The 72,089-nt window shown below is 39.6% G+C and overlaps 2 protein-coding genes and 1 non-coding gene across 6 annotated transcripts; all 3 read right to left on the reverse strand.

Annotated features, from left to right (window-relative positions):
* Positions 1-4,058: 4,058 nt before the first annotated feature.
* Positions 4,059-38,876, reverse strand: LOC131246451 (uncharacterized). Of its 4 annotated transcripts, none has more exons than XM_058246606.1 (5): positions 38,603-38,876; positions 16,046-16,161; positions 15,857-15,954; positions 5,385-5,572; positions 4,059-4,768 (listed from the first exon to the last, which is right to left on the reverse strand). In XM_058246606.1, exons 1-5 carry the CDS (start codon positions 38,811-38,813, stop codon positions 4,716-4,718), a joined length of 666 nt encoding a protein of 221 aa, XP_058102589.1. In that variant the 5' UTR covers positions 38,814-38,876; the 3' UTR covers positions 4,059-4,715. The 4 variants fall into 4 exon arrangements, with proteins under 4 accessions (XP_058102589.1, XP_058102590.1, XP_058102592.1 ...); XM_058246607.1 differs by having other exon boundaries at positions 16,046-16,187; XM_058246609.1 differs by having other exon boundaries at positions 5,457-5,572; positions 38,603-38,875.
* A 2,681-nt stretch (positions 38,877-41,557) lies between these two features.
* LOC131246452 (cytochrome b5-like) lies at positions 41,558-49,798 on the reverse strand. The gene is made up of 3 exons (XM_058246610.1): positions 49,518-49,798; positions 42,432-42,498; positions 41,558-42,033 (listed from the first exon to the last, which is right to left on the reverse strand). Exons 1-3 carry the CDS (start codon positions 49,602-49,604, stop codon positions 41,783-41,785), a joined length of 405 nt encoding a protein of 134 aa, XP_058102593.1. The 5' UTR covers positions 49,605-49,798; the 3' UTR covers positions 41,558-41,782.
* Positions 49,799-63,155: 13,357 nt separating this feature from the next.
* LOC131247615 (small nucleolar RNA R71) lies at positions 63,156-63,262 on the reverse strand. The gene has a single exon (XR_009171891.1). It is a non-coding gene; the product is annotated as a small nucleolar RNA R71 (small nucleolar RNA).
* Positions 63,263-72,089: the final 8,827 nt, after the last annotated feature.

Genomic DNA, 72,089 nt, shown 5'->3' on the forward strand with positions numbered 1-72,089 from the left:
GGGCCCACTGAGACTTAATGTGTCTTCTATCAGCACCATTCATTTGTTTCACAAGATCATTTTAGAATATGAGCCACAAAATGCAGCAAATCCAAATCACAAGTGGACCACATTACAGGAAACAGTGGTGATTGAACATCCACCATTACCCTGATCCATAGTTGAAGTGGTAGACTGAGTGAAAGATACTTCGTTTCAACACTGAGGTCTTGGTATCAATCCCTAGTGGAGGTGACTAACAGTGAAGTGTGAACTGAGAGTGGGTTGTACTAACAAGCTAACCGGTTTCTTGTAGTGTGGTCTACCTGAGATTTGGATCTGCTGCATTTTTGGGTTCATGACCTAAAATGATCTTGCGAAACGGATGGATGGCATGGTATAAGACACATACACCACGGTGGCCGGTCCTGAGGGATCCACATAAGCGAAGCGGACTGAGTACTGAGTAAAATCTGTGGGGCCCACCGTGAATTTCGTGTGGTGTGGTCCACTTGAGATTTGGATATGATTCAATTTTGGGCTCAACCCCTAAAATGAGCTGGAAAAATGGATGGTCAGCATGGATAAGCCACATACATTCAAGGTGGGCCCAACAGAGTGTACTCTGTACGATAAAAAGGGTACTGAGTAATCCGATTTCCCACGGAAGCGACGGTTTGGATGATTTGGGGCACAAAAAATGGGTAACCTCGTCAACCAATCATCCAGCTGGAGGAAAAACATGCATATAGTTATGACCATATATGGACCGGTACATGTGTTGTTGTGGAACAATTCGGCATGATCTGAGCCATACCATCAGGTGGGCCACACTGTATATGGATCATCTAGCCAGTAACTGATAAGTTTACCAATCTTCCAGCTAGTAAATGGAGTAAAATAGTATTTAAGGTGTATTTGGATATACATAAATGCATGAAAATGAAATAGAATAGCAGTAAATTGTAAATGAAATCAATTGAGAAAGGAATTGGAAGTAAACGGGGTGAAATGACTTTTGAGCTCCCTTTCACGAGTGAACAAAGGTGATGTTATGCACATGTCCATCGGACACATGGTATGCTAATGATACTTTGAAACAATTCAATCACCAATTACATTACTAAAATCACACCAATAGAATGATCCAAACTATCCAAAAGTTGACTATCAAAATGAACGGTTTAGAAGCATTAACAAATTGCTTGTTTGTTATACTTACAATTTGTGTTTTCTCTTTTTTGGCTAAAGCATATATTTCAAATGGGCTTATCATAATCATTCTATTAAATATCACATATATACCACTAATTTGATATATTAAAGCTAATTTAAGATATAAAGTAGTCTCTTGCGAACCGTACCACATGAGATCTTTATGCACACCAAGCTAATGGAGTGGGAGTGAGTGGTTATTTCTCCGACCATTAGGTTCTTGATAGAAATTTAACCGTAGGATTAAAAGAATAAACAGATTCTTAATTTAGGTGGGCCATATCAAGAGAAACAGCAGTAGAAGGATATGTCTACCGTTAATTTTTTATGGGGCCAACTGTGATATTTATGTGAAATCCACTCAAACCATTACCTGAATCCTAGAAATACATTCACGAGGACAAAAAATCATGCCCATCCTAGATTTATGTGGGGCCATACAAGTGAAACAATCTGAATGGTGGGCGTATCATACACTATTTTCACTCTTATGGCCCACCAAAATTGTTTATGCGGGTGAGCTTTTAGCACTATTGTTAAATTCGTGCCATGCATCTCATGATCAAAGTGGATTTCATGTACACAATAGGTGGGCTCACCCCAGCTCTCCCTGCCTTGCCTGCCAGACCACGTCCTCGTGTAGACTTGACTCTTCCAGCAGCTACCTCTTGCTGGTGAGTACTGAAAGTGTTATATGAGCCCCATTATAACATGTGTTTTATCTATATTGTTCATTTGTTTTGCTAGATTATTTTATGTCATTAGATCAAGAACGAGGCAGATCCAATGCTTAGTTGAACCACACTATACGAAATAGTGGTGAATGAACGCCACCATTAAAAATTTCTTCAGGGCCATAGAAGCTTTGAATCAATCTGATATTTGTGTTTTCCCTTCATCTAGGTATACATGACCTAATGAACCAGTTGGATGACAAATAAATATTACAGTGGGCCTTAGAAAGGTTTTAACGGGGGCATTCAGTAACCATTGTTTTTTTGTGGAGTGGTGCACCTCAAATTTTTAGCTACCTCATTTTTTAAAACATGTCATAAAATGAGTTGGCAAAATAGATAGACGGAGTGGATATAGAATATATACATCAAGGTGGGCCCATGGTAAGGGTGACATCCTCTTGGGCCAGTCCTGGATTACACCTAATCTGCTCCCCGACATGTAACCCGCCGGTCTTGCTGCAGCATGCCAACAAGGTGGGGCCATCTTAATGTGTGTGTGAAATCCACTTTGATAATAAGATGCGTGACAATAATTTATCAATAGGGTTAAAAAATCATCCACATTCATAATTTAATTGAACCATATAAGCGGAAACAATGAAGGGAACACCCACTGTCTAAATTGTTTGGCTTGGTATGGCCCACATAAATCACATAAAGGTCTAAAATTTGATCCATATGCATATTTTCACGAGGCATCTAATGGTTGGAGTAGATTTCATATAAAAGTCACTGTAGGCCCTGTAAAAATTCAACTGTAGGCATATCCTTCTCCCAGTGTTTCTCTTAGTATGGTCCACTTGTACCATTAAATTACTATATATATATATATATATATATATATATATATAAATTAATGGTCAGAGTGGATTTCACCAACACATCACCGTAGAGCCCACTCCAAGCCTACTCACTCCCACTACATTAGCTTGGTGCGCAAAAATGTCTCCTGTGGTACGTGCACAGGAGACCATTCAAACATAATATTTAGATTTTAAATACATACCATTTACTCCCATTCAAACAAAACTTGGTAAATCATTTACTCCCAATTCATTTGCCTCCAATTCCATTTCCCATTTACCTCCATTTACAAGCTCGCTTTTCAACCTGTTTAATAAATGGGTTGAGTTTGAGTTGGACCCATCTTCATTACTGCCCTATGCTAACCTGACCTGAACCCTACGGGACCTACTACTACCCCCGGAGAAGACCTCCTAACCCAAAATGATTCCTTTCCATGCTAAGAATCAGGCCTTAAGAGAACACTAAAATTTTTATGATGAGCATCCTCAATTCACAACCCTCTTTGGGAGAGATTGCCCTTTTCTTCTCTCAAACACCCACTTTCAGTTTGTGCAATGCTTCGGATCACTGCTCGTGTGCCTGGACTTCAATGGATATTCCCTACTGAAAATCAAAGGACCTTTGATTTGTGGCCAGGAAATCGATAGTTCATAACGAAAATGCTGCAGTGGTACACATTCAACAAAACAAAGGACAACTATGATAGCTAGGATCTTCCAAAATATTGAAAGTTTGGAACATTCTACCGTGGGAATCACTTGTATAACCCATAGGAACAACACAACTCGGTCAGAAATAGAGCTGATCACCATCAAAGTTGCTAACAAGCTTGAGTGTGAGTGAGCTCGACCACTCGATTGACTTGAAATGAGTCTGCATGACTCAAATCAAGTCACTCACCGAGTTGATTCTTTTTAATAAAAAATGAAGTGGTATGGTATATAGTATTCAAATCCAAAACCTCAAACAGTCAAGGAAACACTGTCTACCAGCAGGACAAGTACAGATTTTGTTATTTACCTTGGTTATTTTTATATTGGTACCATTTCTAAGCATCTAACTATTAGTGAAATATTATTCCTAGTTTAATTATTCAATATCGAGTTGAGTCCTTGACTGAAACTGACCCAAATGGATATCGATTTTTTGAGTTTTTAGACTACGGCACAAACCAAAAGCCCAAGCAGACTTCCTCCCAATCTACACTTGTTCCTTGGATTGGAGTTGCAGACTGTCGCCTCTCACTGTGCTGCTTTCCATGCAGATCAAGGACCATTTCGACATTTGGTTCTGAAAATGAATCATCTTCTAGTCCCCAGCTCCATGTAAGTTTACATAAATAGAATAATAACTAAAGATCTAAGATTTGTACAAAATCCCTCAAAGCCTTCATGTTACAGCCTACACTGAGGGTAAAGGTAACATAAACCTTTCAAGTATTCAAATCTGATAACACAAACATTACAGTTTTGATTTTTGTATAAGAAAATGATAAAAGAGAACAATTCAGGCTGTTTGGATGCACCCCAGAATGAGAATTAATGGATTAACGTCTGCCAGGTGGGCATTTTTACAGAGCCATCTGCAGCATCCTGCAAAAAGTAGATGGTACCAAAAACGCTCTCATCTACAAAATCCCCCCAAAAACAAGAATGTAGTGAAAGCCGTTTCAGACCCGTTATCATTGCACTCTCATTCAGGGCAATGGATGGACAACAGAATCCACATTTTTATGAACACCCAAATTCTCTTGAGTCAACTCACTGAGTCTGCCGCCTTGGAGACCCAGCCATGTCTCTGTGCTTGAAGTTCCTGCAATTCGTTGTGAATATAGAAGCTGAACTTGGCCAAAATGGTGGCAAGGCTTGTTGCACGATTCAAACCAACATGATAAAAAAGCATCTCTGACTTTTGACAAGACTGGAATTTCCAACTTAGATTCTTCCACCATTCATTTAATTGGCATTGCTTAACACCTTATGTTCTCAAATTGTCTTTGTCAGATCCACCAGCCTTTGCCACCTCATCACCTGGGAAGGGGAAAAAAATTTTAAATACTATAATCAACCTAAGCGGTGCAGGTAAAATATCAAAAAAGATGTGCATGTGAAGACAAACGAGGATGAAAGATGGCAAGGATGTCCACCCCAGCTGCTCCACCCCCTCCTGTCTTACCACCTGATGATCCATACCATTCATCTAATGGGTCCCACCAAGGATAGGCTTACATAGAAAAGATCTCACCACTAAGTTGCACGAACCTACCCAGGTGGGTTGTGGCTTCTAATAGTTATTCCGACTTATGATTTTGCTTTGGCTAAAGCTGCTTATACTCGATGGAACTCGAAACAGATGCTTGCCCATGTAAGCATCTGAATCCATTGCCACTTCCCCTCACACTTCAGCAACTATATCCCACTAGCTACACAAAGTTGAGTAGAAAAATGATCCAGAAAACCAGTTTTATCTCACCTTTCTGTGGACAGTGAGGACCTCTTATCAATGAGAATTTTGCCAAGTGTCCAGAAAATGGTGGGACCTTCCAGACGAACTGTCAGGATCATTACATGGTAGGAAAAAGGGGCGAGCCTCTGTAGCATTTGTGAGAAACAGGGGGGAAAAGGCTGGGGAGAAACAACACGAGACCTGTTTCCACATCTTTACCTCCAAATTGGAGAGAATCCGAGTCATGTTCCGAGGAAGCAGGTAACGACGTACTTGTTACGCTATTTGCTTCCATCATCTCCACTTCACAAGCATTCTTCTCCATCGATTTCTCATCCTCCATTGCTTTCATCTTGAGTTTTGCTTCACGTATGGCATGCATCTCATATCTGGTGATCATCCGACAGGGAAAAGGATAAGCAATCAATCATTTATCATAGATACTGCAGGAATTGGTATTTACAAGAACTTTTTAGTATCAATCTACTAGTAAATCTATAGGAAAATATACTTCTTTCTTCCATTCCAGCAAGCATAGCCCATAAGAGTCGAACATAATGACTATAATTGATAATGATCATATAAGGAATATATATGATTCATGGCACGCATCTTCACAAAATTTTTACAGGATTTCAATTCTGACAAGTGGCTATGATTCGCTAATCTAGAACATTGGTACGTTGTGTCCCACCATGGATGCACTCTGATCACTGATACGATAATCTTAGCCTCCTAATTTGTAGCCTGCAGTTAGCTAAGAAGAGACATTCAACAATGGCCCATATTCAACTGAAAAAGGTTCCAATATTGATCACTGGGATCTTCCAATCTGGGAGATTTGGGGGGCATTCTCCATCCAGGGTGAAAGACAACAGACAAATGGTCAGGATTATCAAACCTCAGGCCCAATTTGTCATAACTGAAAACCCATGTATATCATGCAATTCCGTGCACTTACCCGATGCACGTGGTTTACAAGTGATTGCGTGCATCCACGAGGAATAGTCTCATCTTCAAAAGGGGAGGGGACACCCTTTTGTTATATAAAAAAAAATGTATATCATGCAAAGATGTAGGCCTCATATCATGTAACACTCATATTATATATAGGGAACTGATAATATCTACCCCCAATCTAATTGATAAAAATATTGTTTCCTTCTACTTCTGGTAATACAATAGCACAGCTTTGTAGTTGTTAATAACTGTAGATGTGGACTGTACTGGATGAATGTAATATAATAAGAGCCTGTATTGAGTTTAGTCCGTTTCTCTTTATTTAGCCAATTAGGTACACTTTATATTCAAATGTCATTCTCTGAGGGGTAGTTTTGGGATTTTTACTTCTTTTACTTGATATAAAAGAGGAAGAGAGTAGGGGCGTGTCGCCCTAATTCACTCTCTCTCCTTTCTCTTCCTCCATCTCTTTTTCTCTCTTTCTTATTTCCTTTTTCACTTCTACATGTTCTACATGGTATCAAAATGGATTTCATTCTGATTTACATTACTTTCTTCTCTTCTATCTCATAAATTCTTCTTTTTTCTTTTCCTCTTTCCTCTTTACATCTCCGCTGCGCTGAAAATTCTCTGAGAAACCTAGGGTTTCTTCTTTTCTTTTTTTGGGTGTGTCAGGCCTTTGTAATTGTTTGCATGTGAGAAGGTGAATGCTGTGTTCGTGATCAACACTCTTCTCATGTTCGGTTGGAATGTGTGGGCTGATTGTTTTGTCAAAGTGTAGTGTGTACCGTGTACATTGTGTGGAGTGCGCAGTTAGAGAGTTCTTATATCTGGAAGAATCGGCCCTCATTGTGTAAGTACTTTGCTATTCTCTTTAAGTTTTTCTTCGAATGGAGATGAAGGGTGATCAAAGATATGATTCCTAAATCCATATGATTTTCTAGGGATTCAAATGACCTCTATAAAACTAGATAGAGCAAATTATCTCCAGTGGTCTAAATCGATCCAAGTGTTTTTTATTTTATTTGTTTATTTTTATTTTAATGGCCAAAGGCAAAGTAAAATATCTTACCGTGGAGAAACCAAATGAAAGTGATAGCGCGTGCGATTAGTAAATCTGGAAAATGATCAAATCATGATATGGTTGTGGAACCATATAGGAAATCTGTTAGTGGGAATGTGATGTTTCTGGATACGGCAAATGAGGTATAGGATGATTTATGAGAGATGTATTCATTTGAATTTTTATTTTTATTTTTTTAAAAAATCACTCTACATATCGGTTGTTTGAAGAGATTTTTGCATTCCAACAAGGTGATAAGTCCCTTAGTGAATATCATTTTAAATGCAAAGGAATGTGGGTGGAGTTGATTGTGTATCAGCTACTTACTAGTGATTTGGAGAAATAACATCAACAACATGAAGAGTTCCATGTGGCTAAATTCACATCTGGCTACGTAGATCTTGAGTGGCAAGGATGTTCCATCTCTAAATGAAGTTTATGCTTTCCTTCAACGTGTACCTCTTGGCTATGTGGGTGAAGTAATGATAATTCTGCTCTAGCATTATTTGTTGGACAAGGTAGAGGTAGTGGTTATAGTGGCCGAGGTAAGGTGGTTGTAGTGATGCAGGGGGGTCGTGGTAGAGGTTATGAACCCAAGTAGTATACTCACCGTTGGCCTACAAACAATGTTATCATGTGTGATCGCATATGCCATTTTTTTCAGTAGAATCACATATGCCATCGCGATCCAGGAGAGTATGCCATGGCATACCTTTTTGTGCGATAAGTATGCGATGATATACATCATATGCAATCGCATATAGGTTCCCAAAGGTTAAAAGAAGAAGAAGAAGAAGAAGACCCCCCAACTTATCATTTATCTATAAAATTTCTACGTTCAAAGTTTTTAATAATCAATTCTTTCTTAATGTAACTTCTTGTTTTGTTAAAATTTATGTAAAATTGTAAATATAATATAAGTAATTAAATATGTAACTTAATTTATAGATGATCTAATAGTCTCAAACACTCAAACTACAATGAAATAGCTAAAAGCACCCAATCGAATCACTTGTAGTAATTAGGCATATTTTTTCCTTTTTTTTTTTTAAAAAAAAAAAAAAAAAGAAGAAGAAGATTTTTTCCTCTAAAAAAATGCCATAATAATATACAATCGCATATGTGAGTATGCGATCGCATATGCGAATAGCATATGCTAGTCGCATATGATTGCATATGTGATTTAACAACATTGCTTACGAATCACACTGTGGAGAAATGTTGAGACATCCATGGGAAGCCAACTCGGGCAAATCAAGCATCTTACTTTGAAGAGAGCAGTGTGTCTCATTATGCTAATTATATTCCTAGAACTCAGTAACCAAGTACATCTGGTAACATAGTCAACATTACTCAAGATGAGTACTCCAAGTTATTGAAGAATTAGCCTAGATTAGCTGCTACTCTCACTTCCCAACCACATTCGTTAGGGTCCCAAGTCCTTTGCTCCATGGGTCATTGACTTTGAGACCTCTGACCATATGACAGTGAGTCTGGTGCCTTGTCATCTATTGATACATTGTTGTCGAGTACATTGATCACTTTGGCAGACAATACTAAGTCGAAAATGTGTAGGTATTATTCATCAAAGTTCCTTTGTTTCATTATATCTGTTCTCTACGTACCTAACTTTCCTTTTAGCCTTATGTATACAAGTAAACTCACAAATTTAAATCATTTGTGACTTTCTATCCTTTACACCTTTTTCTAGGATCTAAAGACGAAGAAGAGGATTGGTGAAGGACATGAATATGGTGGGCTTCACTATCTTGACTATGAAATAATTGGAGAAGTAGTGCAGAACAACATCTCTCCTTACCAGTGGCATTGTCATCGCAGTCACCTATCTTTGAAGATTCTCAAAACTGTTATTCCTCCATTATCCTCTATGTTAATTTTAGAACGCAAAGTGTCTGAGTTAAGTAAGCATCATCGAGTTTGAGTCACTTTCCACCACATGTGAAAAAGCATAGTTTGTCCGAGTCTCTAATGTGTTAGGCCCTGTTCTATTACTTTTGTTAATGATTTTTCAAGAATGACTTTGCTTTTATTTAATAAAAGATAGATCTAAATTGTTCTCCTTTTTTTAAGATCTTTCATATGGAACTTCATAATTAATTTAACTTCAAAGTGTGTTTTTCGTTTTGATGGTGCTAACTGCTAAGGAGTATATATCCAATTCTTTTAGCTTGTATTTGTCTAAAAATAGTATTTTGCATCAAACATCGTATGCCCACACTCCACAACAAAACGGTGTTGCGAAACGAAAAATTGCTTGGGGTGACACGTGCCTTGTTGATTCATATGAATGTCCCAAAAAGTTTTTAGAATGATGCAGTTTTAACAGCATGCTATCTGATGAGTAGATGCCTTCTACTTATAGGTCTCAGTATCAACTTGTTGATGTGTTCACGAAAGCTCTTGCATAGTCAATCTGTACGTATTTATTCCAAGCTAGGCATGACAAATTAAATGTTATAGTAATTAAATGTATTTTTCTTGAGTATTCTAGAATGCAACGCGGTTACTGATGTTAGTCCTTGTCTTCAAAGATAATTTATTTATGCAGATGTTATTGAGTTTATTCCATTCATCTCAAATGACAGTAGATTGCTTGACTTACAGGCTTCACCATCAGTGCATGTGCCTATTTCAATCGTCCCCTCCCACTAATCTGTCCATTCCTACCACGCCTACACTTAAAATTTGCCTTTGATGAAAATGGGAAGATAGTGCTGCCAACCATGATGTGCCATCTACCATATCTTCTTTTAAGCCTGTTGATCTAGTCACTCCACCTATATTCTTGATTCGTTTGATATCCCATTGCTCTGAGGAAAGGTAAACGTGCATCCAATTTCCAAATATATCTCTTTCCCATGTTGATCTCCCACTTCCTGTAGATTTGCCTTGCCCTATCCTTGTCCTCTCATTTCATTTCCAAGTCATACCAAGAAGCATTTTTACATAAGAGATGGAAGCAGGCAATGGAAATGAAAAGAGGAAATGGCTGCTCTTATCGAAATAACACTTCGGAGCTAACTAGTCTACCTATCGGTAGACATGCTGTTGGTTGCAGATTGGTGCACATCATTAAGTTTCATCCTGATGGTATGGTTGAACATTAAAGGCTCGCTTACTTGCTGAGGTATATACTCAAGAACCTTGGTGTTGATTATACCGAGACCTTTTGTCCTATTGCCAAGTTGAACGCCATTCATATAATTCTCTCCATGGCCCCTCTTTCAGCTCGATCTTAAAATGCATTTCTTCATGGTGATCTCACAGAGGCGATCTATATGGGACAACCATCCAAGTCCATTGCTCAGAGGGAGTTGGATAAAGTTTGTAAATTGAGAAGGCGATTATTGGTTGAAGCAGTCATCGGGTGCATTGTTTGATAAATTCAATAAGGTTGTGTTGAACTATCGGTTTGTTCGAAGCCATGCTAATCATTCCATCTTCATATGGAAAGGCACCTCATCTCTTATTGCGTTGGTAATATATGTTGATGACATTGTCGTTACAAGAAGTGACAATAAAGGGACTAAGGAGCTTAAGAAGTATCTTCAGAAGCATTTTCTCACAAAAGATCGAAGTCATTTTCGATATTTCCTAGGAATAGAGGTTGCAAAATCAAGGAAGGGTTAATATATCACAAGTTCACAATGAAAAATACCTAGATTTACTAACATATACAAGTCTTCTTGGTACTAAGCCATTGATGCACCAATGGATCCTAATCATAAACCGGAGGGTGACCAAGGAGACTTAGTTGAAGACCCAGGAAGGTATGGAAGATTGGTTGGAAAACTTATTTATTTGAATATTAACATACCAAACATATCATAATGCTGTTAGCGTGGTTAGTCAATTCATAAATTCTCCAAGAATTCTACATTTTATGCAGCTGTCCAAATTTACGGTATCTTAAGGGAACTCTAGGTCAAGGAATTTTATATAAGCGACATAATCATCTCTAGGTTATTAGGTATTCTAATGTTGATTGGCCAAGTAATGTATTAGATAGGTAGTCTACAATTGGATATTGTAAATTATTGGGAGGAAATTTGGTCGCGTGGAATAATAAGGCATAAAATGTTGGAAGAATAAGGCATAAAATGTTGTAGCAAGATCCAGTGCAAAAGTAGAATATAGGCCATGGCACATACCATGTGCGAGCTTGTATGGGTACATAAGTTGTTACAAGAGATGAGTTTTGATATAACTTTCCAATGCAACTCATATTGCAAACAACCTAGTTTTTCATGAGAGAAGAAAACATATTGAAGTTGACTATCACTTTATCCATGAGAATATCTTAATGCATTTTATATTTACGCACGGAGTGTGGTACTCCGTTGGAAGTTTGTTTAGCGTGGCTTGATGTCAGAGTCCTCAATGATCTTCATGAAGCTTCAAATTTTTGCTATAAGTTGTAAAGGGGGGTGGCTTTCTTTGCATTTGGCTCTTCTTGCAATCTATTGGTCAGTGTGGAGGTAGCAGAACAATAAGGCTTTTAGGAACAAGTGCAAAAGCCTATCTCAGGTGGTTTAGATCAATGTTTTAATTATCAATGATATCGACCGATAAATCCCACGATATATCTTGTCTCCCACTTGTGCGATACAAAACACACTAGTGGGATATATCTCACATGTTCGATCTGGTGAGCATTTTTTATTTTCGATTCCTTTTTTATGCAAATCATGTTAAATCAGTGTCAAATTGTTACAGTCATGATTTTTCATGTTTTGCATGAAAAATCATGGATTGGAAGCTTCAATTTCGAGATTTGGAGGGGATGGGCCAAGTTGCGGAAAATTGAAAAAAATAAAATTTTCTTAATTTCTCGTAAATCGGTTGCAATCTTTGTGGCCAAACATAAAATCAAACACATATGCAACCTGATCTGGTCATTCTTCTTTTGCTTTTGAATGTATTGCTTGTGTGTGTATTGATGTCTTCTTTTAACAATTACTGAAGTTTCATTGAAAAATTCAACCAATTTCCCAATGTTTCCCCATGTTTCCAACAACAACGATACATTACATGATATAACCGATATATCTCATGCGATAACTGATACATATCCGTATCCCAAGGGTGTGATATGTAACCCACCTAGATGAATGTAGTAAGGGGTTGTATAGTGGTACAGACCACGAAGTCTTTAGGCTTAGTCCCTATTTCTCTTTATTTAGCTAATTAAGTGCAATTAATATTCAAATGCCATTGTAAATGAGAGGTAGTATTGGGATTTTTACTTATTTTACTTAATATAAAAGAGGAAGGGAATAGGAGCGCATAGCCCTAATTCATTGTCTCCATTCTCTTTCCCCATCTATTTTTCTTTCTCCTTTCTATTTCCTTTCACTACTACATAGTTCTACAGTAGATATTCGGAATGACCATGGATCTTTTTCTACGATTGTCTAACGTTAGCACTTTCCGCCTACCCACCAACCACGTGAAGGCTGCCACTTTAGATGGCACCCCATAAGACCAAAAATGCTAAGTATAACCTTCTTGGGTCGGGACTTCAGGAGGCCAAAGTAGACCATAAAAGGATTTGACTATGAAGACACCCGAAGAATGCACAAACCCAAAAATCTACCTCATTCGAAAGGTGAACCAGCTTTAACTGACCCAAAATGGCAACAAGCTCTTTTGCCTCGACATCCATAAAGTTCCTTCTACATCTAGGGGCCCAGCACACTTGGGATCCCACCTAAGAATAGCAATCCGGCACACATAGACCAACAACTGGCGCTACCCATGCTAAGTTCGGAAAGTCGAGATGAAGAGGGGATTCCCCACACCATAAATCCTCCCAAAATCTAATAATAGAGCCATCTCCCAAGACGAAGGATATTCCTTTATGAAAATCCTCTCTATACCTAGAGAACATCTTGGTTTCCCACCCTCCTTCCTGAAGCCCATACTTGGTCACTATGATCCCCCGCCAAAAACCATCTCAATCCATCCCAAACTGCGCCAAAGCCACTTACCCAAGAGAGCAAGATTCATAGTGTGAAGGCCCTGGAGACCGATACCGCCTTGAGAAATGGGTTTACACACCTCCTCCTGATCAAGGAGATGAAACTTGAAACCATCTTCCTTGCTTATCCAAAGAAAGTCCCTCCTCAGTTTGTCTAGTCTAACGCAAACTGCTTAAGGACATTTGAATAACGACATGAAGTAAAGTAGCATCTTGGAGAAATCACCTTCCAAAGATCTATATCCACAGTCGGATCCACATCACAAAAAAATGATAGTATCGTCGGCAAACTGGAGTTGCGATACCCAATCGCCCAAGGTGGCCGCCCTAAAAATAGAAATCAAACCTGCCTCTTGACTTTTGGTTAGCATGCGACTGAAAGCTTCCGCAACAACGAGGAAAAGATATGGGGAAACGTGAATCACCCTGCCGAAGACCCCTAAATAGCTTAAAAAAGCCTTTAGGGGATCCATTCACAAGAACCAAGAAAGAGGGTGATCTAATGTAAATATGAATCCACCTCCTCCACTTGGGATCATAGCCCACTCTACCCAACATGCAGTCCAGAAAATCCCATTCTACATGATCATAAGCCTTCTCCATATCGAGCTTGCAAACAACACTCGGTGTTTGACACGATGATCTGGAAAGCTCACAAATCAGGATGTTTCTCAATTCGATATTTTTTATAGCCTATAGGATGATTTATAAATCTAGTTCCAAGGTGAGATTGGTGCATGTTCATCGGTTATGGTACTAAGCCCCCCAGGTGGCGGCCTTTGGGTGGTTGGTAGGTAGAAAGAGGGTGCTTCCCATTGACAACCCTCAAAAAGAGAGTAATGATTCTCCCCAACATCTATGTCATGTGCATGATGAATGCTGAGACGGTTGATCATCTCTTCATTCACTATCGTTTCATGTAGAGGGTATGAGGGTGTTTCTTTTTTACCATGGTTTTTGCGTAAGTGGTTTTCTCAATAAAATCTTTAGTTAACCTTTAAAAAATTACAATACACATGCGTGCGAGGACGGTGTGTGTGTGTGTGTGTAACCATATGCACTAACCATAACGGCCCTATAACAGTTGCTACGGTGCAACTTTTTAGGGGGGCCCATTACACACCCGTAACGCGTAAAGGGTCAAGCCATTGCTGTTATGTAACGGTTGTTACAACCATTACATAACTGATCTCGCAATCTTGTTTCATCAGTATGACAAATATTGCCAAGATTTTGAAATATCGCGGCATTATCAAGATAAATTGTAAAAACTTTAAGGAAATTGTGATATAAATATCAATTTAAATCTTAAGTTTATATATTGATTTAAAATAAACATTTTTAAATATTTGTATTTTCACCAAGATTTTCCCAATAATATCTGGAGAAAAACCTTGAATTGTTAAAATCTCCCAAGAAATTTTCTTCCCGAGCGAGATTTTCCACTATGTTCATGCGTGTTCTTAGAACATCCAACAACATTAAGAAAACTCCTGCCTCTTTGAAGAGAAGGCCCAGTGAGGAAGATATCAACCAGCGTTTTAAAAGCACGTGGCGTATAGCATAGCGTTTGGCCATCTATAGCATGTAGCGTAAGCTACATAACATATAGTGTAAGCTACACGATACTTAATATTTTAATTAAAATAATAGAAAATATGATAAAATTTACAAAATGCATAACTCCTATGAGTTTTTTACTACAAATATGAATCGTCAACCACATATTTCCACACAAAATCTCTATCTCTTTGCCTTCAGGCATCTCTAAGTGTGACCTCTTTTTATTTATTAATTGAAACATCACAAATTCACAATATGGGCCATAGTTTGGATGGTTTGGATTGATCTAAATGCTCTATGCACGATATGGACCACAATTTAGATGGTTCAGATTGATCTAATGTAGTGCCACGTGTGATGGGGATGAGTCCTCACCATGTTAAAATAGGTGTTGAACTAGCATAGAAGAAAAACTAAAAAAGAGCTAGGAGAGAGAGAGAGAGAGAGAGGCTACATGCTCCGTAGCTTACGCTACATGCCCCATAGCTTACACTACCAGGGAGCTACGCTACCTGCATATGCTATGTAGCGTTTTAGCTACGCTACGAGTGCTACCAAAAACACTAATATCAACGAAGTGACTAGAAATTCAATCTCTAACTATAACATCTCAATAGCAGCAACCTTAGGAAATGGACTGCAAGGTTTAAAAAATTTATCCCTTATGAGGAAAGGAATCCTTCACCTCACTCGCATAAAACTAGGCTATTTCAACAATGAACAACCTTTATTGTACAAGAGTGAATTGATTAGAAACATAAATTTCATATTCCTATTTACTATGTTTCTCAAATAAAAGCAACAAACACAATGGGAAAGCTTATTATTCCTTAAAAGGAAAAAAGAAACTAAATTAAGCATATGGAAGTGTACTACAATTTCAAAAATCTCAAAAGATTTCGTGTTCATGTATAACCAAAGAAAATGGGTATAAAAATAAATTCATTCATGTGGTAACGAGTAACAGTTATGGCTCAAATTTGGCAATGTTTTGTGATGATCTCATTAGCTTGCTACAGTTTATTCACTTCAAAATTGCAAGCAAAAACAAAAAGAATTTCTACACATGACAAGGAAAACACTTACGGAGCCACATAGCTCTTGACAAGCGCAAAGTATATTCTCCAAAATTGTCCATCCTTCAAATGGCGTGGACATAAAACATATCTTAGTTGTGATATTTCCTGTAATAAAGTAATCAGATATTACAGTAAAAAAGCAAGTCCATTTTTGGTAATTTAACCAAGATGAAAAAGAGAGTTACAACATGCTAACCTTTACAGTGGAGAGCACAAGTGTGGCATGTTGCTCCTGCCACTTTGTGAGATCCTGCTGAACATTGTTTTTGGTGGATGTCTTTGTCAGAGAATCATCAGCCATTCTCTGACCATCTGCAACCAGCACGACCCAACCAACCCTAATTATATAAATACAAAATAAAAAGGAAGGCTAATTAAACATGCTATAAACAAGAGGACCAGTTCATTAATGTGATAAGCTCTGCGCTAAAGTAAACATCCAAGAATTTGGTACATGCTTGCACTCCAATGAACAGATCTAGACTGTCCAGCCAATCAAGCCCCTTCATGGGTCACAATGCAAAATTAACAATGATCTAAATTATCCAAAAGAAACAAAGGTAAATCCTCTGTTATCTGCTTTAAAAAAGGTAACAATGATCTAATGATCCAATAAATTCGATCAAAGTACCAGAAAATCAATGATCAGGACGGTTTATAACAAAAGAAACTTCTTTGTGAGCAAAAAACGAGAATTTCATTAAACGAAAGATCTGAAGAACGAAAATGCATGGACATCACAGAACGACGAACACAAGAGACTAGAAGAGACAGCCCAGAGCCACCTTAAAAAAAAGAAACTATTAATCAATCTAACCCGTCAATTTAGTGGGCTCCATTGGGGATTGCTCGTGGTTCTAAAAGAATCACCTCAATCAGACAATCTTAACCATCCCATTCATCATTCATTGCTTGGGAAAATGAAGCCTTAATGAAAATGGCTCAAGTTCAGATAGGAATCCTATCAGCATAATTTTTTGTGTGGTGGCCCTTTGAAGAGAAATCAATATACATTCCTATTAGGTAATGCATAATTGTGTATGTTACACATATTGCTTAAGGGGAGTGAGTCGAGTGACTTGATACTCTAGTTGCATATGACACTTGATATGATGGCACTTAGAAATTGTACACGAGGCATAAATTAACTCATATTGAACAAACTAAATTGTCGGACAACCTATCAATAAGCCACAATTCCAAAATCAGATTTTTCGAACAATCCTAACCTCTGAGTACTGGACACTTGTTTGCTGAAATAGGACCATTAGATATTCTCACTTTTATTATACATGTACAATTAAGGCATTACCCAAAAACTTTACATATAAGGTCGGGTTCAGTTGGACCAGGTTGCCTGAGGCCTAGACCTGGACCCAAGCCCAAACTGACCACAACCCAACCCGACCAAAATTTCAGGCTGGGCCTAGTTGGGTTCAGGTTGAGATAGACCCAAGTTGCACCTCTAGAATGCACGCTCCATCCTATGCTTGTCACCTTGGACCTTCAAACAGCTTGGAGCACAATGAAAGTTTCATTAGCAACTTTATAATGCAATCTCTGTCACAAATGTGCACATCTACTGTGTACCATAGATCACCCTGCATACACTGTACTCAACCCAAGGAAACCAGTGGACTCACTATTTCGACACAACTGTGAAAGACCTCAAGTATGTTTCGATGCAGTGATTAACAGGTTCAGTCTCTCAATCAGTATAAGGATGAAATGCCATGATCATCTTAAGTTGTGCTCTGTATTTCCACAACTTTCCAAAATGCATTAGTAAAAACTGAGTCACAGTAACTAAAAATGGGTGAAGGCATACCGTGTGACTTTTTTCTGTAATGATAATGTCGTGTATCTTAAGGATGTTGTCAGCAAAAGCATGGGCAAGGTATTCAAATAATTGAGTACAGATGAGGCGTGCATGCTTGGATAACTGTTCACGACGTTGAATATTCCACTTTCTCCTTGTGAAATGAGCAGTCACTAGATGAAGTCTGTAGAAATCTCCATCCACCGCCTTTCGAGCATTTAGGCATCTACCTTAACAATCATGGAGGACTCGCATTCTCACATTTATTGTGTTCACGCATTCCTCCATGTAGCGACAAATGTCTTTCTTCATTTCCCACCAATAGGGGGTCCAAGAGACCCTTTTTAGGTCTTCCTTTATCCCGATTGTGCTGCAGACAACAAATCATGCAACTTATACAAATTTTATCTCCGACAAAACTTTTGGGGCAAGGAAAACAACCCCCTCCTCCTCCTCCTCCTCCTCCTTTTGTACCATTTTATCAGGCCAGAGGCCAAACAGAAAAAACATGAGAAAAATCACAACAAAGGATAACAGAAAAAAGAAGAAAGCAAGAATATATGGATGTAAGGAGTGGATGAAATATATAAATCACGGCGGCCCACAGAGTTTACTTAGTACACAATTCTTTCCTCACAAGAGACTTGGGGACGGATTGACTATTGACTATATTGAGAGGCTGAGAAGTGACGTCACCAAGTTCTGTGAGCCCCACTATGATGTATGTTTTGTATCCACGCTGTCCATCTATCTGGAGAGATCATTTTAAGCTAATATGTAAAGAATGAGTCACATCCAAATCTCCAGTGGACCCCATCACATAAAACAGTGGGGAGAGTGACGCCACCGTTAAAAACTTCGAAAGGCCACTAAAGTTTTCGATAGTTGATATTTGTCTTTTCGCTTCTTTAATGTCTTTGTAAACTTTTGAACAGGTTGGATTTTGAAAAAACATCATGGTGAGCCTTAGGAAGGTTTCAACGGTGGGCATCAATCTTCCTGCTGTTTTCTGTGGTGGGGTCCATTAAAGCTTTGGATGTGCCTCATTCTCTGGCCCATGGCTTAAAATAATATCTCCAAATGGATGAACATTGTGGATACACCGCATACATCACAGTGAGGTTCACAGGACTTGGTGACGTCACTTCATTAGGGTCGCTGCTCAACATGCCGCTGTCTAATCCGCGTCTCCTTTGTGCAATCCGCCTCCCTATCCTCTTGCAAACTTAGATAGGGTGGGCCCTCTAGTTATGCGTACGTGAAATGTTCTCCGACCACTAGGTAACTGTTGGAAATTTAGCCGTAAAGCTAAGATAACAAGTAGATTTATGATTAAGGTGGGCCACACTAAAGAAAACAATGGGAGAAGGGATGCATATGATTGTATTTGTACATGGTCCATCATACTTTTTATGTGAAATCCACTCCAACCATTAGCTTTATTGAGAAAATTCTTATACCCATACTTGATTTATGTGGGCCAAACCAAATGACACAGTTTGGATGGTGAGCATCCCCCTGCCTATTCCTTTTATGTGGCCCACCGTAATTATTGAAGTAGCTGAATTTTTAGCCATATAGCTAAACATTTTTTTAGCTAGCCTTATGGACAGAGTGGATTTTATATACACGTCATGGCGGGGTCACCCCCAACCCAGCTTGGTTGGCGTGCGGTGATGCTAACCAAGGCAGAGAGTCCGTTGGAATCAAGATAGGGAGAGCTTTGCGCAAGCAAATCAAGATGGGAATAGCTTGGATGGGCCCCATAGATGTGTATTTGAAATCCACTCCAATCACAAGGTGTGTGATGCGAATTTAGATATAGAGCTAAAACATTAGCCACATTCATAATTCTATTAGGCCACATAAAAAGAAATAGTGCAAAGAATATCCCTCATTCAAATTTTTTCACTTAGTGTAGCCCACATAAATCACTCATGGGCCTAATTTTTCATCCCCATGTATGAATTTTCATGAAAAAGATAATAGTTGGATTGGATTTCACATAAACATCACTGTGAGCCATGTAAAAATCTAACGGTAGGCGTCCTCTCTCTAATTGTTTCCTTTGGTGTGGCCCACCTAAATCATTAATCCGGATGAGTTTTTAGCCCTGTGAATAAATTTCCATCAATAACATAATAGTTAGAGTGGATTTCACTAACCTATTATATTATATCCACCTTATGTAAGTTCCCAATACCACTGGGAATTGGACCGTACCAAGGTCTCCTGTAGGTTGGTTTGCAGGACCGTAGGAGACCATTACACTCTCTCTCTCTCTCTCTCTCTCTCTCTCTCTCTCTCTCTCTCTATATATATATATATATATATATATATGTATGGAATTTGGTAAAGAATGATACAAAAGGCAAGGAGTCTCCAATCACAAGGGATTCAAAATTGAATCATTTCTAGTAAGATCATCCAAAACAGCATTCACCATCCTTGCAAAGATGAGAGAGATAGAGAGACAATGACATGATCCCCTTTTCTCTCTCTTATCTCCTCTACCCAACACGAGAAAGGCCAAGGATAAGCTTCAGATGAATCTGCCCATCTGATGACATTGGTCGAGTCACCTTCAACAATCAGAGAGGGGACTTGAAGGTCAATATCCATGTAGGAGGGAGTATCGGCCTAGCCCAAAAATGAAACGATACAAGGGTGTCAGAGCAATGAATGGCATGCCCATTTCCCTAACAATTTTGCCAGTTTCACCGAATTCCAACAAGAAAGCCATGAGATCTTCTTTTCCTAAAGGATAAGCGCAAAAGGCATCCCTTGAAGCTAGAATTTTAAAAGGAAAGTAAGGCAAGAGGAAATTATATGGTGTCGACAAGTGAGAGAAGTATTGTCGAAAGAGGGCAATAAAAAACTAAGTTTTTCACAACATTGCAAATGCTGGGAGGCAAAACAGAATACATGGGCTGGAGGTGGAAGGGAGGAGTGTGGATAATAGGGCAGGATATTTGCACCATAGTGGTGGAATTTTACACTAAAATGTGTAAGGGAGAAGGTTGGCCCTTCCCAAATTGGACAATCTTCAGTTTCATTGTGTAAGTGAGGCAGAAGCAGATTGGCAAGAAAGAACTATCAGAGGAAAAGATTGAGGAAGTTGTGTGGTAAATTGGCAGTGATAAGGTTCCTGGCCGAATGGGTTCTGTATAATGTTTTTCCTCTTTTCTTTTCTTTTCTTTTTCGTTGTTCTTTTTTCTTTTTTTGTTGTTGTTGTTGCGGGAAGTGAAAGGTGATTGCATGGAATATGTATTGGAGTTCAATGCCAAAGGAAAGCTTTCCAAAGAGAGGTGTTGCCTTCATCGTCTTTATTCTCAATACAGGCTTGGAGTGCTTAAAAGAATTTAAACCTATCAACTTGATTGGCAATCCCTAGAAAATCTTGGTTCAAGTATTGGCACAAGACTTAGGCAAGCATTGCAACAAAAAGGCTATAAGCCTAAAAACAGAAAATTAAAGTCCTTAAGGAAAGCTGCCCATTCAATTAGTAATCGTTTCGCCCTTGAGCCCACAACTTGAGCCGAAGATTGAGAGTTGTTGAAGCATCTGTCGTTCCTCTCCTTCCAGAACACCCACTAGATAGCCAGGATAGCCATTTTCCACACCTTCGATTTGAGTTTACCCAACTTGAAGCCGTGCCAATAAGCCAGCATAGAGGAGGCAGAGGCTGGGACGCAGCCACTAACGTTGAATCTGGACGAAAAATCCTGCCGAATGTGAGAAATAAAGAGACAATGAACGAAGAGATGGTCCACTGATTCATCGCTACCCATACAGCAAAGGCGGATATTAACTAGTTGCATCCCTTTTTTCTTAAGATTGTCAATCGTGAGAATCCGATTCTTAGACGCCAACCAGCCAAAACATATAAATTTTGGAGGGATGGGATATTTCCAGATAAAAAGGGAGGCGGGGGTTGCATTTGGGGCGGGGGCTGAGAAGAGCATAGAGAGACTCAACCGAGAAACGAGAAGATTTGTCTCTAGTCCAAATAATCCTGTCCAGCTCAGATTGGATCGGGATCACCCTGGATAACTGATCGAGAAGGGCAATGTACTCTGTAACCTCCCTACCGAGAAGGTTTCTGCAGCAACTAATATTCCACGCTGTGCCTGAAACAGATTGAGAAAAAAGCTGGCAATAGCACTCTCATTAACAGCGAGGCAATAGATCGAAGGGAAACTGCCCTTTAACCTCCTTTCTCCCGTCCAGTGGTCGTCCCAGAATCGAATCGCTGATCCGTTCCTCAAATGAAAGGCAGTATTCTGAACGACGGGATGTTTGGACCGCAGGATGCCTTTCCAAATGCGAGAGGCTCTATAGTTTGAGGAATCCTTGGTCCACCAACCTCCTGGGGATGACCCGTACTTCCCTTTGATTACTATGGTCCATAAAGCTTCCGGCTCCGATCCCAATCTCCAGGTCCATTTGCCCAAAAGGGCCCTATTCATTACCTTCAGATTTTTTATGCTCGCGCCTCCTTCCTGGAAATGTCTACATACATCTTGCCAGTCCAAGAGATGGAATTTGTTCTGATTTTCCTTGCCGCACCACAAAAAGTCTCTTCTCAGCTTATCAATCCGATGCATAATAGATGGCGGGCAGATAAGCAGGGACATGAAGTATGCTGGGATGTTGGACAAGGCCGCTTTAATGAGAGTGAGCCTACCCCCCCATGGATAAGTACCTACATTTCCATCTGGCCAACATCTTTTGAAATCTCTCGACAACCTTGTCCCACATTGCTGTCGGAGGGGAGCCAATAGCAAGCGGAAGACCTACAAACAGCGTCAAGAAGGCAGGTGAGTAGCCCAGAAGCTCAGCGTAAGCATTTAATTGTAAATCCGATAAATTGACCCCAAAGACCTTGGATATGGCCATGTTAATTCTCAGCCCTGAAACTGCCTCGAAGCATCTTAGAGTAGTGTGGAGATTGTTGATGGCTTTAGGATCTGCTTCGATCATGATAAGAGTATCATCAGCAAATTGGATATGGGATATCAGCGTAACTACCCCTGGCATTGAAATACCTCGAAAAAAACCAGCGCTTTGACCCTTCAACAACATCTGAGAGAGAGCCTCAGCAATCATGAGAAAAAGAAGGGGAGAGAGGGGATAACCTTGGCGTAAACCCCTCAAACTAGGGAAGAACCCTTTCGGAACACGGTTAAGGAGGATCGAAAAATGCGGCAATTCGACGCGGGCCTTGATCCACATTCTCCATTTATCGCCAAAGCCCATACGGAGAAGCATATAATGAAGAAAGCCCCAGTCAACGTGGTCGTAGGCCTTCTCAATATCGAGCTTACAAAACACAATTTTCTTCCCAGACATGTGGGAAGAGTGAAGAATTTCATTAGCTATTAGCGCACCATCAACGATCTGTCTTCCCTTAATAAAAGCATTTTAATACTTGGATATCAGCTTTTCCATAACTGAAGCTAGCCTTATGGATAGGATTTTTGCCAGAAATTTGTACGGATTGCCAATCAAGCTGATGGGCCTGAATTCGGCAAAAGAGCTTGCTCCGACCACTTTGGGGATAAGGGCAATGAATGAAGCTCCAATACCCTTGGATAATTTTCCTCTAGAGTGGAATTCATTTAGGAAATTCATGACATCTGGCCTAACACTGTCCCAGAAATGATGGAAGAAGGACATGGGAAACCCATTAGGCCTAGGGGATTTGTCTCCTTCCATCGCATCAAGGGTCGCTTTTGCCTCTTCTTCCAAGAACGGAACCTCCAGAGAATCGGCTTCCAATCTCAGGAGCGAGAGAAAAGGGATCCCGTCCAAACGGGGTCTGGTCCATCCCTCCGAGGAGAGCACAGAAAAGAAGTGGTCCACAGCGATGTCAGAAATCTCGTCTCTGTCCTCAACCTGTCTGTCGTCAACAATGATGCTAAGGATGGCTTTAGCCCGAGCTCTCATGTTAGCTATGTTGTGGAAGTATTTGGTGTTCTTATCTCCCTTAGAGATCCACCTAGCCCTCGATTTTATCTTCCAAGACAATTCATCTTCAAGAGATCTGGAGGAAATGGATTGAATGATCAGAATACGTTTGGATAAGACGTCCATAGGGAGAACATCGCCTTCAGCACTGGAGTCGATTTGATGCAACTCAGCAAATAAAGCTTCAGTTTCGATTTCTCTCCTCCGAAGGACTTCTGTCTTCCAGTCTTTCATTTTCTCATTTAGGAGTCTTAGTTTGCAAATCAGCCTGTGACTAGCGAAACCATCCACTTGGAAAGAGGCCCACCACTCCACAATCTTCTGCTTGAATCCCTCAATGTTGAGCCAAGCTGGACTGAATTTGAACGACTTAGGGCCCCAATCAGTGTTGATTACCAAGAGGAGAATAGGGCAGTGGTCCGAAGTCGTCCTGGGAATGGCAAACTGACACACTGAAGGGAACTCCTCAACCCAATCCATGGATAGGAGGAATCTGTCTAATCTGGACTGAATCTAAGATCTGCGACTGTTAGATCAAGTAAATCTGGCTCCAGCCAGAGGAAGGTCCACGAGTTCCTTAGCCTGAATCCAATCGAAGAAAGATTGTATGACAAGGGTTCTCCTTTTATGAGAGTGTTCCTCTGCAAAACGAATCACGTTGAAGTCACTCATGTAACAGCATGGGCTTGAAAAGGACTGTCTAATGGCAATCAGCTCGTCCCAGAAGTTGAGCCTTAAAGAATCTTCATTAGGACCGTAAACAGAAATAATAATACAACGGAAATTGGAGAACTTATCTTGGAGAATAACCGCTTTTGAATAGGCACCCGACAAGGAAGTCTGCAAGTCCCATTTAGAGGACTTCCAAGCGATAAGGATGCCTCCCGTAGAGCCAACTGCATCCAAAGAGACGAACTTAGCATCCTGAGCTCCCCAAAGTGTAGCCAGAAGACGATCAGAGAACGAAGGGACTTTGGTTTCTTGAAGATAAATGACGTCCGGATTCTTTCTCCGAATAGAACCTTTGATAAGGCTCCGCTTCTGCTTGGAGCTGACTCCCCTAACATTCCAAGATAGAATGATCATTAGGGAACTGATCTGCCCCGAGTACCCTTCCGTCCACGTCTAGCAAAAGACGTGGATGCTAAAGGCGGAGAAGATTGAAGCCTAAGAAGCTCTCTATTGCTTGCGGAACGGGGGACTTGTTTGGCAGAGGTCCTAGCTGGAGGTAAGGGCCTACCCCTGTTCTCGATGTATTGGAATAGGCCGGTATAGTCTTCTGGTCGGTTACCGAACAAGAGGCCCAACAATCGGCCCACGTGACCCACTGCATCTCTAGTCCATTTTTTGTCGTGAATTTCTTCATAAATTTCCTCTCTACTTTTGCCTTCTGTGTTCACCATCGAAATGCCTCCCTGTTGCTGATATGGAATCTCTGAACACATCTGAAGGGGTTCTACAACAATCACATCACTGGAGATCTCCTCCTGGAATAGAGTAATAGGGCCCAAATCCACCCAGTCTCTGCAGTTGGACACCGAGTTGGCAGGAGTTGAAGGGAGGGGAGAGGCAGACATGGATACGGATAGCAGGTTATCTGAAATATCTCATCTGGAGATATCGTCGCCCAGGGCCGAAGGAGAATGGTTGTGGGTAGAAGGCTATGGGTTGGGGAAATGAGTGTGGGTGAAGGTAGTAGGAAGAGGTATGTCGGTTTTGGTGGTCGGGTGCGGCATAAGAAAAGGTTTAGGGTTAACGAGGACGGGTCGGATAGATTGAAGGAGGGGCAATTGTTTGGAGGAAGTCGGATTCGGGTCGAGAATGGACCCACTTCAACAAATCTGATTTCAATGAGGGATGTAAGCCGCGGGGATGTTGTCCAATCTTCCACGTGGAGGGTGCTACTGCCGTCGATTGGGATATCGAGCGACTTGTGATGAGATCTTCTGGCTAACACGGCATCATCATTATTAAGTCTCGAGATTTGGTGATACGGAAAGCTACGTGGCTGCACTATAGCTGTCCATCGAGAGAAAAGGTCGTCCGCTCGAGAAGGGAGCTCTGGTTTCCGGACACGTGTCGCGATCTTTGACGCAAGTGAGATATTCATGCCAACGACTGGGATATCGTCAGTCAAATGAGACGCCGAAGCAGAGGAGAAGCTGCCGCGTACCCCTTGAAAAGGCTGGACGTTGTCGTTGGTGACATTCTCTGCAGGCGGTCTGACAGCCCTGTGCGTTGGTAGTCCACTCGAGTATGGAACCGGAACTCCTTCCCTCGGGCTCTCCTGCATCTGCGATAAGGGCTGCCCCACCGGCTCCCTAGAACTCCACACATCACCCCATCTGGGCTGAGTCGACTCTGAGAATTCCTTCTGGACCAAAAGCGAAATGACCCGATTATCGACCTTGACTCGAACGTGGGTCGAAGGGGGAGAACCTTTCTCTCTTCTCACCCGAGCCCTGATGACGCCCAGTTCCACTCCTAGCTGAGTCTTGGAGTCGATTTCTAGGATGAACCCGAGTCGGGATATAGCTTTAATAATGAAGTCGTCGGACCAACATTCCATCGGGACGTCCCAAATATGCAGCCAGATATTCTCTTTGCTGAAGATAGAGAATTCATCCCAATCTAAAATCTTAACAACCAGACCCGAAGCATGCAAGTGACCTGCCATTTTAAGCATTTCCGGGTTTAAGCCCGGACAAACCCTGACCCACAGAGCGTTGTAGCCTAAAGGTTTGATGTCGGAGTTCCCATATTGGAAGCCTGTGCAATCGCTAATCCATGCCCTGACTACCGATATCGACGCGCCCTCTTCCGTTATGATCACCACCGACTTAGCCAGTTCGGCTCTATTCTTCTCAAATATTTCCTGATCGACAGTGACGTCCCATAGCTCATCGCCATTAACATTTCTTTCAGCGCCGATCGGGACGATCGGGGTCCCTTCTGGCGCCAAGGTGGGCGATGCGTTAGCATTAGGGCCCAGAAGAAGAGTGTCTCTGAAAGGACCGACGGAGCGAAGAGACGGCCTCAGAGATGGCCCTGGGGGGCCGCTGTGATGAATCGGGAGTTTGGAAGCTCCTGGAGAGGGACGCTTCAGGCGGGCAAAAGCAGGCAGGGTTTCCGATCCAAAGCGCGCCCTCTGGACTAACATTTTTTTTTCCGTCGTAGCTAACTCCATGGAGCATGGCCACTGCCCTGGCTAGTTCAACTTCGTTGCTCATGCAAACCAGTGTGAAGCCACGGTAAGCACCAGTGTCTCTATCTCTAGGCATAACTACGTCCATGACAGCTCCGGCTCGGCCAAAAATCTTCTCTAGGTTAAGAGGGAACCATCCATGAGGGTAGCCTTTAACGAATAGGGTGGGGTATGATAAATACTTGCTGCGACTGTCTCCCACCGGATTTCGATAACGCCTTCTGGGGGGACCAAGTTCCAGTCCCTGTCGTCGTTACCAGTAGGTAGCTAACCGACTTCTAGTTGACTTCCCTTCCCTTTATCTCTGCCCTGTAACGATGTGGCTTTGGAAACACCATCAACTCCATTCTTACTTCCGAAGGAAGACATTGAAAATAATGTTAAAACTAATTCCTTATCACCATCGTCGTGGTCGTCATGGAATATGTATTGGAGTTCAATGCCAAAGGAAAGCTTTCCAAAGAGAGGTGTTGCCTTCATCGTCTTTATTCTCAATACAGGCTTGGAGTGCTTAAAAGAATTTAAACCTATCAACTTGATTGGCAATCCCTAGAAAATCTTGGTTCAAGTATTGGCACAAGACTTAGGCAAGCATTGCATGGGGCGATATCCAATCTGCAGGGTTTTTTTGGTTCGATCAGCAAATTATGCATGGAACCTTGGTTGCACATGAATGTATAAATTCAAGATATAGAGAAGGCAAACTGGAGGTGATCTATAAGCTGGGCATGAAAAAAACACATCACTATGTTGCTAAGACCCTCTAGATGCTATGGAGAATGGATTTTGAGGTGAGCTGGAGAAAATAAATACCAAAATGTGTCGAATCAGCTTAGTACATTATGATCAATGGAACTCCAAAAGGATTCTTTCGGAGATCAAGAGGCGTTAGGCAAGGGAAGGCTTTGAGAAGAATGATTGTAGAAGCTTCTAAGATTAGTTTGATTGTTTGCTTTAGGGTGAGTGGAGACAACCTCCAAGTTGCCCATCTCGATTATGCGCTGAGTCTCTAACACACTCTTTTGCAACATGAACCAAGATCCAATTGCTAACTTAAGAAAAAGAGGTGTTTTGAAGCAATGTTTGGTTAGAAAACTAATCAACAAAAGAGTGAAATGTTGGGTGTTTGCCTAAATGAGGAAGAGAATCAAGCATTGGCCAACAAATTTGGGCACATGGCTGGTTCCATTTCCACGACGTCCCTCGATCTACTATTATGCATCAGTAAGTCCATTAATTAGGTGTAGGACACGGTGATTAAGAGGGTCGAAAGGAAGCTTTCAGCATGGAAGGGTATCCAGGCATTTTCAACGTATCATCTAGCAGGAGGGAGTTATCTCAAACTGTTTCTTGGTGAAGAAAACTCTACTGCATGGTCTCCTCGATTTTTGTAGGAACCTCACGGACAAGGAAATTGACAAGTTTACTGACTTCCAGGATCACATTCATCTCATTAACGTTGACGCCTTAAAGGCTAACTCCTAGGATGAACACCTTTTTATAAAGGTGATCAGGTGCGAGCTATTCAGCTTCTTTGGAACAATATGAATCTCTCTAGAGTCCATTGATGTGTTCATTTAAGCCTACGATTGGGGGACAAGGACTAAAAAGAAGCTCATTCTTTAGCATATCTCCTTATGGTTGTGCTTTGATAGTGTGGAAAGAGGGCTATAATATAACTTCCCATAACATATCAGAATCTCCTAAGGTGGTCTTATTTAGAGCCATAGACCAAGTGATCTATTGGGCATTGGGTCTCCCCTAGTTTAAGGGATGTAATGAGAAGATTTCTTGAATCTTGGAATATCTTTTGTATGATTTGCGTTTTTACAACAGTCCTCAAATGATTCCTCATCATCCTCCTTTCTTTTGTATCTCTCTTTTTTTAGTGGTTTTAATAAAATTTGTGTTACAATTTGAGAGAGAGAGAGAGAGAGAGAGAGAGAGAGAGAGAGAGGTCTTCTTTCATTCCCCCTTAAAATATGGGGAAAAAAACAGGAGGAAATTCATCAAGACTTGGGGACTAGTCCTTTCCAAGTACGAAATGGCAAACTTAACATCTTCTGAAAAGTGTTTTTCAAGAGATGGAGCTTGGGCTTCAAAAATTAAACTGAACTAAAGATTTTTCAAGCTCATCAACTACCAATCCTCTTACTTATATAGAAACTTGTAGACATAATTGGGCCATATCCCTTTGGGCCATGGGCCATTCCCTTCACTTGAGCCTGACTTGGGCCATGGGCCTCTTATTTCACTTTTATTAGTTCTCTTTTATTTTTGTTCCTTTTTTATCCTTTTTTTCTAAGGGTAGTTTATGTAATTTTTCCATTCACTTAATATATGAAGAGAGAGGGCTAGACATCCAAGTCTCTCCAAGTTCCTTTTCTTCCCAATTTCTTTTTTTCCTTTGACATGGTATCAGAGGGATTGGCCCAATTATGTCCACAAAACTCGCGATTTCTGAACAAAGTTCTTGATATTCCTAAATCTCTTCAAAAAACTCTTCTTCAACCACCCCAAAGTGATTCTTTTGCCATTTCTTAATTTTCTTCAAGAATTTCAATTTCAGCTCGTCTTCTGGATGCATCACCAGTTGGTTAAAAGGGTGCTACCATTCCTCCTTAAAACCCTTCTCACCCATCCACACCAACTCAAATCTAATGGGCTTTAGAGGCCACAACTCCATTTTCATATCTAGGATAATTGTTCTTTGCTGTCTTAACATTTTTCAAGCAACTTTTCAATAAAATAAACTCATTATCCTTCAAAAAAAAAAAAATATCCAGGATAATTGGGTAATGATCTGAATTTGGTGTGAGACCTGCACACTAGGAGACCCTAGGAAGTGCACAACTTAGTAAAAAGAAACCATAAACCAGCCAAGACTGCACATCGACAGGTCATCTTGGTTACCTGCCCCCCAAATGGAAGATCAATCATCCCATTCTCTTTAACCCATTTGGATTAATCATTCATGCTTCTCGAAGACATCCTGCTGCCCTCCTTTTCCATTGGAACACAATAACATGGAAATCCCCTTGCACCAAGGGATTCTCCATTTTGGGCTAAACCAAGTGTAATTCTTCCCCAAAATTTCCCATTCTCAACGAATCACTCAGGCTGTACACTGAAGTGAAAATCCAGGGAAGTTGTCCTGTAATGATCTTAACAAGAATGAGGCTAAGATGGACCCGACATCAAAGTGGCAATCCTCCTTTTGAAACAAACCAACATCAAATATCACAATGATTCCCCGCAATGCCCTCTCAGAATTTAGTCCATCCCAATTATAGATGTTGCCACTCCCCCATACAGATCAAAGCAGTGTTAGAAAGATATAAACTAATTTAGTTTCTTATCGTGCTAAAATAATTGCTTTCTGGTTCCTGATTACTTCTTTTCTCATGGCTCTTTTGAATGGGCGACCATGGCCTTACACATTCTGTGAAATGATCCGCATTTGATTCCATCCATCAAAGCCTTTCCCTAGGTTTCCTGCTTTCCCAACCAGACAATCCTCTCCCCTATATAATCAAGCCTGGCCTTCTAGTAAACTTGAATTTTACAGAGGAGACAAGGTTCCTGATTTCCTGTTGCCCTATTGGTCAGCCTTCCGACTGGAGGTAGGACAATGATCGTTCTCTCTTTTTCCCATTCCTCCAGAAATCACAGCAGTCTGCAAATAATTTTTTGCCATGCCAACTTTTCATGGACTCAATCTTTGTACAATAGGCGCTAACCCATCTAGTATTCAATGTATTGAGGATATCGACTGATATCAAGGTATTCCACATCGGTAACAGTGGCCGTAACGGTCACCACCATCACCGTTATGGGGGTGTGAGTGTGACGACTGTTACGATCCCCGTAACAGTTCTTTTTTTTCCAGAAAAATTCTGGAAAAATATTTAGAAAATTCATAATAATGTAAATAATCAAAATATATATTCTTTTTTTTTTTGAACATATTTATGGTAGCGTAATGGTCCACTCTTTGGTGAGAATGTTGTAAATTTTGGATCCAGTTACAAAATGGGTCTAGTCGGGGCTGGGTTAATTTTATTAGTAAAAATTATATATTAATTAATCTAAGCAACTTAATGAGGTTTTCCAAGTCAAGCACGTAAGACAGCCGGTTTACACACTAGGCGTGTGTTAAAGCGGCACACGTGTGTGCAATTTAATCCATAAATTCGGGTGGTCCCGATTATGTAAATGGACTTACTTGATTCAACCTTGCATCTGGTAACCATGGTAGGAAGATCAGTGGTTACCATAGTGGGCACCCACATGCAATCGAATCCAGGTCCAAGCCCTAAAAGAATGAAACTTCAAAGTAAAAGGGTAGAAGTACTCTACGACCCATCCAAAAGGAAGAAGGTGCGTGTTGCACCAACTTGAATCGAGCCAACCCAACCCGTTGGCAGCCCTAGGGCCAAGCCAACTAGGTTAGTTGCTTCGAGACATATGCCTTCTCCTCTTCAAACTTGCCTTATTGCCCATGCGCATCCCCTGCACACTTTGCCATTTTCTGTATTTTACTATCTTTACCCATGTACGTGTAGGTGAGATATTTAACTCTTGTAACTCAAGCAAACTTTTCTCCCCATGTGAAGTTCCTAAGATGCCTTCACCTATTGCCACTCTCCTGGGCAAAGTGACCATTCCCCCTTAATGGGACACCTTTCCTTAGAAGAAGAAGTCGCATTAGGTTCAAAACGGCTACGAGACAATTGTCCTCATTGACAACCTACAATCTCAGGCATTTCAAAATTGAATTATTGAAAGTGACCTTTGCACCTTTAAAAAAGAAAAAGAAAAAGAAAAAGATGATAATGGACCTTCCTTTAGTTATCACATCATCTTGAACGAACCTGCCATCTTGGAACCTAGCCTCAGCAGTCTCCCACTTCACTGTCTCACCAGCCTTAGTATCTACAATGTTGCCCACTGGGAAATCCTCCACTTTAACCTCCTCAGCTAAGCTGGCCTGACATAACCCACCAGGAAACTCTTTCTTCTTTAAAAAGTTCTTCATCTAAGAAACCTCCACCTGCTTTCCAACCGGCTCCCTAAAACTATATCGACTACATGGCAATGGTCTTCAACCTAGTGCTTAATTCTTTTGCTTACCTTCCCATGCCTGAGATTACACTATCCTAATGCAGGCAATTCAACCATTTCCAGAGATACAGTTGTTGCATCAATTGTCTCCACCTTATCGACACTCCCTAGAGCCAATATAGTTTCAATTCTCCAATTGACCAAAAGAATATTTATGGACCCAACTTGGCAGATCAATCCCTCTTCTTCCTCTTTGGACCACCTGCGAATTCCACGAAATGGCCCATCATTAAAAGAAAACAGCATTCACCTCTCACCATCAAAGCCACATTCCTCAACTGGGTCCACACCATAAAATCCCTCAACATCTTGACCAAAGTCTCAAGGGTTTAAAAGCACCCATCTAACAGATATCCACCCGGAAACCTTCTCCACTGTTATACTGTGGTACGAAAACACTTCAACCATACTTCACCAAAGGTTTTTCTTCCCAGCCTGGATAATTTTGGTGCAACCAACCAGTTTCTTCCCCAATTACCAAAACACCCCATTTTTTAGCCATTAGACAGTCTGATAAGCATTTCCTTGTAAGCTTGTCCTCAGAACGACAGGGCACCACTCCATTGTTTTTCATAGGATACTCCAACATTGAAATATTTGAGAGCCCCCAACCTTTTTCTAAATCCCTCTAAGCCTTTTTCGCCACTACCTCCAGACCATATTTAGCTCTCTAGCCGAATGATCTTTAACAAATACTCCCCCGATTTGATTAAGCACTTGGGTGAAATTTTGCTATGATACAACCCTCACAAATGCAAATCCCTGTCCTCTTCCTGATGTCGGGAATGTCGGGATGTACACATTTGAGATATCCCTAAACTGTCTGAATCTGGTTTTTAAATCCATCAAAGCCTTTCACTAGGTTTCCTGCTTTCCCAACCAGACAATCCTCTCCCCTATATAATCAAGCCTGGCCTTCTAGTAAACTTGAATTTTACAGAGGAGACAAGGTTCCTGATTTCCTGTTGCCCTATTGGTCAGCCTTCCGACTGGAGGTAGGACAATGATCGTTCTCTCTTTTTCCCATTCCTCCAGAAATCACAGCAGTCTGCAAATAATTTTTTGCCATGCCAACTTTTCATGGACTCAATCTTTGTACAATAGGCGCTAACCCATCTAGTATTCAATGTATTGAGGATATCGACTGATATCAAGGTATTCCACATCGGTAACAGTGGCCGTAACGGTCACCACCATCACCGTTATGGGGGTGTGAGTGTGACGACTGTTACGATCCCCGTAACAGTTCTTTTTTTTCCAGAAAAATTCTGGAAAAATATTTAGAAAATTCATAATAATGTAAATAATCAAAATATATATTCTTTTTTTTTTTGAACATATTTATGGTAGCGTAATGGTCCACTCTTTGGTGAGAATGTTGTATCAGGTTGTCTAGTGAATTTATGAACATGGTTATGTGTCTCTAATATTTACGCATCACAATCAATCATTAAAATTAGAAATCAGAAAAAGGCATAAATACCATTTTTTCGATTTAAAAAAAAAATAGCTCTCAGAGCTTCTATTTCCCCAAATCGCTTCAATCTACCATTTTCATCCTAAAAACTATAGTAAGAGTGATCGAAATCTGCTGTAGAATAATCTAGAGAAGTTTTTGGAATAAGAAAAGTAAAAAAATGAGGAGAAAATGAATTTGAATATAAAAAAGTTGCCATTTTTCAACGTTACGGGAGTAACAGTCGTTATGCCCCGTAATGGTCGATACGATCCAAAACAACCAAGTCCCCGTTTCACCCATGTATCGCATAACAATCACATTTGTTGCCTATATGTATCGGCCTTTACAGCCGTATCATAACGAATACAGAACATCTTGGCTGATTTGTCAATATCACATGGTAGCGAAATGAAAAATGGGTGTATAACAAAATTCCCTTATATCAATGTTATTATTATGGACACATGTCGACATCCCGCAATATTATCGATATCACAATATATTGGCAGCGGTCCGTTAAAAACTTACATCATATCAACCTATAAACTCGCATTGTTTCGACCTATGCTTGCAATGTTTTTTTGAAAGATAACCTATACTTGCTATACTTCACAAGTATTGAGTGATTCCCTTTATGAACTAGAATGATATCAACCTATACTTGCTATTTTTGCTAGTACCTAGCGAATACAACCTATATCGTTGGAATTCAAGAAAAAGAATATAAAAAGAGAAAAAAAATTTCAGGCAAGACTATTTTTAAGGAAATTGCCCATGCATGTGTTTTGACAACTCCACTCGAGTTGTTTTGCATGAAAATGTGATTTTGGTGGAGGAATTGTGATCCAAGAGTGGATTCAGGCTGGTAACCCAAAGGTGAGACAATTTTGATTTACTTCATTTTACTTGTTTACCCAAAAAAAAAAAAAAAATCAACAAATTGGGGAGAAAACAAGTACGTATCAATATCTACACGTAAGTTTCATGCATTGACATGGATTTGAGAAACAAATTTCAAATTTGAAGGTGAAAATTGGAAGAAATTTGTTGAAATCCAAATTTATTCCATTTTCACATGCAAACTAAGAGTAGAAAAATATATGTTGATGAGTGTAGGTTGATCTATAGATCAGCTACACTCTTTCCTTTGGAAATTTGATTTTTAAATTAAAAATAATTAAAATTTTATTTTCTAAAATATATATTAAAATAGAGTGAATAAATTGATGCATTATTTTTTATTAAATAACTAAACATTTACATTTTATTGCATGTATTGTATTGATTGATATGAAATTATTTTTTATACAATTGGATCACTTATGGCCAAACATGCATAGTTTTTTTTTTTTTTTTTTTTTTTTTTTAATTTATGTATTATTATTAAAAAAAGAAAAGGAAAAAAGATATTTGAACTTTGAAGATACTTTGTCCTTACCTTTCAGATTCGAAGGGAAAGAAGGCAGAGAATTAATGGATCTGATCTGTTACCATGTGTGCATAATTTCACCAGTCCAGATATTCAAGTCCTTACTATTACAGCATCTGTCCATTTAAATTGGTGTTTACATTAGGGCCCGTTTGGATGCCCATAACTTTTTAAAGTTGTAAGAAAGTTACACGTAACTTACTTGCGGGTGTAAGTAAGTTACAAGTAATTTTATTTGGATGTAAGTTGTTACTTACTTTTAGGTAATTTTATTTTTGTGTTTGGATTTTGTTACAGATAATAAGTTAGATATTCACACTGAATTGAATAGAGTTGAAATAGAGAATCGTTGAAAAATCAAATTGACACATAAAAAGATCGGGATAAAATTATTCCATTTTATTAAGCCAATGTAAATAAATAGTTTAGCCGATTCTTAGGCTAAACTAATCAACAGGTGGATCATAAAAGTGGGCACATGTTTTCAAAATACTGGTAATGTGGGCAAAAAACTTGAGATAACATATTCAAGTAAAAATTAGCAACAATATTACACTTTTTCCATTGTAATACAGTCCCTCAACAGTCTGGATTACCAGTTTGTCGGAACCACCTGCACAAACGATGGGCTTGATGATACTATCTGTCTGTCCAGATTCATACATTTCCTCTTTTCCCAGTGGTTTTTTTGGTCGGTATGAGCCAATCATCTAAATCATAACTGGTGTTTGGTTTTTGGATGCCTTTGAACTTCAAAATCAGTCAGTTTTAAGTGATTGGTAGACTGTCAGCGTTATGATAACGATGCTTATCTCTACAATTTTCACCCATTTGTACTAATACTGATTACTGTTTCTTTCCTATCTTTGATATATTGCTGCAGATAGATCCTTTCAAGAAACCTTTTAGGTGTGAAAGACAAATCATTTTGATGGAATTGTTCGTCTTTGAAAATCTTTCCATTCCACTCCTTCAAAAGGGTTCTTGAAGCAGTACATTCAACAGACTGATCCAAACACAGCTGGACCAGTTCACCCCTGTGGTAAAACATGCTGGGGTTGGTTTTTCACTTGTTCGGGTAGCTGTAACACCATCATCACATGTAAACAATGTCTTGGGCACTACGTGGCTATCATGAATGATGTTAATGGGAAGGGGGAGTGCTCTTGATCTATGTATAAGTTATGACCTGGTTTTGAGGTTAGAAGGTTTGGTTCTTCAGCAAGGATAGAATGCGGGTTTCTGTCAGGGTTCTTACTTTTCAAGGGGAAGTTGGTCTCATGTCTGCCATTTTTTCATTCAGATTCACTGAAGTTGAGTCGATTTATGGTTTTATAGGATATATACAATGAATTGCTAGGTGAGCTCTATGTGATTAGAGAACAGATAAGCTGTCCTGTGTGCTGATGAGTGGACCGATCTGAATTTTGAGCCAGGGAATCAACATGGTGGGCTCACCTGATCCACAGCCAAGATGTCTCTTTTTGGTTCATGTGTCGATCACAGTTGCCACATTGGCATGTGTGAAAGGGGTTGTAACTTAAGCTCACCCACAATGTCAATCCCATCTAAAAGGGTGAAATCCATTGAGTACATTTTCTGCTACATGAACATCAAGAAATGGAAGTGTTGCTATAACCCTAATCAGATTGTCAGACAGTAAGTGGAAGATCCAGACCATTGATCTGATGGGCACACACTGGATAACCCAATATTTTCCAGATTGGAAAATCCCGACCTTTGGACCAGCTGCCCACGAATTGATGATTAACACAAAACAGAAGGCAGCAATCTGATTTTAATTGATGAAGGCCAAAGATCAAATGGGCAAGATCTTCCAATCAAACAGAAGTGGCAGCAATCCTATCATTCCTTACCCAAGAAATGGAAAGAAACAAGAACATCAATCTTAAATCATCAGAACCCACAAATGGAAACTGAAAAATAGATCCTCATTTTTAAAAAGAAAAAGAAAAGAAAAACATGAAAAAGAAATTCATTACAACAATATCAATAGACCCAAATCTTCAGATCCACAGCAATACCAAATAAACAAAAAAACAACAGAAGTCATGAAGGCTATGTGACGTGTTATGTGGGCCCACAATGATGTATTTGTTTCATCCACACCATCTATCCATTATTCCAGAAAATTTTAAGTCATCAGCCCAAAAATAAGGTACATTAAAATTTTGGGTGGACCACATCACTGGAAACAATGTTGATTGAACACCCACCATTAAAAACTTTTGGTGGGCCACCAATGTTTTCGATCAAACTGATATTTGTTTTGTTCCCTTCATGTAGGTCTTTATGACCTAATCAACAGCTTGGATGTGAAACAAACATTACAGCAGGCCCTAGTAGTTTTTTAATGGACTTTTAATCATTATTGTTTTCAGTGGTGTGGTCCACCTGAGATTTAGATATCCCTGGTTTTTGGAATCAAGCCCTAAAACGATCCAAAAGAATGGATGGACGACATAGATAAAACAAATACAATATGGTGGGCCCCACAGATCATCTGCATTATCCACGCCACCTCACCAAATTGCCTCCATCAACGCAGAAGGAAAAACAAAAAGGAAAGAAAGGAAAGAAAGGAAAACGTAAAAGAGAGAAAAGGGGTTTCTTACCTTGCGGAAGCTCTACGGGAGAGGGAGAAGTAGACTGAGAGAGGGGGAAGTAGACTGAGAGAGGGAGGAGGAGGCTGAGAGAGGGAGATGAAGACATTGGAAAGGGATGGATGTCTATTTATACAGCAATGACCACCAACCTTCTTCAATACAGAGCTCCGTTTCTCCCCAATGTCAGCCTCGTAGCCCTCATTGCACCCGCATGTAGCCTGATAAACTTCAATGGCCTCTTGTAGCCTTGCCTTCAATGGCCCTTCAGCCTTCACTCTGTCTGAGAGGGTAGGTACAACTTCTTCAATGCAGGTGCAAGTCTTCCCAACCGAATTCATTTCAAAATTTTCGACCGTTACCTGTAACTTAGTTACAGGTAACTTGAAAAACGACTCCAGCGCCTGTAAGATTTTCGGCTCTTTCTCCTGTAACTTAGTTATAGGTTGAAAGAAAGTCACAGGTGACTTTCCTCCCCCAAACGTCAACTGTAACTAAGTCACCTGTAACTTACTTACATTTTAGAAAAGTTACAGGCATCCAAACAGGCCCTTATGTTGTATTTCCAGGGCCTGCTTCAAATGGCCCATATGCTTCTCCCAACTAATGTTGTGAATTAAAATATCATCCAAGGACACCAATATAACTTCTTGTATATTTTAACAAAAATATCATTCATCAAGCATTGGAAGGTCAATAGGGCATTAGTGAACTCGATAAGGATCATGAGAAATCCCTAGTGCCCTTTGTGAAGCCTAAATGCCATTTTGCGGATGCCTTCCTCCCCAGTGTTTTAAATAGAGATAGAGTGTTGCGTAGCGTTCAGCCCTCTGTAGCATGTAGCGTAAGTAGTGAATGGCCCAGATCGATTGCCCGTAGGGAACCAGGCCCTGGACAGTAGATGGCGGGGCCCACGTAGAAACCCCGCGCAACCATGTGAAGAGCCACAGCTCTAAAACTGCGGTCGCGTGAAAAGATCGAGCCAGGTTTGAAAGAGAAATAACTGCAATTTGAGGGGTTACTGCCAAACACGATCAGACGAGGGAAGGTTTCGCAATTGAATCAGGTAGCGCGTCCAAACGGGGGATTTAAGAAAATGGGGAAGAAGGAATAAAAAGCTGACCTGAGTGGAGGGAGAGATTGAAATCCTTGAAGGTGTCGATGGTGAAGGACTTGAGGAAGTCGCGCAGCTGCTCTGTAACTCCGTATTTGCGGAGAAGTGCGGGGTCCACCTCCAACTCCTTCTCTTCTGATTTCTTCTTTGCTCGTGGGAAGAAGGCTCGTAGAAGCCATGAAGATGATGAAGAAGAGGGGGCAGGGGACGAGGAATTCATGGCTGCTCTCTCTCTCTCTCTCTCTCTCTCTCTCTGGTTTTTCTCTGACGGTTGAGGGAGGGAGGGAAGCCGGGCAACAAAAAGTTCTGTGGGGCCCACCGTCCGTGCGACGGACGCGACTTTCCTGTGCCGCTTTAGGAGGAACCTGTGTGGGGCCCACCTAGATTTCAAATCAGAAATCCACACCGTCCATCAGTTTCACCAGCTTGCATTAGGACATGTTTTTAAAAATGAGGCAGATCCAAAACTCAAGAAGACCACGCGACAATAAACAGCCGGGATGGAAACGCCCACCATAGGAACCTTTTGGGGCCTACCGTGATTTTTATATGCCATTCAGTCAGTTCATAAGCTCGTTCCGCACTAGGATGAACTGAAAACGAAAATATTAGCCTGATCACCAAACTTTTGTGGCCCTACGAAGGTTTAAATGGTTGGCATTTAATCCTCATTATTTCCTGTTGCGTTTTGTAGTTGAAGATTAGATCTAGCTAATTTTTAGACTTATGTACTAAAATAAGCTGGCAAAACTGATGGACGGAGTGGATCTAGCTCTCAGGACACAGGTAATTGGTGCCACGTTCGCTCGCAGAAAATAGTGGCCACTATTGATACCTTCTTAGGTCCCAGGGTGAAGCCGAATTGAGCTTTGGGTCCGTCAGATTTTTGGGTTCACATCCTATTATGAGCTGGCAAAATGGGTGGACGGCTCAGATGTCACACGGACATCATGATGGTCCCCACTGAGCTTTTTGTTCCATGGGATCCCTGTAACAAGTATGGTCGGAAATTCGTATCTAAATGTCTCATATCGAAGTCATGCATGCAAGCAGAGCCATAGTTAGGTGATTGACACCATTGATCAATTACAAACTTGGAAGATTATTAACCTTTCAATTAGTGATCTGAATCCATCCATGATTCAGGTGGGTCATACCAAGGGAACCAATTTGAAGTGAGATAGTTGCCCTATATACTATTTCCAATCATGTGATCCATCTGAATCACAACAACAGTGAATTTTTAGCATTTGATCTAACATAAGGTGATGCACATGATGGCTGGGTGAAATTTACGAAAACATCTCACATGCCCCCACACAACTAGAGTTAAAAATATGTAACATAAGGTAGTGAAATGATATTTATACATAGCTTTTTAAAAACTGTTTTGAAAAAGTTACCAGAATATAAATTATATATAAATTAAGGCAACTTTTTATAAAATTTCCTTGTTTTTAAATAAAACCTAAAACTCCCGTGTTTTTAAATAAAACCTCCCACATTTTTTCATAAAAACATGCTTTGTGAGCCAGTGATCAACCACATCCCACACGTGCCAACCCTATGCCATATTTTCAAGATTTTCAAAGTACCAACCACTCATTGAACTCGTCATTGTGAAAAACTATTTCAGGAAAATTTTCATGCTCGTCGGATGCCTAGCTGGGCCACAATATTTGTAAAATCAGTCTCTAAAATTCTTTTCAGAGAACAATGTATTAAAAATTCCGTTTTTGTGGCATCTAAACATGCTCTTAGTCTCATTGTATATATCTAGAGAATCGATGAATCATATAACTAAAACAACATTACGGCACTAATTTTCAAAATGTAAATATAATGTTCAAAATCAACCGATCATGATCTCATCTTCTCTTCGAGGAACCATATGAATGGTCGACTAAAAACAAAAGCATTTCTTGCTCAAGGTAGTCAATCAAATGCTTCCCGCCATTTTTCAACAATGATCCAGATCATTAAAGGTTGTTTAGATGCCTATAAAGTTTAAGTTTGTAAACACTTTATATATCGGAAAAGAATTTCAAATGCGACATGTTTGCATGTTATTGTATTCAGCTTTCAAGTGATGATCTATTTACAGTTAAAAAGAACTTTACTTTGGAAAACAGTTTCAAGTGTAACCTATTTACATGTTATTCTAATGGGAATCTATTTACAGCTAAAAAAATTGCATTTGGCAGTAATTCCCACTAAAAATGGTAAATGGCATAAAAATGGCTTCATTTTTTTTAAAGCCTTTTGAGAGCATTGACGCATTTGCACATCCTTCCCTCTCGTATGGTCCACTTGATGATCAATCAAATTGTTTGTTTTAGAGCCATAGGAGAGTACCAAGGAAGCACATGATGTGGTCCATTTGATGCGCTACTGGAAATACCGTACACATTACAGTGGGCCCCACTCATCTCAAGTGTGTATCAACCAATTCGTTTTACCACGTATAATGTATTTTTGCCTGTAAAGACTTATATGAAACATAGCTCTTTTTCAGGTTTCAGATTACAGCTAAAAGCTTGGCAATGCAGGTATCCAAACAACCCTGGAATCTGATTACCTATAATCCCTTCACAACTTGAGGATTTTATACGCATCCAAACAACCCCTTAGTTTAGGGGCAATCTTACAGATAAGCCGTGTAACAATCTCCATCAGAAGATCTTTTATTATCTAATGGCCCACAATTACAAATTTAAAACAAAATGGTCCACATTCAACGAGAAAAATGCATGCCGTATTGGTGGGAATCGCACTATAACCCATGGAAAAGATTTTCAGACAGGCCTTATTCATGTCTCGAGGATGGGTTCTGCCTCTTCATGGTGTCAATGGTGTGATCTGAGAACCCAATTTCACGAAAACCTTATCTGAATTTGCCAATAGGTGATTACGGAGAAAAGAGAGAGAAGAAAAGAAATGGGTAAGAAGAAAACGTCACAGGAATACAGTGCACGGAAGCAAAAGTTCTAAAATGGCGACAAGGGGGAAACAGGAGCAAAAACAAGCATTTTCAAGTCCGCTACCAAACAGTACCACAAAACTAGCCTCCCAGAGTTGCAATGACCACAACAGCAATAAGAGATTTCCTAGAACAGTCTTTTTTCTCACCAACAACTTATTGGGAATTTTTCCCTGAATCACAGGCATGCCACCTTCCCCAGGCTTGTTTTAGGCAGATTTTGTGTAGTAACGTATCCCGACTGCCAATCCCAAGATAGCGAGGGGAACCAGGAACTGGAGGAGCTTGATTATGAACTCGCCGGTTTTGTCCTGGTTGTAATGGGGCTGCTTGGGTGGTGTGTACTTGGACTTGGTGGGGATGGTTGACATGTCGATCTCCCCAACATAGTATTCGTCCATCATCGCTCTTGCGCTCGTGCTGTGTCCCACATCCTCAAAGTCATCAGTTGCATCCTTCGCTGCCAAATCACAGCTCATTGTATCATTGCAGTTGAAATGACAGAGGGAGATAACATGAATGTTTCAATGAGTGGGCGTGCAGACAAGACTTGCTCTTGTGAGGTGGATTGGTCTGGCTGGCTTCAACAGGAGGGCCATATGTACATTGAATATGGGTCATTGGTGCTTGTTAATATTCTTCCAGCTGTCCATTTTACTCATACAAGTGGTCTGCTTGAGGAGTGGATCTGCCGGACTTTAAGGCTAGAACATGTTCGAGGTTGGACCCACCTTCTGAATGGGCCAGCAATGGAATTTTTCCATCTCATGTGAGCAAGTTCTGCTAGCATGCCTCTTGGTAAGCTAGGGTTGATGGACAGTGTTCAAGGATGCAGGGTGTGCATAAGAACATTCTTACCTGTTGCAGACAACAGAACCTCATCACCTCCAGGATGGTCCTCCAAGAACTTTGTTACATCATACACCTGTTCAAACATATAAAAGATGCAGAACATAAAGGACACAAAAAGCCAACGAAAAGGCAATGAGATGTGGAAATCAAAGAGCAGGCAGACTGAGGACCTGCATTACTGCCAATGGAAAGTCTACAAATACAGTCTCAAGTTAACTACATATTTGTGTCAGAGGAAGATCAGCTGCAACAGCTCTTGATCAATCCCACAACAAAATCGGTTAGTTGATTTTTATTTTTTTTACCCATCTGATCTTTCGCATTGAGCCTGTACCTTTTCGCATTGGTTATGGATGCACTGCTGAGGCATTTGCAGGAAGAGATCCCATGGTGTTCAATTGCCAAGATGAGGGACGGCATAAACAAAAAAGCTAGCTTTATAGAGGTGTGCTTTAGAATCTAAAAGATTTGAAGTTAATTGGACTAAAACAGAGTAATATGAAATGCAATCTAAGTAACCATAGGAGTGAAATGAGGAATTAGTTAAGATACTGGACAAGCCCCCAAAATGGCCACTTTTGATACCTAGGGTCGATAATTCATGACTGTGGAGAGATTGAGAAGGATGTTGCCTATAGAATTCAAGCTGGCTGGAAGAAATGGAGATGTACCTCTAGAGTTTTATGTGACTGTCGTGTACCACTCAAACTGAGAGGAAGATCTTATAGGAAAGTTATAAGACCAGCCATGTTTTACGGGACAGGATGTTGGACAGTTAAGAAACAACATCTTCATAGGATGAGCGTAGCTGGAATAACGATGTTGAGATGGATGAGTGGCAAGATGAGTAAGGGTAGAATTAGAAATAAATGCATTCAAGGGAACTTAGGAGCACCAATAGGTAATAAGATGAGGGAAAGTAGACTTATATGGTCTGGTCATGTGCAATGGAGGCAGAATTGTGCTGGTTAGGAGTTGGTACAAGTTGAAGGCTCTAGGAGGGAAAGGAAGGCCCAAAAGAGTGTGGATGAAAGTAGTTGGAAAAGACTTGAGCATTTATGGTCTAATCAAAGGTGTGGCCCTTGATAGAGTGGAATGGCAGAACAAGATTCATGTAGCGACCCCAATTAATTGGGGTAAGGCTTAGATAATAATGATGATGATGATGATATTTGTTGTATGGCTAAAGGCATACAGTGCATTTATGGAAGTCAGCATGGTATGAGACTCTTAGGAGCTTATTACAACACATGTCTACACTGTATAGCACTAATGTAAGTGCCATCTTGGCCACTATAAGAGTCCCTTAACTGTAGGCAACCTAGAAAATGCACTATTGGAATTGGAATTCAATTCCAGGGCCAATTTTCACATTTGGTAACCTGGAATTTGGCCAGAATTCAATTCCTATAGGAATTCAATTACTGAATTTAAATCATTTATGGTTCTTTCTGAAAAGCTGGCTTGCAGATTCCTAGGAATTGGATTTCAATTCAAGATTGCCAATACAACTGCCATAATGGAATTCTGAGGAATCCAAATCCTGAAATTGGATTCTTAAATAACATTCAAATTCTAGGTTGCCAAATGAGGCCTTAAAGTTCCCCCGTGGCCAGAACCTTCATTCCAATGCTCTCTAAGGCTTATGCGAATTGTTGTTGTTGTTGTTGTTTTCCCCTTCTTGTTTACCCCTATTCTTAGCCTTTCTCCCAGAAGTTTCTGGTAGGCTAGATTCGAAAAGGTTATTCAATTGACTGTCCACCAGCCATCAATCTACCTCTTTTACCCAGCCATGGCAGAGTCTCAATGGTTTCTGTCTTGGAGCAGCTTATTGTAAATCCTGGCATGAGCCGTGTGGAGGATCATCTTCAGCATGGTATATATCATCTCAGTCAGTATAATTCTTTTTGTTTTTTAAACTTCTGCAGTGGTTATCCAGAGGAGTTCTATGATTCCTTAAGCTGCTTTTATTGTCTTATTGGAGATTGTAGGCAAATAGCAGCCATTAGGTTTTGTATCGGACGAGCGTTAGGGCAGGAAACATCTATGGGCAGAAAAGCAATCTGCGTACCCACAAGAGGAGAGAAACTATAGCTAACAATGTTACCTTCCCTTGCAAAGGTAACTTGGGAAAAAATATGCAGCAGCCAAAAATAACTCACATTGTTTTAAGCGCATATTGCATTCATGGTCAGACCAATCAAGCCACAATGCCAACATACTTTTCTTTTTTTTTTTTTTTTTTTTTGAAAGGGGACACAATTTTATAATAAAACCGCACAAAGTGGAAAAGAACGAACAGCACAGCAAATTTTATTAGAAAACCACACAAACTGCCAATGCCAACATACTTTCATTGACAACTTCACACTACATTTGCTGTCACAAATAATCAATTGCTGAAACCTCCCTCAGTACACACTGGGAGCATTTTCATGGCAGGGAAGCAAAGGGCTGCATAAGTTAGAGATTTGCAGACCCCACAGACTTTTATATGCAAGACATGCCAACCTGGCAACCTTGTAGAGAATCTAATCAGGGAATGACTAGGTGGCCCCAGCTGCCAAGATGACAAAACACAAATAAGGCAGATCCAATCAATAGGTGGACCACATATTGAGTTGATTGTGGACCTTGCCAATTTTATTTAAGCCATTATTCTCTGGTACAGGGATGGAATAGCTGATGAGTAGACTGGCCTGATCTTTATCACATGGCCACCCATCTATCTCATCATCCTTTGAATTCCATCTAAGTTCAGTATTCCACATAACGATGCCCCCAAGCATTTGATGGAAATCCTTAACCACCAAAAAATTGCAAGTGAACAAAGAGAGAAGATTGGGATAGATGTTCCTCTCTGATCCAAACATCTTTCCAAAGATTGACCATGTTGCCAACCTTGACTCGGAATCACCCTCCTTTTACCATATAGCTGCTCATTCTTGTCTCGATGAAGATAGTCCACAGTTAACTAATGGCTCTCCAAAGCTCCAACGCCTCACTATGAGAACCATCCTAGTAAAAACTGTTTGCTTTCCAATTTTTACTTTCTATCAACAAATCCCACCAGAAAACATCTGACTACTCCCCAAATCTCCAACATCACTCAAAGATTCTCCAGAACCTTCCGAGAACCACCCTAAAACTAATCAAACCACTTAGAAACAAATTCTTTACTCACTTTGACCACAAGTCAATTAGCAAAAGAACTCCACCACAAGATGATTTCCCAATATAGCTAACTTATAAACCAACAATAATTTGATTTTTAAAGAAACCAACCTAAACTAACACTAAAACTAAAGACCTATCCAAACTAATCTTGGACGATTCTGGATTCAAGAAGCTTCTTGACTTTCTAGGAATTAGGCACAGAACATGACATGGGAAAGAAGCACAAAACCTACACCAATTGGATGTAATACATAAAAGGAAGGGAGACATTGCGTCATATGAGTCCATGCGAGACACCCAATTGGTGAGGAAGAGCAGCTATGCGATGACAGCAACTAGAAATATAATAGGATCAACAAAGAAGCATGGAAGTTGGTGTGGTCTATCAATTATAGAAGGGAGAAGAGTTAAGAGATGACATAAGTTTTGGCTATCAGCAGATGCTGCATATTTAACAGATACATTAATCGTCTTGGAATGTCCACAGGTTGGCTTTGAAGGGGAGGAGAGCCATTGTGAAGCAGACAGTAAGAAGAAAGTTCATATGCAAGTAATGCAACATATATTTAACGGATATGAAGTTGACTTGGAATGTCAACAGGTCAGGTTTTGAAGACGAGAAGAGCCATTGTGAATCACATGGTAAACAAGAGAAGTTTATTTGCTAATGAAGCAAGAAACAGAACCAATTACATTAGAAGTAGAATCATTTCAGAAATTTGGAGCAAAAGAAACGCAGAAGTAACAGCAAGTCCTCTGGCCCTTTTTTTTTTTTTTTTTTTTTTGAAGGCATGGTTACACTGAGCTGCTAGAACCAGAAGAAGAATAGATGGGAAACTTTTCCATTTGGGTAAAACAAGTCAATTTGATATGGTCTTGTACAGCCCAAATGAAAAGGACTAGAAGGCTTGTTCAGCAAGGTATCCCAAAACAGTAACATGTTACGGGGTCGTGATGCCGGTTCGGAAAAATTGACCCGTACTGGTCCCATAAAATAGCTTTTTTCAAAAAAAAAAAAAAACCATAATGGCCGTTATGGCCTGTATTATAACGGTAACGGCAGTGGCCGTTATGACCACCATTACTGTTATGGAACACCTTGTTGTTTGGTTGAACTATAGGCAATGCGATATCAATGTAACTTACCATGGTATCTCGTACCTTATCGTGATTTGATTCTTTTACGAGAAGAGTGTGGGTTAGTAGAATAACGTATATAAGGAAATTTCTCAAAGTTTATAAGCACTACTGATATTGATCTACCATTAAAGTTTATGATTTTCTTATTCGCATAATTCAAAAAGGTAGATAATTCCGAGAATTGATTGTTTCTTTGTTATAAAGAAGTGGAGGAATAGTTCAAAGCAATCTCTCAATATGCACTTCTAAGCCCATTATTTCTCAATAAGAAATAACTTGATTACCTTTGTATAACTGAAGGTCTTGCCCTTGATACAGTGGAAGGGAGGAATAAGATTCATGTTGCCGACCCCAATTAATTGGGAAAAGGCTTAGATGATGATGATGATTTGATCATCCATCCAGTTGCATGAAAACAATTTATGATACCCAGACACGGATACTGATGAGGACATGGAACTGGGAAAAGAAAATCCATTTGTCAAAAATCCAGGATATAGATACGGATATGGGTATTGCATTTGTACACATGATGTTCATATTGAGTTTTAATCAACTCATTGAATGTAATTAACCTATGTACTATACTATTATGTAGCACCTTATTGTAATCAACTTATGTAACAGTCTACTACATTGCGCCTATTGGAGTTTTGTGATCTTATTGGCGGTCCCAAGCTCAGATAAATGAGGAGAGTTGCATCAGGTTGGCAACCGGTGTCAAACTTATGCCATAACTTCTATCATATTCATATTTAGTTTTGTAATGAAATATTTGACCCATTTTATTAAATTTTATTTCTTCTAAAAAAAAAGGAACTGTGTTTTAATCTTTGTAATAACATGCTACATTGAATGAAACAACATTGAAGTTTACAATTTTTACAGTACATGCCATGTACATGAATCATGAGAAGAATGTTAGAAAGCTATCAGAACTTCAGAAATAACTAGCACAATAAGAATATAGGATTCAGTTAAAAAGACTTCGGAAAAGCATCCTAGGGTATCTAGGGCATCTGATACCAGTGTAGCATCATGTTGCATCTGAAATGATTGGGCATATGCAAGTGTCTGGGTAAGATAGACACTTGCAAGTATCGGATTGAATGAACTCAAGAGCTAGATCAATTCACTCCACACATATTTCTTGTCCACTTGGCATGTTCAAATCTGTCCAACCCCCAGCGAGCTAAGGCCATATTATTATTATTCTTTTTTACTGAAAAAGATATTAGACTGTGAAAATGCTTTAAAAAACAAAAAACAAAAAACAAAAAAAAAACAACATAGGGAAGATAGCAGGTCACTACCAACCAGGCCAGGTTGGCCTGAGTCCAGCTCGTTTAGACTTGGTTTGGGCTAAGCCTACAGGCCGATGGTTAGTCCTAGGCCAAGTTTTCAGGGCCAATAATTAAATGGCCTCAATATGGACCCATCAGTCCAACCTGACTCAACCCAATTTATTTAATACCATTGTGCTGAGTATTGTCCTGGTAGGCCAGCCAGCCAGCTAGGCCTACGTCACTGCCTTAGCTTGTGCACTAGGATGAGTTTGGACTCGTCTCCCTTTCTCACGCAAAGCACACTGACATGCTTCAGCCAGGCCCAGCATGGCATATTCACAACACTACCCCTCCGTGACCATAAACACATTCCAGGTTTGAGAATATCCCAACCATCAAGATATCAATATGTTAGAGAGAAGTTTCAAGCTATGGTTAGATGGTCCAAGATTGTGAGGATGGTACAATCAAGTCAAGAAAAATTGAGACAATAACCTTTTCAGTTTTGTCCACCATGAAAAATCAATGATAGCAACAGATCATTAAAATAGCAGATAAAACCACCATGCAAATTATGCTCCCAATGGTGTATGTACAGTACACCCGAACCCATGTGCAAGATCCGGGTCGTTTATCTTGTGGAACCCACCATGGATGTGCTGTTGTGGCACAAAAAAAAAAAAAAAAAAAAAAAGGCAAGTCCGGTCTATCAGGCGGGCCGCCCCCAGCACACGTGAAAAAAAAAATAAAAATGGATGGTCTACGTTCAATGTTTGAACGTGTTTTACACGCTGCGCACCTATTGACCAGACTAGCCTGAAATTTCAGCCACTGAATCTAGACAGTGGGACCCACCTAACGAATGGACCAGATCTAGCAAATTAGTAGGATTCAGACGAGCGCTCTCGCAAGTGGCCATAGCACTCTCCGGCAAAGAAATTCTAGCAGATTGAACAAAAATACATATTCCACACCCAATGGAGAGACCAAATCCTACATGAAACATGAATCTGATATGCAAACAGCTGCATCCATCAACTACTGCTGCATAACCCTAACAGAATTCGATGATCTCAAACCCCAAATCATTTATTGAAAAGATCCCAGATTAGGTTTTCTGGCACTACATACACCTTGCAGAACCCCGCACGTGGGACATCTGAGCCATGATCAAGGCGGACCACTTCGTGCACACGATCGGATGCAAGAATCACACCACCACACATATCAATCGAGCCACCCATGTGTACGTTGAATCTGGACCCTAAACAAGTTTTCCTAACCGTCCATTGTTGTCATGCAAGGGGCCTACCTTATGTACGGATCAGATCGGCCGATTAAGTACCAAAACAATCAACCAGTTCAATAGAATCAACAGAATCATCAACCAAACAGATCGAATCTAGAATCCCATCCATGCATATCTAGGGGCATGGAAGGAACGGCGCGGATCGATCCAATCCGTCCGATCGAGAGATCGTGATCATACCTTGCCGCTGATGATGAGCCAACAGTCCTTGTTGTGGTTGTGCTTAGAAACCTCTTCCAACGTGAAAACCTTCCCGTCGCCACCCATCTCTCTCTTCTTCCCGGAGGAGCTAGCGAGAGGAGTACAGATGATGAGATCGATAGATCCAACGGCGATCTGACCCCAAGACTGCTGGGGTATGAAAACGAACGGATGAGATTGATTGGAATGGGGAGAAGAGGGAGTTGGGAAGTAGCCAGTAGTAGGTGAGATTGAAGATGGAGGCTACCTAAAATGCACCGGATGCGCCTTTTTAATTACTCTCGCGTGTGGTGGGGGAATTGAATGGATGGCCAATGGGAGGATTTTGTGAGTATACTCTCCTTTCTGAGAAGCCTAACGAGCCGCACGTGGTCCATGTGTGAGGCCAGGAACTCACACATGTGGCCTCACACATGGACCACGAGCCGCACGTGGGAGGAGATCCGAGACTATGTAACTCTCCTTTCTCAGAAGCCTAACGTATGTGATGATAGTGTAAACTTGTGTAAACTATGAGAGAGGATGGTCTGATAAACGGCTAGGATCTAACTCGTGTAAACTTGTTTATGGTGTGAAGCGTGTAAACTTGCTAAGTGCAGCAGAGCGAGTAGAATTATCATTTTTGGTGTGTGGTGGGTAGTTGGGATTTGGAAGGAGAAGGGGGAGCGGAGCAGGTGAGACCCCGACTCAACAAGGACGGTACGGAACTTACAGTGGGGCCCACCTTGATGTATTTATTCTGTATCCACGCCGTCCATACGTTTTTAAAGATCATTTTAGACCATTATTTAAAAAATGAAGTAAATGCAATTATCAGGTGGACCATACCATAGTGAACAGTGGTGATTTGACATTAATGGGCCACAAAAGTTCCGTATCAAGATGATATATTTTTTCTATTCATCCAGGCTAATGTGATCTTATCAACAGATTTTATGGAAAATAAACACTACTGAAACGGACGGACGTTCAGTCAATAGTTTCAAATGGTATGTGGTCCACCTGATAATTTAATCTGCTTCCATTTTATAATAATTTCCTAAAATGATATTTAGAAACGGATGGACGGAGTAGATACATAATACATACTTCGGGGTGGGTCCCATGTCAAGGGCCGCACCGTCTTAGGTAGGGTTGTGCATCCAGCCGAGTCGAGTCTAGGTGGGCCAAGCTTGGTTTAGTTTGTCCATACTCTTCTCGTGTTCGAGCTCGAGCTCGAGCTTACTATTGAAGCTTGGCTTGTTTGCCAAAATTTTTGAGCTTGCTTCCAACTTAACCCAACCTGCAACCCGCACCTGACTTAACCAAGTAACCAAACCCAATCGACCCAACCCCCAAATCAAATATTTAATTAACAATACATACACATATAATATTAGATAAAACCATAGATGGTACTTTGTTATTGATATTGAGAAGGAGAGAGAGTGGAGAGCTCGAGTGAGTGTAGGCCGTACTACTGAGATAAGTCGGGTAGACGTTGAGTAAAGCTCAGGCGAGTGACCAAGTGGAGAGAGAGAGAGAGAGAGAGAGAGGAGCTCGAGTGTGGCGAGTTACGTAAGGAAAAGAAATGATATAAGAAAAACGGACAGGTACGATAGGGTTTATGTTTTTTTTTTAATTTTAATTTTTAAATATAATATAATATACATTAATATATAATAATAATAATAATAATATATTCGAGTTGAGCTGAGCTGAGCTTGGGCTCGAGCTTCAAGCCAAGTTGAGTCAAGTCAAACCCCACTATGTTTAAACTTAGCTTGTTTTAAAAACGATCTGGGTCATGTAAAGCTTGGCTCGCCTTAATTCATTGTTCGAGTCAAGTCAAGTTGAGCTAAATCAAGCCAAGCTAGCTCGTGTAGAACCCTAGTCTTGGGTTAGTCTCGGGTCTCACCTAATCTGCTCCCGACGAGCAATCATGTTTGAGAGAAAACTTGCGTTGGTGGAGTATGACCATCGATACACATGCAAATAGATTACGGCACACGTTGCATGAATTTACATCAATCCAAACCGTTAAAAATAGTGGACCAAAATGTTTTTATAAGATTCAAATTTGTGGATAGATTATTATAAAGGGTAAAAAAGTAAGAAATCAACGGTTTGAGTTCAATCAACAGCTGATTTCAGTTTTGGCATAGTGGGGCCCAGTTCTTTTATGGTGTCTGCACAGCGAGATTGTGCATGCGTACCGATGGTCATCCTACGCCAGCATTTAAAATGAAGATTTTGAACCTTGTTGTTGGCGTGTGGAGTTCATTCCTTTAAGAAATGATCAGATAGAGAGGCTGATCAGAAGTACCGATACAGCCACTTTTCTCTAATACTTGCAAACCTCCAACAGGAAGAGACACGTCGTAATACTCACACGTGACGTGAAAATCTGACCGACCTGGTAAATGACCGAAACATTAGGTGGTCTCACCAAGACTGTACGGCCATTGCAATGGGGCTCATGTATTCTAAATCCATACCGTCCATCAGTTTTTCTCTATCATTTTATGGCATGATCCAAGAAACAAAGAAGATTCAAAATTCACGTGGACCATACCATACCATAGGGAAAAGTGGTGACTGCTTGGGAGCGTGGATTTGGAGCCCTTCAAATGCGTTTGGCACGCTGGATTGTGAATCAACTTTAATTCAAGAGCAGCTATGCACGTATATTTACAAGGGTTTGAATTTAATTACTAAATCAACTTTAATATCTTCCATTAGTGGGATATGAAATTTTGACACAATGGTTGTGATAAGCCCGCTGAAATATATCCTTTGCACGAAAATGATGAAATTCCAAGACTCGCATGGGCCACAAACACAAGATCATGTCTGAGTGACTAACAAATGAATTTTAATCGTTGATTAACATAGATAATGTTTGGACAATGCTGGACAATGTTTGGACAATGCTAATTTACATGGACAACGTTTGGACGATGTTGATTATCATTAATGGGTCATGTGTCCAATAGAATGATAGTATAGTGACACATGTTACACCTGCAACTATTGAAATGAATCCCCTATATTTGAAACCTCCGGTTACTTTACAGTGACGAACAACCTCGGAATGTGAAACCCCCTCAAAACCCCTTCAATTCACGGTGCCAAATGACCCATCATTAAAAAAATTTAGAGCCCACCTTAATGTTTATTTAACATTTGCTCATGTAAACTTGGAAGTAGAAAAAATAAAAAATAAAAATAGATATAACCTTGATTTGAAACATCTGTAGCCTATTAATGGACAATCACCACTCTTTTTATATGTAATGGTGTGGATTTGCTCTGTTCAAGGATGTGAAAAAGATGGACGGTATGGATTTAGAGTACATATAACAAGGCGGGGCCTATGGTAAGGGTGGCTTGGATGAGGCTAGCCCATGGAACACAACAACAAAATCAATGGAAACTTGTTATAGTACTGCGAGGACTCAATTTTAATAATGACCCTCCAGCGTTGTATTGTTGTGATCCCACAATTATATATGTATTTTATTTAAATTGTATTATTGTCCATTCATTTTACTAACTCATTCTACATCACTAATTTAAAAATAAGGCAAATCAAAATCTCAAGTGGACCACACCATAGAAAATAGTGTCACCATTAAAAACTTTTTGGATCTATTCTAGTTCAAGTTTATATTTATTTTTATCCTTCATCTGTAGGTGTGACAAGTTAGAGGGCAAGGTCATGGATTGCGTCCTGCCCTGCCTGTCTCCAGCTGGAACAGGCAGAAGCTTTGAGCAGCCACCGTGGGGTATAGGTTTTAGTTACACCATCCATCCATTTTCTCATATCATTTTAGGGTATAAGCTAAAAAATGAGGCATATCTGTGTTCATTTTAACTACGAGATGAATATTAAACTTTTACTGTTGAAAACTTCTTAGGGGCCAAGGAAGCTTTGGATGGAGCTAATATTTGTATTTTCCCTTCATCCATGCCTTTGTAACTTTATGAATAAGTTGGATGGCAAATATACATATGGCAAGCCCAAGAAAAGTTTTATCAGTGAGAATCATTATCACTTATGTTTTCTGTGATGTGGCCCACTTGATCTTGGGATCTGCTTCATTTTTGTGCTTATACCCTAAAATGTTAGGAAAAAATGAATGAACAACGTGGATAAGACCTATACCCACACAGCGTGGTTGGACGCAATCTGCCTCCTTGAGCAAACAAACATTATGATATGCCTTGAGAATTTTTTTATTTTACATTGTTGTTGACTTACTATTGATTTTTTTAGTGTGGTTTACTTTAGACTTAGATCTACTTTATTTTGAACTTTTTCCTTAAAATGAAATGAAAAAAAAAAAAAGATAAATAATATGAATAAAATATATACATTATTTTGGGCCCACAACACTCATTAGTGCTGAGGTTTTTTTTATTTTTTTATTTTTTTATTTTTTTATTTTTACACATGCACACACACGCTTACACACGTGCACACCCCAAACACGCACGCCATGGGATCTCACCACTGGTGGGTACTCGAACCGAGGTTTTGGTAGTGTAGGTGTTCTGCTTGCCATGTTTTTTATTTTTTGCAATTCGATTGGGCCACAACATTATATATGCATTTAATGGATTCAGATTCATTTGGCAATGGAGGGTCATTAATGAATCTAAGTCTTAGTTTGGACTACCTTTTAAAAGGATTAGATATTTTACATATGTGACGTGTTGGTGGGAAAATAAATAGCTATAGTACTGTAACATATGGTAGAGTTGTTATATTTAATATTTTTTCTATTCTTTTTTAAAATTTTATTTTTTCTATTCTTTTTAAAAAAATTATTTTCTTTTTATTTATTTATTTATTATTTTATTGAATTAAGTGGCAACCGGGTGTCAGTTCGTGGTATTTATTTATGATAAGATCCAGCAACCGGTCAACGATGTGGCAGCCAGTTAGGAAAGGAGCATAACCCAAAAAATAACGGACTAGTATCATGACACTAGGTAGCCACGTGGTTTCTCCCTGAGGTCCATGATAATGTAAGTGTTTTATCTATGCCATCGATCGGGCTTGCCACCTCCTTTTAGGGCATCAGTTCAAAATTGAAGCATTCCAAAGCTTAAGTGGACCACACCACAGGAAACAATGGGTAATGACATTCGCAGTTGACACCTTCATTCAATTTGTTCATGAGATCAAGCAAACATGAATAAAGGAAAAACACAAATATAAGCTTGGTCTAATTGTAGGCCACTGTAGTGTGGTCTACTTAAGATTTGGATACACTTCAATTTTGGGCCGTGCTCTAAAAAGAGATGGCAAAAAGAATGGACTGTTAGCGAAAATTATAGAATTTGTAATTTCTGTAAAATAATTAAACCGAAAATATAAGGACAGGCTGAAGTACATATGATCACCTATCCTTAAAGCGTTGATCGCCCCTTCCCAAAAAGATTGAGAATGCCGGTAGGTTTCAGGCAAACAATTTTTAGGATATGATGAGCTTAGGTATGAATCTGCGTTTAGCAAATACGAAGAGTCATGAATGGAACTTTGTACACAATTTTATGGAACATAAATAAAAATAAAAAATCCCATATTCAGAAAGAGAATTAGAAATTTTTAGACCATTGCATTGGTTTGTTTCTTGAGGTATTTTGGCTAAGGTTCGTATGAACCTTACTAACTGATCAGAGTACACATGTTGCTCTTTTCTTTGGTTTGTAAACGAGTATGGTTTGAGTGTTGGTGATGGTTTGTTGAACCATCCAGGCTGTTTATATAGACTAGGGTCGCTGACCGTTTTGGTCCAGTGCCATAAACCAATGTAACTGTTTTACAACTGTAAGTGAGAAACAAGCCCTTATTGGCAGTTTCTTACCGTTGTGCATGTAGGATAATTGTTGTTGCATGCTAGCCATTTAGACTCACTGGCTAGCCATATGCAGTAGTTTCTGCATGATCCGAATTTATATTGCATGAGGAGTTACACCTCACTCTAACGACTAGTTTCCAGCCTCTATAAAATTCACACAGGTCTTATTTAGACCACTCACTCATTCCAGCCACCTAACCCATATTACTTGTCGCGGTATGCAAAGTGCACCACTAGCTCGACCTCGAGACTGTGCCCGTGCTCGAGCCCATGCGCGCAGGGGGTGTTCCAGTGCGAAAAGTCCCAATACTCCATCGATCAACCGAAGAAATATAAAAGGTACTCCACACCTCACATATAAATATTATTTTTTCTTATCTCCTTTCCGATATAAGACTATTCCCAAAAACACCAAAACGCAAGTTGTTTCAAACAATATATATATATATATATATATATATATATATATGTATGTATGTATGTATGTATGTATGTATGTATGTATAATTTTTTATTTAAAATATTTTTAATCAATATTTTTTCACAACATGTATAATATAGATAAAATGCATACACCACCTTGGGGTCCACAAATTCTTGACACCACGTACCCACATGGTTTTTACCATCCACAAATATTTAGTGGCTAGCTATAACGCCCTGGATTTTGGGGGCCGAGTAGATATTCGACTCCTGACATCTTGGGTGCCACTAAAGCTTTGCGGAAGTGGAATTTCATAATTCGTTTCATTTGGCATTTGAGCAGTTCATAGAATTAAAATAGACTATGCGATATACCTTGAAATAAACATAAATTTTAATGCAAGTAAATTAGTAACAAGTAAAATATGTCTATCCAGAGTACAAGATTACAGCTGAGGAAAGTTTACAATTCAAAAAATATATACAAATGTGCAAAAATATACAAAAATAACCCTACCCTATGACCCTATCGCTAGCCCTAGGGCAATTATAGTGGCTCACCCATGAGTTGGCAATAAGAGAGCTCCTCCTTCGAGTCTATGGACGCTTCATCCAGCGTGTCGGATTCCTAGTACCTACATATATGAAAGTGTTCGGTTGGTGTTTTAAAACACCATCCTAGAGTGGGAGTAAGTGATCAACTCAATGGGTTCCATTAGCAATAAGTTACACATGTTATTAATTTCATAGGCGCAATTAATGAAAAGCATCCAACACACAGTTCCTATCTACTCTTATTAATGCACATGCATGTTATTATGATATGATGCATGTCCTCACAATCCAACGCTCCATCAAGCGACACCATCTTACGTTCACAATGCCCAACACTCCCCCATAAGGCGACCTTGACTGCCGAGTCGCAAACCTAACTAATGCAATGTTATGAATATTCATGTTAGCCAAGTATTTAATTAAGTCTGTTCATCCAGCAAGATTGGAGAAGCTGAAACACCTTCATTTAATCAATGGCTTTATCCAGATCACTTAGCCTAGAGTAGCCGTAGCGACTCTGAGCCTGCGATCTATGATCCAAATTTAGGTATCATCAATTTATCTCACAAATTAATAAATCCAAAGGTAAGGCATGCTATCTAATTGTATGAGAATAAACTCGGTATGAGTCGTCACCCAAACACCGAGTATGACCACTCAGTACTGAGGTGCGGGCTTGTCACATAACCAAATAACCACAAGGAGGGGCTCGTCACCAAATCGCATTCATGCCCAGGTCGTTCGAATAATACTCTGGCACAGAATGATCAGCCAGGTAATTTGACGGGGATCGTTCGAACAAGGACCCATCACTTCCTGTGCTCGCTAGTCACTATGGGAAGGCCCGTCACCCCAGCGTAGGTCCACAGCACGGACACAATGTCTCATTCCACCATGCCCAGCTCCTCAAGACTTGGTTTCTCACTGGTCACTATGGGGAGGCTCGTCACCCCAGCATAGGCCGACAGGTCGGACACGGTATCCCATTCCATCATGCCTGGCTCATGAGTCTTAATAGGATCAAAACACTAACGATTATCAGTAGGCCTCTCAAAGGTATGGGTGCTTCAGATTCTAGTAGGCGTGACTATACATGGTTAACACATATGGTTGGTTAGCTAGTGAGCCAATTTGCCCCGTTCAAGCAAATTGTGGAACACAACGGCATTGGGAGCGAGCGTCCCATGTAGTCCAACTATTGCCGGCTATCCGTACTCGAACTAAATGAGTCAAATTGGCCGTTGGACAGCCCTACTGATGGGTCTGCCACTACGGGCTTCGATGTTTGCTGGCCAACCCAACAAGGGGAATTGAATATTTAGTTATAACAAATGAATAATTCGATCTACTTCTAGTTGTGGGGAATTCAAGTATACATAAGTATCAGAATTGTATATTAGATATTACTAATGATCAAGTTATAAGAGAGTTCGAAGTAAACATGTAAGAATATTAATTTACTTAATATTGTAAGAGCCTAAGAGGACCATATAATATTTCTAACTACGAAAATTTAGACATGCATGTAAGTAATTATGTTATCAATTTCCCCAATTCATATACATGGAAAGCATGCAATACATTTTTCCCAAATTACCCCAAGTTTTGGGATGAGTCAAACTCAATTTCTCATAGTGGAAGGGAATTCAAACAGGGTAAACATCAGATGGTTAGGAATTAAAGTACTTCCCCTCTAATAGAGTCTAATTACTTTTAAGTGAATGTCTACCATTAATTCCTTTGGGAAACAACATGCACAGCAAGATTTTCATAGAAAATCATTAATTCTAGCTTAGGTTTGATAAATGGCCACCTAATGTTAATGGTCCTCACGTAAGTATGGTTTGATGGCTTGCGGAGCCGCTTTCAAGGTGCCGGTCCCGTGGGATGGTGGGCCAGAGCCCTGCAATGATAAAGTTTGCATGTTAGATCACATGCAAGTGGTTTAGGAGACCTGAATTTGGAATGGCTGGATTGATTACCTTTTTATGGCTGGTGGGCCACTCATACGATAACGAGGTCATAGGCTCCAATGAGAGTTGAAGTAGGAGGGTGAATTCCTCAATGTCCAGCTCCTTGGAGCTCCCTCCCTCTATACTCTCTCTTCTCTCTCCCCACTTTGCAGGAAAATTCGTATGGGAGAGTGGGAGAGAGATTTTTGAGACTTTTATAACTTGAAAAATTGTCTAAATGGCCCCAGGAACTCTTGTTTTAACATGCACACCCCTCGAGGGTTGATTTTTAGTCCCTCGGGTCACTCAGTAGCCCCCTAGCCCATCTGTGTCATGGGGCAGGTGCCCCATGGTCAGATGAAGGGTCGTTCCAAGTTTGGTGGCAAACAAATGAGTAAATTGATTGTAGGGGCCTGATTTGCGATCAACGGTTACCAATGTTTGATCAGGGCACCGATTATACGAAAATGAGTAGGAAAATATCCTTAACTCATGCCTTGAGTTTGGTTGCAATCTAACGGTCAGAAAGTCACAACTTCACAAAAGAGCGGAAGGTCTATTTCACTTAAGTTTTTAAATTTCAACTTAGGGAATTTGCGCGTTTCAAGCACTTGGCTTTTGGCCCAAGTTGAGCAGTTTTGGATACTTTCTTGGTTCGCCACCCACGATGGACATCAAGCCTAGTGAGACAGACATTATTCTATAGTTTCGGAACTAATGGAGCAGTTTGGAGCTTGTTCGGATAATTGGGGCATTTTTTGAATGAATTAGGTAGGAAGATTTCTTAAGCGCAATTGTTAGGGTTTGGATGTTCACAGTGTGGCCTATTCGAAATTACCGAAAATAGTGATTCTGTCATGATCACTCTAAACCGTTGGTTTTTAGGCTAAAGAAGTAAATAGGTTAAGTTGGTCCATTAGTTAAGATCCGAGCCATAGCTAGTCTGGCTTTGGGTAGATATTTAATTTAGTTATGGTTGTCTAGATTAGTCAGTGATGGGTCGATTAGATTTGGGCCCTAGATGAACAATTAGGCTAGACTTGAGGTTTAAGTGATCAAACGAATTAGTTGGCTTCATACGGTTGGTTAATTGAATTTGTGCGGTTCTTTACTGATATAACCTATGTATAGGCTCACCTCGAGCGTCAAGAGTCAGTAAGTGACGACGTGGGTTAGTTATAAAAATAGCATAATAAAAAAACTAAGAATTTTTTATAATCCAAAATAACAAAAATCTAATATGTTACACTAGCTTCTAATCTAAAAAATAAATTAAGAGTCCATATTCGACTCCAAAATAGTATGGTTAATGTCATGTCCCAAACTCGAAAATCGGGCTCACAAAATTTTCGATCACTGAATCTAGTGCCAACAGCTTCCGTAATACCCTATTTTCGGCTCCCGACGTCAGATTCCGATCCTGGGATCCTACAACGAGGATTTTCTAACGTACATTTATTTCGCAAGAAGCATAACCACAAGTTTACCCAAATCATAAAGGCAACATCATCATCATATATCCACTAATATAAACATTTAAATACAGCGCTGAAAGGGAAATACATATAGCGAAAATCAAAGCTCCAGAAGATAGCTGCACGCTCCAAGCTCAACGCTGCTGCAACCTAACGCCACCTACATGCATCTATCGTGCGTAAGCTTATAAAAAGCTTAGAGGATGGTGTAAGTATACGCGCAAGGTAAGTGCTAAGTATGCAATATCATAACAATGTGGAAACATAGTAAGCCAAATATCATATACTGAGGAAGCAATGTAAATTAGTTATGCAATGCGGAGACATAGTATGCCAAATATCATATATTGAGGATACAATGCAATATGCAAATTCCAACGAGTCCACGAATACCGTCAGCCATATTTAAGCCATACATCAAACCGCACGTATCACGTAATCATAGGGGGGCAATTCCGTCTCTCAAGGAGTCCCATAAACATTTCAACCTAATGGCATATGCTTTAATCAATCATCCCTCACAACATGCATAAAAATGATGGGGTCCACAGGAGGACGGCGGATCTAGTCCAAATATCAAGATAGGCTCTAAACAGTGGGTACACTAAACCTGATACTGCATATCCTTCTGTCTACGGTAAGGGGGGTGATATAAATTGCTTTGTCGAAGATCACTGATTTAAAACGCGTCACGACAATTAAGGAAGGAATCCAATTTATAACTACCATAACATCGGGCTATGCTTTCGATGTGGGACAAAGTTCTGCCTTCACTATGTGCACAGTAGCCTGCCAATCACTGGTAGCTCGTCTAGGCCCATAAGCTCCACCTATATCAGTGTCCGCCCACGTGTGCTCGCCTACATGTGCAACAGTGACGGAGCGTTATAATATCCCCCACCAAGGGCAGAGTCGAGTCTAAGTACAATAAGTGGGCTTCTTTACCCTCTCTATCGCACAATAAACTGGACTTCCCCATGGGTCCTAATACATACACAAGGTGGGCTCCAAGGTGTGGGTAATTTTCCCATTTATATCTTGGTTTCATGAACATAAATCCAAGCTTAATATTCTATTTTACTCATGTATGTGTTGCAAGGTGAATTTAAGAGCTTGGATTGAAAAATGGTGCTAAAAAGTAAGAATTTGATGCTAAAAAATCACCAAGGCAAGGGATGGATCTTAGGAGATCAAGATTGAAGAATTCACATGCCAAAGATCCAAGAAAACCAAGCGAGGAATGAAGAGAATCGAAGATTTGAAGTGAAGAATCCTGAAATCGTCCTGAAAAAGTATATTCTGAAGCTATGAAGTTTATTTTAGGAAACTGCGCAGCAGGAAGTCTGTTTCAAACGAACTATGCAGCGAGAAGTCTATTTTGAAAAAATACGTATATTTGAGGCGCTTTCTAGGGTTTTTCAACTTTGTACGAAAATTGGAGTTCCCTACTTATAAATAGGGCCTCTTAGGGCATTCTTAAACATTATTCAAAGCATTCAAGAGCAATATTTAGGGTTTTTAAAGAGTTTTTAGTTTTATTAAAGCTTTATAAGTTGTTTTTTTTATTTTAGATCTTTTCTATTTACATTTTTTTCTTCTTTCTTTCTTGTTGCTTTTTATTTCTGCAATTTAATTATGTTTTTCTAAGTTCCCTCTAGCCCAAGCTAGAAGGGAAGCACATGGGTTTATTATTTCTTTAAGATTATGATGATTGATTGTTTTAATGATGAGAAGAATGGTGTATGCATGTTATCTATTATTTAGGTTTTGTTTTTTATCCTCTTGTAAGATCCATATGTTTCCATCATATGAGATCCACATTGATGGATAGGCTTACCCTAGATCAATCAGATTTCCTAGATAGGAGATGTTCTCAACCTGTTATATTTCTTTGATATTCATTATCCTATAGATATTGAATACTTAAAATCACTGGCGCTTGAGAATATATGTCAATGGTGCAAATCCATTATTTTCTAATCTTTTATATCATTTATTAAAATATTTAAAGTGTTTTATTTTTCGATTAGGCTGACCATAGTGATCAGATCCTAGTTGTGTTATCCAAGTCATCATGATTTTAGAACATTAACCTATGTGTGGAACTTTGAAGCTTGGGTGTTATTTTATTCAGTTGAATTACATCCATTCAAAAATTCCAAAATCAAATCATCAGATTAATTTTTATTACTTAGTTTGTTTTGCATTTGATTTTTTTTCTTCTCACAATTCATCTCCCTGTGGGATCGACCCTGTATTCACGGGATATTACTTATGAACCTCTGCACTTGGAGACAAGCAACCAAGTTTTTGGCGCCATTGCCGGGGAGAGACTGAGATAGATCAGATCTGTGCAAGATAGCTAAAGTAAGTTTTCTTCTAAACCCTCCAGATTTTCTGTAGATTTTTTTTATTTTATTTTTATTTTATTTTTTTCTTTCTTCTTTTCTTTTTCTTTGAAAATAAATTCAGTTGGGTCTTTCAAGCACTAACTATGACATAAGGTTGTCCTGCTTGGGATTTTATCACCCAAGTGCTATGGTTGTCCTATAGTTGCTGTTTGATCACAAAGATCATCCGTTGAATCTATTTTTCAGATTAGCATAATTTAATTTCTGCATTAGTTTTACTTTTATTTATTTTTTTTATTATTATTATTATTTTTAATTTAACCCTCATGGTTGGCCCTGCCACCTGGGTTGTTGATTTAAGGTTTTTTTTTTTTTTTTTTTAAGTATCATACTTGCTATTTGAATTAGTGATATTTGTTGTGTGGTGTGGATGGTTTATGTCCCATTGGAGTAGGGATCAAAACAATCGACTCTCCTCTAAAGGGGGACTAGTTACAGGCCTTGATCATTCATTTAGAAGAGACACTCAACATCACTTGAATTCCATGGCAAACCCAGTTGATAATCCAAATCCAAATCTACCAGATCTAACTATAAATCAAAATAATCCTCCTCTTGAGGATGAAAATGAAGTTCATAGGAATGTGTCAAACCAACCACAGACTTTACGTGAACATTTACACCCCGAGAGATCAACTTTATCATCTTGCATAGTGTTTTCTGCTCACACAGGAAACATTGATTTTAAACCAAGTGTGATTCAATTAATTCCTAAATTTCATGGCTTAGATTCTTAAAGCCCCTACTTGCACCTCAAGGACTTTGAGGAAGTAATTGCAACGTTACAAGTAAACAATGGCAATAGGGATGTACTTAAGCTTAGGTTATTCTCATTTTCTCTAAAGGATCGGGCCAAAGCATGGCTCAACTCTCTAAGACCTAATACCATCACTTCATGGCAAGCCTTAAGTAGAGAGTTTTTAAAAAGTTCTTTCCCGATCACAAAACAAATGCACTAAAACAAGAAATCATGTCATTCTCCCAAAAGGGGAATGAACTATTTTTTCAAGCTTGGGAGCGCTTCAAAGACATTCTAATTACTTGTCCACATCATGGTTATGAACCATGACACGTGATTGATGCTTTCCAAAAGGGACTCACCATGGATATTCGTAAGTTCATAAAGATGATGTGTGGAGGAACCTTTCTTAACAAAGATCATAATAAGGCTTAGGATTTTCTAGATATGTTAGCAGAGAATACGCAGACAGGGATGTCTCTGCTAAATCAGACCAAACTAGACCCATTCGTAGAGAGAAAGTGGGAATGTATGTCCTACGAGAAGAAGACAACCTTAATGCAAAATTCGATGCATTGGCTAGAAAGGTCGAAGCCTTGGAAATTAGGAAGGTTGATATGGTAAAAGCAAACACTTCCTTACATAATTTTTGTAGCATTTGTAGTGGTATAGACCATGACATAAAGGATTGTCCAATAATCTCAGTTGTACAAAATATCACGCATGAGCATGATCAAGCAAATACTATAAATAATTTCCAAATGTCAGTTATGCAACCAATGGGAAACACGTACAATCCAAATTGGCGTAACCATCCTAATCTTAGTTGGAAGAATGGACCACAAATTAATGTGCCCAATGCACCTCAAATACCTCCACAAAATAACTTCTTTGGGGCACCTAACAATGCACCATAGTGCCCCCACCAAAGCGATCATCTGTGGAGGATGCATTGACCACATTCATGAACTCTCAAGCTCAAATGAATCAGTCTCTAATCCAATCAAATCAGGAATTAAAGACATCTGTGGCTAGAATTGAGACTCAACTAAATGCTAGGGAAAAAGGCATCCTTCCTTCTCAACCTGTGCCAAACCCTATAAACACATATTTCATTAGAGACTCAAATCCAAGTGAGCTACATCATGAACAAGCTAAGACCATTACCTTTAGAAGTGAAAAAGAGGTCGATAACAAGATAATGCAACTGGTAGAAATGTCGGAGGATGAGCCACCATCTCAAGAGAATGATGAACAGACTATGGTTTAAGAGTCGCAAAAATAAAAGGATAAAGAGACTAAGTCATATGAGCCTCCAGTTCTATTCCCATCTAGACTGCGGAATCCGATTGTCCCCATGAAATATCAAGAGGAGTTGGATGTGCTCCAAAAGGTTATTGTTATTGATGCCATTAGACAAATTCCATCATATGCTAAATATCTAAAGGACTTGTGCACTGTAAAGAGGAAATTAAATGTGCACAAAAAGGCCTTCCTTATTGAGAAAGTGAGCGCTATCATTCAACAAAGGGCTGTACCCAAATACAAAGACCTGCGAAGTCCCACTATTCCTTGTATTATTGGGAATTTCCAAATTGAGCATGCTTTGCTAGATTTGGGTGCAAGTGTCAACTTAGTACCTTATTCGGTTTACAAACAAATGGGGTTAGGCGAGCTTAAACCAACCACGATTACACTCCAACTCGCTGACCGCTCTATTAAGGTACCAAGGGAAATTTTAGAGGACGTGCTAGTCCAAGTGGAGAAATTCTACTTCCCCGTGGATTTTATTGTACTAGACACTGAACCATGTGTAAATGCTAGCGCTCAAGTTCCCATCATTTTAGGCCGCCCATTCCTAGCAACTTCAAATGCAATCATAAATTGCAGGAATGGAATGATGAACTTGTCTTTTGGTAACATGACTCTAGAGCTAAATATTTTCAATCTATGTAAGCAGCCTATTGACAATAATGAGATCCATGAGCTAAATTTCATGGACTACTTGATAGAAGATGTGGAATTGGAACCTAGTCTGACTAAGGAATTGATTTAAGTCTTTGGGGACTCGAAAAATTTTGATTTAGAAAAAGTGCTTGCTAAAATTTCTGATGATAATGAAAGCACTACCACCCAGGACATTGGTATGTATCAATGGAGACCACGCACTCAAATCCTATCTATCAAGGACTTGCGACCTCTGTCATCACCAACCAATGATCCAAAGCTTGATTTAAAACCACTACCAAATGAGCTTAAGTATGTGTACTTAGGTGAAAATAAAACTTATCCTGTGGTGATCTCTTCATTTTTAGACAAGGATCAAGAGATTAAATTGTTGAATGTTCTAAGGGACCACAAAAGAGCCTTGGGCTGGACCATTTCTGACATCAAGAGTATAAGCCCTTCTATATGCACTCTTCAGATCCACCTCGATGAGAACGCCAAACTAATTAGACAACCTCGAAGGCGTCTCAATCCAAACCTGATGGAAGTTGTAAAAAATGAAGTGATCAAATTGTTGTATGTGAGAATAATCTACCCAATATCCGATAGCGTTTGGGTGATTCTAACTCAAGTAGTTCCAAAGAAATTAAGAATAATTATTGTGCAAAATTCTAATAATGAACTCATACCAACACGTGTCACCACAGGTTGACGTGTTTGCATTGACTATATAAAATTGAATACGGTCACCGGACCATTTCCCTCTATCATTCATTGATCAAGTTTTAGAGAGGGTAGCAGGTCGCTCCTTCTATAGCTTCCTTGATGGACATTCCGAATATAATCAAATAGAGATAGCCCTGGAAGACCAAGAAAAAACCACGTTCACTTGTTCATTTGACACGTTTGCTTTCAAACGGATGCCATTTGGATTATGCAACGCCACAACAACTTTCCAACGGTGTATGATAAGTATTTTTTCAAATATGGTTGGGAAGTTTCTTGAGATTTTCATGGACGACTTCTCTGTATTTGGGAGTAGTTTTGAGGAATGCCTCAACAATTTATCTCTTGTCTTGTCTAGGTGTGAAGAGAAACACTTTGTCTTAAATTGGGAGAAATGTCATTTCATGGTTCAAAAGGGAATTGTTTTGGGACATGTTATCTCCAAAAATGGAATCGAGGTAGATCGCTCAAAACTCGACATTATAGCTAATCTATCTATCCCCAGAACCATTAGAGATATTAGATCACTTACAGGGCATGCTGGTTTTTATAGAAGATTTATCAAGGACTTTAGTGCCATTACTAGACCCTTGACTAATCTTCTTCAAAAGGATGTTCCATTTAAGTGGACAGATGAGTGTGCAAGTGCCTTTAATAAAATTAAATCATCCCTTACCACTGCACCTATCATGCGTCCACCAGATTGGACACTTCCTTTTGAACTAATGTGCGATGCAAGTGATTATGCCATAGGGGCTGTTTTGGGCCAAAGGAAAGATAAACGGCCCTACGTTATTCACTATGCGAGTAAAACTCTAAACTCGGCCCAAGTGAACTACTCAACAACTGAAAAAGAGTTACTTGCAGTAGTTTTTACTTTGGATAAGTTTAGGTCCTACTTACTGGGATCCAAAGTGGTCATTTTCACAGACCACTCTGCTTTGAAATATTTGTTATCTAAGAAGGATATAAAGCCAAGACTTTTGAGATGGATCCTCCTACTCCAAGAATTTGAATTAGAGATAAAAGATAAGAAAGGAGTAGAAAAGTAGTGGCCGATCACCTTTCTAGATTGGTGTTAGATGATTCCACTGAGGAGATGCATATCCAGGACACTTTCCCTGATGAACAATTATTTGTGATCTCCAAATTGCCTTGGTATGCGGATATAGTGAACTATCTTGTAACGGAAAAAATGTCATATCATTGGAAGTCACAAGAGAGGAAGCGTTTTGAAACTGAGGTTAGGAACTCATTCTGGGATGACCCGTATTTATATAAATATGGGACTGATCAAATTTTTAGACGTTGTGTTTCAGAGGATGAAGTTCGAAGTGTTATTTCTTTTTGTCACATGGAAGCATGTGGTGGCCATTTTTCTGCTAAGAAAACCACTGCAAAAATCCTGCAGTGTGGTTTTTACTGGCCCACCATGTTTAAAGAAACCCATGCTTTCTGTGTTGCTTATGATAGATGTCAAAGGTTGGGAAGAGTGTCCCAGCGTAATATGATACCTTTATCCCCAATTTTACCATTGGAGATTTTTGATTGTTGGGGTATTGATTTTATGGGTCCATTTCCATCTTTTTTTGGATTTCTTTATATATTGGTTGGTGTGGACTATGTTTCAAAGTGGATTGAGGCAGTTCCAAGTAGGACCAATGACAACAAAGTGGTTATACGATTCCTCAAGGAAAATATTTTTGCTAGATTTGGAACTCCAAAGGCCATCATTAGTGATGGCGGGTCTCACTTTTGCAATAGAACATTTGAGGCTTTGATGAAGAAATATGGCATCAAGCATAAAGTGAGCACCCCATACCACCCACAAATGAGTGTGCAAGCTTATATTTCTAATCGAGAAATCAAACACATTTTAGAGAAAACTATAAGGCCAGATAGGAAGGATTGGTCCCTCAGACTATCCGACGCTTTATAGGCTTATAGGACTGCTTATAAGACCGCGATTGGAATGTCTCCATACAGATTGATGTATGGGAAGGCTTGTCATTTGCTTGTGGAATTGGAATATAGAGCATACTGGGCAATAAAGAATTAAACTTTGATATGGACCAAGCAAGTAGACAAAAGAACTTAGAGTTGATTAAATTAGAGGAGCTGAGGAAAGACTCTTATGAAAACTTTAAAATCTACAAAGAGAGGACCAAAGCTTTTCATGACAAAAATATCATGGGGAAGAATTTTGAACCTCAGCAAAAAGTCTTATTGTACAATTATCGTCTCCAGTTCTTTTTGAAAAAGTTAAGATCAAGATGGATAGGCCCATTCATTGTGAAGAATGTTTATACTCATGGGGCTGTTGAAATTGAGAATCCACATAATGGCAATGTGTACAAGGTTAATGGTCAGAGATTAAAGCCTTATTATGTGAAAAACTTTTATTTGGGAGAGGAGTCCATCCCTCTTCATGAGCCAGAATATTTAGATTGATGTTCCTAGTATGACGGAGCATTTCTATAGGATTTATATCATATTCAATTCTTTTTAGTGTCACATAGCAGGTGAGTTTTTCATAATAGGTATTATCCACCCTTTCTTTTATTTTTATTATTCTCTACATTACATTATCATTACATTGAGGACAATGTAGATTTTAGGTTTGGGGGGTGTGGATAGTCATCCATGTGAAAGTTTTTTTTTGGGTTTCAGTTTATTTTATTATTATTTTTATTACTTTTAGGTTTCAGTTAGGTTTAAGTTTATTTTTTTAGGTTTATGGAAAAAAAAAAGTTTCAACATTTTCAAAATAATATTTTTATATACAAGAATGTGAACATAATATTTTGCGAATTCCAAAGGTAAAGTTAATACTTAGTCTAGGTTGATAGTAGTCAGAAATCTGATAATTAAAAATTATACACTTGAGTTCAATTATCTAATCAACAGTTTAAAGTGAGTTGTAATTTGATGTACTGAATTCACAATACACCCTAGCTAACTGAGGAATATGATATGTGAACTAGAATAACAAATTTTGATTCAAATAAGGTTGGATGAACTAGTACCATTGATATATGCTTAAAAGTGCTACATTTATTTGATATTCATTATCCTATAGATATTGAATACTTAAAATCACTGGCGCTTGAGAATATATGTCAATGGTGCAAATCCATTATTTTCTAATCTTTTATATCATTTATTAAAATATTTAAAGTATTTTATTTTTCGATTAGGCTGACCATAGTGCTCAGATTCTAGTTGTGTTATCCAAGTCATCATGATTTTGGAACATTAACCTATGTGTGGAACTTTGAAGCTTGGGTGTTTTTTATTCAGTTGAATTACATCCATTCAAAAATTTCAAAATCAAATCATCAGATTAATTTTTATTACTTAGTTTGTTTTGCATTTAATTTTTTTTTTCTCACAATTCATCTCCTCGTGGGATCGACCTTGTATTCACGGGATACTGCTTACGAACCTCTTCCCCATGGGTCCTAATACATACACAAGGTGGGCTCCAAGGTGTGGGTAATTCTACAAGGCACGGTGTAAGGCACCATCATCAATGAGGGCCCAACAGTTTGGATAGCCCAATGGGTATCACTAACATCAAGGTGGGCCCGACGGTTTAGGATAGCCCAATAAGAAAAGATGGAAATGGGCTTGATAATGGGCTCTAGGGAAGTTTGCAACGTGGACATTTAACCACCATTGCACCTAGAGTACGGTTCGTCATAGAATCTAACTTACAATGGGGAAAGGGCCTCATACAATTACAACGGGCCTCATACAATCACAACGGGCCTCACATAAGGGCCTCACATATATCTCAATGGGCCTCACTTAAGGGCCTCGTACACATCACAATGGGTCTCTTATGTACATCACATTGGGCCATATCTCATAGGCCTCAAATACATTACGATGGATCACATCCATGGGCTTCAAATATCGCATGACGAGCCACAACCATGGGCCTCATGATGGAGGCCCACATACCTCGCTGAAGTCAGTCAATAGCTAAATAGCTAGGTGAGATACACCAGCCGATCCGCTTCTACTGCAGGTGGGTCCCACATGGGGCCCACCATAATATTATATTAATATATTTTTTATATTATATATATATGATGCATTGAGGTGGGTCACACCGTCCAGGAGGCTGGATGGTGTGGATCAATCACATGCATCACGGTGGCCCCACGTGCTGCATTCAGCACGTCATCAAGGTGGGCACCCCGTCCCATGCATGGATGGGATGGATTTCAACATATACATTAGGGTGGGTCCACGTGTATGTGGCCCACCAAAGTTTTTTATCAGCTAATATTTGTATTTTTCTACATCTAGGGTCTGCCCAAAAATGAGCAGTAGCAAGGTGGGCCTCATGATCGGACGGTCTGGATCAGGCGGGCCACACGTCATCACAAGAGGGGGAGAGAGAGAGAGCGTGATGATGGAGGGCTACGCCACTATGAGCCCTCCTAGGATTACAATACATACATCAAGATGGGTCCCAAATGGGATCCATACCATCAATCGGTAGGCCCCACTTGGTTCATCACAAAATTATAAGCTAACCCTACAAAACACCCACCGATTTCGCTCCTTCTTGGCGCCTTGAAATGCTAAGCTCCTAAGCTCTCTCTTTGATGGAGGATAATGAGGATTGAAGGGCGGAGATGAGTGGTTAGGGGGGTTAGAAGCGGGCCACACTAGGCTCTCCTTGCTCTCCTTAGAGCTTGAACGGTCCTCTCACTTGGATTGCTTGGGATGGAGTGAGAAATTAGAGAGAGAGGAGTGGTGTTGTAAGGAGACATGACATGGAGGGTATGGTGTTTGTTGACTTGTTGGTAAGAAAAGAATGGCTAGGTATGGGTGTTGTTGACTTTTGGGTGAGAGAGGGATGGGTAGGGTATGAGTTGATACTTGACTTGATTAATTTGAAAGATGGTAGAGATTCTCTCAGAATTCGTAATGTGCGGTATTTTTTCGAGATATACGCGGGCCTACAACTGTTTGCTTGAGTATCGCATCGGTGCCCGAGACGCGGCATTGGAATAGCGGCGATGGCGCGGTCACAAGGGTACAAGTCTCCGGTCAAGTCGACTGAGGTTGATAGGGTGTGACTCAGGGTAGTGTGTAAACGCCGATTACAGGTCATGAGTTGCCGAAATTCGATAGGGAGGATCGTGGAAGTCTACGGAATGGTATGAATTAGGATACGGGCCTTACAGTTAAGGTTGTTTGGTCAATGTGATTTGTAAGACATAATCATCCACAAAGGTGGCCACTATTTGAATGATTTTAATATGCCGTTATCAATCTATAATGTTAATAGGTGTTCTGGTTGAGGTTCGCTGAAATATATTGTCTAATGTCTTAAATCTGTCTGTAATAGAGTCCGAACAGATATCGATGCCATCAACAGATGTTCGATCTTATAGAAAAAATTTAGAAAAATCTTAGTTGATTGCTGAAATGATATTCAATGCCATTAACAGCTTTAGATGTTGCTACTCGATGGCATCAAATAATCTTCGATGTCATCGACTAGTCATCGATGTCTATCAATGTCATCGAAGGCGTGTGCATAATTGTATAAGTGCACGATTTGTTTCCTATTTCGATTGGGTAGTATATATATCAGGTGTAATTGGGATTAGAGCGATTATTAATAAGGATTAGGGTTTTATAAGTTTTCTAAAGGGTTCAATGGTATAGCTAGGGTTTCAAAGGAGATTCAAGGGTTGTTCAAATAGGTAAGATCCATTATCTCTTATAATATTGCTTTCATAGTGCATTACACGTCACTTTGTGCCATGGGTTTTTTTCCCGAAATGGTTTTTCCACATAAAATTTGGATTGCATTCTTGTTTGGTTTGTTTGTGTGATTGTGATTACTTTGCTTGATTCTGTATTGTGTGCTTCCACGAGTCTTAATAAGTAGTATTGAAGATAACGTTAGGAAGCAAATCAAATATGAAAATAAAGTATCAATGACATCTAATATAAAGTTCGATGTGGAGACGTATTTCGGTACAAACAATGTTAAACTATGGAAAGTTAAGATGAATGACATCTTAGTTCAATAAGGATTAGAAGATGCACTCCTTCAAAAGCGATCAGAAACTATAAAAGAAGAAGAATGAAACAACTTAGATAAAAAAAGCCAATATCTCAATTTAGTTGTGTCTAACAAATGAGGTTCTTTGTAATGTTATGGAGAGAAAACTGCACCAGATACATGGGCGAAACTAGAGAACATTTATGCAAATAAGTCTCTTGAGATATATCTTAAGCTATAGTTGTTCAATTTGAAGATGACGGAAGGGGCTGACATTGAGCCCACATCAGTAACTTTAATGGGCTCATTTGTAAATTGCCGGACGTGGATGGGATGATGAAAGATGAAAATCCAGTATGTATTATATTGAATTATCGTCCATAACCATATGAGTTATTTAAAGACTTGTTGTGCACAAGTAGAATAACCATTAGTGTTGA

The sequence above is a fragment of the Magnolia sinica genome, chromosome 5 (assembly GCF_029962835.1).
Source record: "Magnolia sinica isolate HGM2019 chromosome 5, MsV1, whole genome shotgun sequence".
Lineage (NCBI taxonomy): Eukaryota > Viridiplantae > Streptophyta > Magnoliopsida > Magnoliales > Magnoliaceae > Magnolia > Magnolia sinica.

What these genes read in the sequence shown, in the direction of transcription:
- LOC131246451 (XM_058246606.1), bottom strand. Translation starts at nt 38,813, where the DNA reads ATGAATTCCTCGTCCCCTGCCCCCTCTTCTTCATCATCTTCATGGCTT. An exon ending in CAATCTCTCCCTCCACTCAG is followed by an intron (nt 16,162 to 38,602) that starts GTCAGCTTTTTA and finishes TGCTGGTTGCAG; the next exon opens with ATGGTCAGAGAATGGCTGAT. An exon ending in GTCAAGAGCTATGTGGCTCC is followed by an intron (nt 5,573 to 15,856) that starts GTAAGTGTTTTC and finishes GATGATCACCAG; the next exon opens with ATATGAGATGCATGCCATAC.
- LOC131246452 (XM_058246610.1), bottom strand. Translation starts at nt 49,604, where the DNA reads ATGGGTGGCGACGGGAAGGTTTTCACGTTGGAAGAGGTTTCTAAGCAC. An exon ending in GGCTCATCATCAGCGGCAAG is followed by an intron (nt 42,499 to 49,517) that starts GTATGATCACGA and finishes ATGTTTGAACAG; the next exon opens with GTGTATGATGTAACAAAGTT. An exon ending in GGTTCTGTTGTCTGCAACAG is followed by an intron (nt 42,034 to 42,431) that starts GTAAGAATGTTC and finishes GTGATTTGGCAG; the next exon opens with CGAAGGATGCAACTGATGAC.